Source organism: Ixodes scapularis, unplaced genomic scaffold (assembly GCF_016920785.2).
Source record: "Ixodes scapularis isolate PalLabHiFi unplaced genomic scaffold, ASM1692078v2 PGA_scaffold4__175_contigs__length_147842914, whole genome shotgun sequence".
NCBI classification, from domain to species: domain Eukaryota; kingdom Metazoa; phylum Arthropoda; class Arachnida; order Ixodida; family Ixodidae; genus Ixodes; species Ixodes scapularis.
In genome coordinates this window covers 73,704,378-73,775,778 of record NW_024609879.1, presented here as the reverse complement: position 1 = coordinate 73,775,778, position 71,401 = coordinate 73,704,378, and the positions used below count along the sequence as shown (strand labels likewise).

Genomic DNA, 71,401 nt, shown 5'->3' with positions numbered 1-71,401 from the left:
CGCGCGTTCCAGTTTGTCCTAAGGGTTCCAACAGCACTTTTAGGGTGTTACAATAACATTCTTAGTCAATTTTCACACTCATAAATAGATGAAGGATTATAACGGATGCGTTTGGCGAAATAGTGGAGGGCGTGAGGTGCCGCCGGACATACCTTTCCCAGGGTCGTTGAGCAATTCCCGAGCGATGATTAGATACGTAAAAAGCGCGGCACACTTAGCTCGAGAAAGTTACCTTTGGTTTCTTTCACGACCTACTTTTCTAGAAACCACCAATTAATGGTGTACATATACGGTGCCACTTTGGGCTGAAGGTCCGATGTTAGCGCTAAGTTGCGCGGGTTAATTGCTACTAACACCTTGCCCATGCTAATGGTGTACACCTTATCTGTAGTTTCAGGCTACGAGATCATTTTATGCGCCGCAGATTATTAAAGACATCGTGAAAATGATAAAAAAAAGTTCCAGGTTGCTCGACTTCACAGTATCAAGCTGGTTCACAAGATGGAGGTTTACCATTCATCCGCTGTAGGTGATTCATTCATTTTAAAGCGGTATAGTGCAACGATTTTAACGTCGAAAGGATTTGCAGTTTGTATTTTTTATATTGTTTATTTAGGCACAAGTGAGAAAAAACGCGCCACCTTCATCTGGAAAACTGCTATTCCGCCGCGTAATCACGAGAAAAAAAGGAAACTAATTATTTGCCGATCTGCAGCCGCGTGTGACGGTTACGGGAACTAAAATGACAGCGTCTCTGGGGGATACGCGGAAGTCGACAAAACCTGTCCCCCTCCGCTGGTACACTCGCCGGCAGCCGCGTTCCAAATCGTCATTTCTGTCGATCGTTCTCCGCGACCTTTGAATTTAGTCTCATTTGCATCACGTACCGCTACTATCGTTTAGAAGCTGAGGAACCCTAGTTGAAAACTTCTGACCGGCTAAATAGCCCAAATGTCTCACTGGGTTCGTCGTTCCCGTACATTCGACACTGCTTGTTTTGTTTTTTTCGATCGGGAACGACTGCGGTGCGCACGAGCAGCTCATGATCATATATAGCAACACGCTTTAGGTCATACCTAATTATATTTAACCCTACCTTTGTCACGTCATCGAGTTGATAGCTTTTGCTGGCACAATGTAGTACGTGTGCGTCCGGCTCGTTAGCCGTACTGATTAGCTTCTCGGGGATAGCGCATCTTCGGAGCAGTCACGCACACACTGGCCCAGTTGAACGTGCGAACGTTAAATATGCACACCAACACAGGAACACGAGAACGGCACACGCCAAGAACGACAGGTCCAGATCGCAGAAATGAGCGACTTGCACACTCCGACTGGCCCCGACGTCCAGGTTCTCGAAGGGACGCTCGCGCGATTGGGAAGGCCACCGTCGACCGCTTGCGCCCGTCGACGACGCGAACGCCGACGACCGCTCTGAGCTACGTCGCGTTGCGCGTGACGATGGAGGATAGACTCCGGTTCGGCAGCCAGTGTCGGCCAACGCGATAGGGCGCGTGCGCTCGTCAACGTCAAACGGAGCATAAACAGCCCTTAACCCTTGAAAAGTCGAAAATCGCGGAGGCGGCGGCTAGGTATCGGAAAAGAAAACCCAAAGGGAAGCCAGGCGGTGCCCCAGAGACGTCACTCGAAAGACGGCGTGAGAGTTGAGGGGCACTTTGACCTTCCATTTGTTTATTTTCTTTCAATAAAAAAATAGCGCGCGTTGCAATACATGGTTTTTTGTTCTTAGTTATATAAAGGAGAGAGATTAATTCCCCGCAGGTAATTAAGTCAGAAAATCGACGCAGCGCCCTTTGAAACGCTCAAGCCATACACACAGGATGAATAAATTACGCAAATGATAATTTCTATTTCTGTCCGGTTTAAAAGCCGAAAATTGCACACCCTGACAGTGTAAGAAATGGCCCGCGACACTCTAGAGTGAACTAACCCAATTGCTACTAGTAAAATACCGTCTAAAATAGAAATTTTGTACTTACTCTCAAAGCGCTTTGTGAGGTCACGAGCTACAACGGCAACCTTGCCCATTTATTGCGATATCTCTCTATCTCTTTCTTTTTACTCCCTCTCTTGTCAGGGACGGAGTGAAGATGTGGGTAAAGCGTCAGGCGTCTCTAGATGTCACGTTTCACGTAAAATTCGTCTCAATGTGTGTGTCGAAACCTAATGCCATCGAAGGGATTGTCAGCACTTAGTGGAAAATTTGGGATCAAATACCAGTTGTCTTTCTTTCAGAATTTCGGGACCTGATTCAAATTAAGTGAACTTTATAACCATAACCCTGTTGAAATCGTGACAAGTATGATTGATGAGAGTGGACATATTGCACACAAAATCATACACTATAGGTGCGAGATGGTGTTTAAGACCCGGAAAGCGACTGGGGTGCAAAGAGGGTAATCACCACGAAACACGGATATTAATTTTGATATGATACGTCATATATTGGAATTCTACGTTGTCCTGGTTTATTATATTGTTGTAGTGTTAAACTACCCTGGCCGGTCATTTTTTGTCCGAATGTTCGGAGTTCACAGCGATGTTTTTGTTTCTCTAATCACTGCTCAAGCATAGAAGAGTTTTTGATAAAAATTATATACTTACGTTTTTCATTTAATACAATCCTATGACCTTGAGCCTGAGTGACAGCACGAAAACAGATCTGCATTACCCTTTATTTTTACAGTTGGGCTCTCGTATTTTTACATAAAAATTGGATATAAATAGGTAAATATTAAACATTTTCCTGTTAATAATACATTTGTCACAAACGTGACCATTGGTTATTTCACTCTCTATTACAAAAGGCAAAGGGATAAGCTCACTAGAACCGATATACAATAGTACTACTTTGCGGTACTGCGACCTAACATCGGGACCAGATATCCGCTCGCAAAACGTCTCCCTGTTCTGTTAACTAAAGCTGATGAATGGTCCCACAATGTCACTTTCTACAGCGTCTGTTTCAACTAAGAAAAAAAAAAAACAAAAAAAAAAAACGAGAAAATTGATTTTTTTTATTGCTCACGTCCGTCTTGTTGGCACCGTGAGACAAAAACACGCAAACTTAGCCTGTAATTTCGTCTGCAGAAGAGTGCAGGCCCGTTTGCCCGCTCGCGCCGTCCCGGTTTGATTCGGTTGCACGGTGCCGACATGGTGCCATTTTGGCAAACATTCAAACGTCGGTACATTTTTTCTTCTTTTATTTATTGTTTTTTTTGTTTGTTGACGTAGTACATTGTACAATGGCGCGAAATATGAGGATAAAACACACAGGGCATGTGGTCCCCATTTTCCGTTCTGTCTCTCATTGTCAGTTAACGTCTCGCTTGAAATACCATGAGCCGATGTTCACATCGTGCCGCTGGGATGAAATTATAAGGAAATAACTAAACGTAAGTCTGGAGGGCAACAATATTAACGTTAGGTTTAGAAGAGCGCCTGCAGGCGAGCCTCCTGCGCGCTTTGTGATAAGAATATTATGGTTAACTCTATGTATTTCTATTGAGGAGCTATCAACTCATGCGTACAAATGGCATCAGCGATTGATGTTATGTTCACTATATTATCAATTTCATTCTTATATTCTAAATGTCTGCACCGTCATGTAGGAAAAATTTCTTTTTAAAATTAGTTTCGCGGCATTAGTTTATCTCTTGATTGTACCGGATAACCATTTAGAGTTCTAGACTAGGGTACCTTATGAGCGTTGACCATGACCGCTACGCTCGACTTCCTGAAATATATAAAATCTGAAACAATATTAAGATTTGAACGTATAACGGCCATCTTTTCTGTCATGGTATGGCCATTGTTACAAACAACAACAGGCAATGCTTGGACCCAGATGACAATATATTACAAATCGACGATACTAAACGAATTCTCTCAAGATTCCTTTAAAAGTGTACCAGCATCTGCTCACTTTGTTTTTGGCTATCCGACACTGTAACTGAGCTTTGTAGAATCATATATCTAAACGACATTTTTCCTATAGCTTCTCCCAAACTATATTCGATCTGTAAATAACGTGATGTATAAGTTACAAAGTTGCGGCGTCAATCCGTGGCTGTTCGGGACTTTTTATCAAAGGTCATCGAACAAAACATACAAAATGCCCCCCTCAAAACAACAACAAACACAAAAAACAGTCTCATGTTTTTGTTTTGTTTTTTTACCGCAAAATTAAACTACCCATCGCCGAACGATAATTCTCTACTTAAGCGTAGCGCTCGAGGTCCGAAGCAGATGCCAAAGTTTCAGCTCTAACCCTTATCTTATGCAAAAGTGATAAATGATTTTCTGAAGATATCAATGGGAAAATGGCGGCCGACGGAGTTCTCGAATACATGGAGAGCTCTGGTGGCGCCAGAAACCTAGAACGGCGAAAATGGGTCCCAGTTATCCATTGAAATTTTCAGAAAATAACCTGTAACTTTTGAATAAGCTATCAGTTCGGGCTGAAACTTTGGCATCTGGTTGTGACCTCTAGTGCTACATTTGGGAGGAAAATGAGCGTTCGGCAAAAGATATTTTATTCTTGCGGTTAAAAAACAAACAAAAAAACACTGAAATATTTTAGGGGACACCCTGTGCTTCATCGAGACTTTCCTACTAACGCTTCTATGCAGTCCGTCCCGTGAGCCACAATCTAAGTAAAGCTTGGGCTAAAGCGCTGAGGGCGTAAGGCAGGCACGAGGGGGAAAAGTGGCGAAGGGGATCCTGTCGAATTGGCCTGTTTGCTTAGTAACTTATATCTGTATTTGTTTGTTCGGTGAAAAAGGGTAGGCCATACTCCGTAGCGGGAGCCTCGTATCGTTGCCTCGTTCTCGCCTTTTTATCTTTACAGCATAACCACGACGGAACTACGTAACAAACCACAAACAAAAAGTTGTCCGACGCACTCACCGATACGGTTCCTGTTACTGCCAACAAAATGATTCCCAAAGGAAGCATTGTGCCCTCGATCGAATCCGCAGTTTCGGACGTTAGAAAGAATAACGCAGGGACCGTGTCGACTCTGGGACTGACTGACGTCTCGGTGCATGCGACTTCGTTAGCCCGTTTTTGCTTGTAAATAGGCCCCTGCCACTCAAAAGGCGTTCAGCAAAATGAGGCAAGTCTTTCTCGTGTAAGCACCGGAATAAGTAAAGAGACAGATAACTAAACCTCTAACGAAGCGAATATGGTAACGAATATCACAACCCGTTTTCCCTTTGCAGGTCGCCGAGTCAGTAATAAGATAGATTTTTCGAAAGAAGCCGTCGGCCTCATGAATTGGACCGCGTACTCAAGAAGATGAGAAACGTAAAGGCTAAAGGTGTAAGAAAAAAAAAGTGAAATAAAAAAAATGAATATCTATTCAGGGGTTGACTCTTTAGAGCTACCCAAGATCTAAACGTCAACTTAAAGCCGCTCATTTTTTTCTTCTAATTTAGTGGTTGTGGCGCCGACTTTAAATGCTTCATTTTTTGTTTGTTTTAGAGACAGACGCACAAGTTACAACTTGAAAGGAGGACATATATACTCCCTGGTTATCTGCTCCAAAGTCAGTTAGATGAAAAGCTTTCCTTCTTATGGAGCGAGAGCCACAGGCAGCTAACTCACTTTCAACAAATATCGGAAATCAGTTTCGCATGTCCTGACTTTGTAGTTCAGCGCGAAGGTGGTGTGGTGTATTTTGTTGTTGCTTATTTATCAAAAAGTAAAATTGCTTCGATGGAAAGTTGCAGCTAAAGCGTAATTTTCCTACGGACTAATATCCAAAGTTTGAACTTGAACTTAAACTTAATTTCAATAAATTTGTGGATACCGTACATAAAGCTTCCAATAGGAAGTTGTTGTCCGGTGTTTTCGGCAGAAGCTACGTCGTTTAGGAAACTAAGTAGTCTCCGTGTTAAGGTGGAAACGAAAAATAGTGAACGTTTGAGACGTCTGAATTACCAAATACAAAAAAAAAAAAAAATTCTGAGCTTGCTGGATCGCACTTTAAAAAAAAGGGTATCACCTTACACCGTTTTGTCCCAAATAATGCACCCAAAAAATTTATCCCGGAGTACAGCGCACTTTATATATATATAGTCGAAAAGACGGCTCAAAATTTAATGAGGGGCTTGATAGCGGTGCTATATAACTTATGAAATAACTAAAGCACGTATCAAAGATTAAAGAAAGAAAACACTGAAGTTTTGCAGAAGGACCAAGAAAACACCGATTTCTTTTTTTTTTTTTTTGTAGTTAGGAACACGTGCAGTAACTATTTAATAAGTTGTACCACATGGCTATCAAGCCTCTCGTGAAAGTTAGTACCGTCAGATCGACATCAGTGCACTGTACGTCGAAGTGAAGTTTTGGGGTGTATTATAGGGGACAAGGGGTGTAAGAATAGAGCCTTTATTAGGGCGTGCATTCCTTGATCTGCCCAATAAAACGCCACACACACACGCACACACAGACAAACACACGCACGCACGCACGCACGCACGCGCACACACACAAACACACACACACACACACACACACGCACGCACGCAAAATACTGTTTAAAATTTTTATAAAAAAAAAATGGACCGGGATCACTGCTGCCGTTATTCGGATCTTCGCAGAAATGCGTTAGCATTTCGCACAGCGGTTATATGCTGTATATAGCAAAGCATGGTGAATGCGGCCTCTCAGCACTTTTCCGCGGGGTGGACATTCCCGAAACCCCTCTGGTCCCTGGTGCAAGCAGATCAGTTCACTTAGCGTGTGCATGAAGGACATGCGCGCGATGTGCGTAAAGCTACAGAACCAATTCGTTGTGCGTATCAATTCTCCGCGAACGTGCGTTTAATCCTGCGGCGGGTAGATAGTGCACATGAGCAGCCTGTACAACGTGCATGAAGTACGCCACATGTGCCGCCGTCTTAATATTAGGCACATGGCGACTTAAGGTAAATTCTATAGCGGTGCCGTTGCGCGACGAGCCTTCGTTAGTGTCATGGCACAGCGTCGGTCCGTACTGAGACCGCATGTGCTCTGGCAGCCACTGGTTAAATCCGCCTCTAACGTTAACGTTCAAGAACCCATCGCCATGAGCGTCATCGCATTGTGTCCTACATCAGTTGGGTTGACACACATGCGTGTCCTACATAAGATGTGCATTCAGGGGCGACGACACCGTGTACGTACGGCCCGGTGACATGGTAAAAGGACTGCACGTCACGAAAGGCGTGGCAGGCGTGGCAGGTCAAAGAGCGGAACCACAAACCAGTGTGCGTCCCCAGGTCTCCAAAGCCGGCGACAGGAGCTCACAAAGGGGTCAAGAGGGCGCACCAACGACCCCGCCCGGGATATTAGCCACTGGACAGAACCGTACAGAAATAATCGCAGACACGGGGCTTAGGAGCCCAGAAAAACGGAGACAAGTGCTGGTTGTGGGCGACTTAAATGTAAACCGGTGTAAACGGAAGTACGTCCGGAGAGCTAGGGTTTAAAGATGAAATGGTGGAACTTATTTTACTCCCGGGGAAAGGCGCAGATGAAGTAAGCGCAGCAGTTGCGGCTGCGAAGCCAGACCACAACACCATGGTAATCATCATGCAGGCCTCAATGACTGCCTAAACTTAAAGCCTCACCAGGAAATAACCAAGACACTTGAAGAAACGGCAGCCGAATTCCCGGACGCAGCACGTCTGCACCCAGCCTGAAACCCCTGCCATGGGAATGGCTGTGCTCGAAAACCTTTCAAGGCTGAACAAACAAACAGACATGCTATATTACAGGCATCAGGAGAAGATGGAGCTGGTGGACCTCCGCTGAACGAAGGGGAGGATTCAGTACCCATTTAACATCTAGCACTAAGCGAAGGCAAATGGAGAGGCAGTGGCTGAACAGCTGGCAAAGCCTACGAGGGCTTTTTTTTAGCCAAAGGGAAGAAAGCTCGACCTACGGGGAGGGGTTGAGGAATACACACAAAAGGAAACAGCAAGGAAAGCCGGAGATTCAACAGAAGGCAAGGAGGTGCCCGAGGACACAACACGAGAGGTCAGGATGGCATTCGCAAGGAATGACCCAGAGACCAAACCCGGCGGCCAAAAGGGACAGATGGGGCAGGCAATGCCCATGCCTCAAAATAGAAGGAAGGCAGCAGGGTCTACACGGAATCCTCCCGTGGGCCCAGTGGAAGAGTCCACAATACACGAGGCCAGCACACGAAAGAGCCAGGCACTGAAGGGAGGCAAACTACAACGCGCAGGGCGAGCAAAAAGAACGACGACAAAGGGTGATAAAAATACTACTGACACTCAACATTGGGGTCCTCAACCTACAAAGGAGCATTCAACTAAAATGAAAAAAAAAAAAAAATTTGGGAACATGAAAAAAAAAAAAAGAAAAAAGAAAAAAGGAAAGCTCGAGATATATGCATTAACTGAAACCCAGCTACGGGAACTAGAGAAGCCCTACCTAAACGACGAATGGAAATGGATAGGCCGCAGCCGGACATTTGGGAGAAAAAAAAGGAGGAGTAGGCTTCATAATTCACAAAGGAGAGATCGAACTCATCGTGGCAAACCAGGAAAAGGAATGCAGAGAAGATGCCTAGATAACTGTAAAAGTAAAGGCAAATCGGAAACGAGACATCGGCACAACATACATGGCGACGACAAACGAAGAACCGACATGGAATATTTCAAAATATATGAGCACTTTCTTTTAAAATTAGCCAATAATGATAGTGGGCGACTTTAACTAACACATATTGGAGCTGAATGTCGAAGAAAAGAAAACAGCAGAGTTAAAAAAAAATTAGTCAAGAAGCACAACCTAACATCAATCAATCTGGAACCACGATGCGACCGAAAAGTCATAAGGAGCCGCAATGATCAACAGAGAGCAATCGACTATGTGTTTATACAGAATGAAACTGGCAAAGAGAACACGAAGAGTGACTCTATGCACATTGACGAGAACAAAACGATCAGCTGTGCAAGCGACGACACCAGAATACTTTTATAACTGAACGTTCGAAACCAGAGGCAGAGAAAGAAAATGAGGATACCCACCCGAGAAAATCACCGCAAACTAGGATAAGATGAAAAAAAAAAATAGAAAAAAAATGCACCAGAGCTTAAGAGACAAATAATAATGTGAAGAACTAGTAATTTTAATCACCCGAACTTCAACTGAACAATTATAAAAAACCAAAAAGGGAGCCATCAAAACCGAAGCCCATGGTTTGACAAGGAGGTAAATGATGCAATCGGAAAGAGACGAGAAATCATCAGGCAGCACAGGTGGGCACAGCGAAGGGGAGACGAGACCCCCAAGCAGTGGCGTCACGAGGGTCAGCGGCACTCGGGCCTGTAACCTTCCGCGACCTCCCCCCCACACACACACACTCGTAGCCCGCCACGACACCCCCTGAGCGCTGCACCCGGGGCGGTCCGCACCCCCTTTACCCCCCCCCCCCCCCCCCCCCCCCCCTTTCCTTGTAACGCCACTGCCCCCAAGCACGCATACACTGCCCGTAGGAAAGCCTCGACGATTAAAAAGCAAGAGGGAAGACACTAATGGCCACAAAAATCGAGCAGTTCTGCAGAAAGACAGAGGACGACATACTAAAGGAGGGGAATATATATTGAGAAATTCGGGAGGCCTCAAAGCACCTCAACGCAGATCCAAACAAACGAAAAACGAGAACATGCAATTCTCTTACAAAAGAATGACTGAGACCTGGACGATAAAAGTGAAATAGGAAAACGGCTGACAGAGTGTTTCTCGCAGCTACAAGAAAACCTGAAATGAACTCCCGGAGAAACATATAGTCAACTGAAAACCACAGATAATGAAAAAATACAAAAACACTTTTAAATAGAGCCCATAACCCAGGGTGTCGATCCGGAACCGAACCGAACCGAAAACCGGAACCGAACCGGTATTTTTTCCGGAACTGAACCCGAACCTGAACCGTTATATTGTTATCGCGATGAACCCGAACCGGAACTGAACCGGAAAAAAAAATAACGGTTACCGGCTCATGTCAAAACGGTTCGGCCACGCGCTGTTGACAATGAATGTGCTATCAATGCCATTTGTTTTTTAAGTGCCGTCAACTGACACACACCTCGCTTACATATTTTTCTTCTCCACTCAGTCTTAGGAATATAAACGCTGCATCCATGAATCTTGACAAACGCTGCATCCATGAATCTTGACATAGGAACCAGTATTGCGCTGGTCGCGGCTTGCACGGAAGAAAGAGAATTAAAAAACTGTAAAAAAAAAAAAAATCGCGTCACGGGATTTCATTTTTCTACAATCTCGTAAATCCTAAATGCTGCTGTGTGCTCATTTCATAACACGTTTCTAGAACGCGCGAGTTCTTGAGGCTTGCTTCCATCGGAATGAGAAAAAAAAAAGGCTGTGGAGTTTGATAATAATGCATCCGGTTTCGTATAGGCACTTAGAAGCTAACATATTTGTGAGACAGCGAACTCTTCTATTTTAATATTTATCCTATTACGTCCTTCTGGCGTTGTGTTCGGTGAAGTGTTTTTCATATTCCGTATCTTGTTTAATGAAAACTTCTTTAAGGGTCTAATTTGAGTTACCGAAGGCTAGTTCAAATAAAGAAAGCTGTATTTTCTCCCCACTGTTCCTTCAATTGCTTACACGCCGAGGTGGCGAGATAGTTAGCGAGTTCTACTTGTAAGTGGTTTTGTAAGGAGGTCGTGGATTTTACAGCTACTGCGTCGGACCCAATTAGATGAAGTCCGAATGCGTAAACGTCTGTGAGGTAACCTTTGAGTGCACATAAAGAAGCCATTCCTGGTAGAAATTCCTGAGCCTTACACCATGATGTATCCCGTTTCGTATGTGCTGATTTCAGATGTTTTATTTGTAATTTATTTTGATGTTGCAATTTGTAATTTATAATTTCCGAACCGGTTCGCGAACCGATTCAGCGCCCCGAACCGGTTCGCGAACCGGTTCGCGGATCGAATTAATCGAACCGGAACTGAACCGGAACAAAATAAATTTACCTGAACCTGAACCGTAACCGAACCCGTATTTTTTTCGGTTCGGCACACTGCCATAACCAGCATGGAACTCAAGAAACAAATTCAACGACTAAACAAACAGAAAGGCGACAGGTGCTGGTGATATACCCAAAGAATTCCTCAAGGCACTTCAAAGAGAGGCAGTAGAAAACCTTGCATTATATTTTAAAACTATTCTCGAAGCAAAAAACATACCAAGGTCCTGAACACAAGCAAAAGTAAGCTACTTTAAAAAGGAAAACAATGATATTAAAAAAAAAACCTTAATGTCTACAGACATATCAATAATCAGCAATCTATGCAAACTGTTCAGAGCATACAATACTTCCGTAAAAAAAACAACAAAAAAAAAAAACCTTTTTACACAGGTTCGAAATGGATTCCGGCATAACAGAAGAACATGCGATAACTTATTTACGTTGACCCAAGCCATAGAAATGGAAGAGTATACAAAGCTCCCAGCTGTTCTTGCCATTTCTAGACCTGAAGAAAGCATATGACGCTGCATCACATCAAATTCTATGGGCAAAAATGAAGAAAAGTGGACTGAAAAACGACCGCATCGAGCTCTTGAGGAGCTTATACAGGGAATGTGAAGCCAGCTATACATGCAATCGCCGGTTTTAACAAGTTTAAAAGCGATCTACCTTTTTCCCGATAGGATTTGCTCAAAACATTAACGACTGCATCGGTGTCGCGATCTTCCGTGACATCTTTCGTCTGCGGCGTCTGTTCTCTTGTAAAGGGAATTAATTCTGGATGTGTGACGTTGTTAATATTCGAACTGTAGGACGTAAACGTTTATGAAGCGCCTGAATGATTTTTTTTCAGTTTGACGTCATCAGCTTCCCCGTCTTCTCTTAAAATATCAGGAATATGCTCTTCTTTGTAAGATACGAGATGATACTCTTTCATTTTTACACTCCGATAGCTTTGGCGCTAGCTCTTCCTCCGAGCGTAGATAATAGCCACAAGAAAGCCGGAAGGATCAAAGGTAAAAAGCCTCCTTGCTCTATCAATAGCCTTTTTATATTCTCGTGACTTTTCTTTCGGTTTCCCAGTGATTTCATGAGGGGTACAAACCTTTACCTTCTGTTTTATACTTGGTGAGAGAGGAACGTTTCCTGTGCAAAGGTTTAAGCGAATTTCGCGAATGATATTTATGTGTCCCTTTTTGACGTCCCGAAGGACTTTTCTTTGTCTAGACGATTTAGCTTTGGACAATAGATGAAAAAACCGTGCATGTCCCTTCAAACGATTCATCAGGATGTGTCGTAGACGACTTCTGGGACAAGTTTGCGACAGGTCGATCAGGATGCAACTGACTGGTGTTTTACATGCGTCCGAATATATACGTGGAAGGACATACCCTCTCTTTCCCCCAAAGAGCTGTCGAGATAGTACTTGGAGTTAATCGACAATCCTCACCGAACGGAATATCATTAGAGCCGTAGAATTTAAGCTGACTGTTCGAAAATATGAATCTTGGTGAAACATATTTTGAGTAATGAAAATGACGGAGGCGTTATAGTGGCGAACAGCGCCTATGAAATACTCGCCTATCTCCTTCAGTTTTGTCCTATTCCAGAGAAAGTTGCCGAAAATAATCAGCGAGTTTGTTTCAGGATCCAAATTTTGTGGAATGTCCTTAGTGAACACAACGTCCGGAAGATCTTTAAAAAACGGTTGTTCGTAAACGTACACGTAGAAAATGACCTACAACTTGTTATCAAACATTTCCTTTCTATATTGCAGCAATTTACGAATATACGTGCTCTTGCCTGATTTCGAAGAAGCAATCATTGTGACAGACGCGAGGGTCTCAAATTGAAATTTATCGAGAACGATCGTCATGACGCTCCCGTTTGCAAATGTGAGAGGCAGTGTATCTACCCGTTTAATATATGCCCGGATAGATTTACTTTTTTCCTTAGAAAAAAAAAAAAAAAAAAAAAAACACGATGAGACGACCCGTTAGCGTGCTCGCACCGGCTTATCATAGCCACAAACTCGGAAGCAGCCGACCCTGGTGTCGAATTCCCGCTTATCGCGCTCAAGCGTTCGTCAGTTCGTAAACAGCGAAAAGCGGAAGCAACAGAAACCTAATACGATGCATGGTGTCAAATTCATCATTGTGGAGGCTGTCACGTCTAGACATGTCTCCCGTGGTCATCGTTTCGTAAAGAAAGGACTTTCAACCCTCCCTGACCCGGGGAAATATCGTCTTCCGGGACAAGGGGGTGTGTTCGGAAAAAAGTGTCATTGCGTCAATGTATTCATATAATTTTGTTGAATTAAAGGTGTATATTCGTGTCTGTGTTTTTATGTAGAGGATTTCTCAATTGGTATGAGTGCATTCAATAAAACTATTCAGGCGTTACTTTTGTGATTGCTTTATTTGACACTATTGACAGATGAAAATAGATTACAAAACACTACAGCAGGATAGCTCCAGCTTGGGAGATGGAAATTGTTTCCGCACAAGTACAAGTATCAAACGATCGTTCCGTCGATGATCGGTTTGCGAGAACGTCTTGGTGCATTCGCGAAACTGTACGCCACAACACAGGAGAGCGCTGACATATATACAGTACAGTCCACACGTCCTTGACCTAGATCTTTGAATTCTCGTTTTGTTGTAGAAGAAGCTGGAAACGCTTCCGATAAAGTCGTAAAATTCTTCGTGTATTGGAATCATATTAAAACTGTCAAAATAATTAATTGAATTGTCCTTTGGAGATAAGGAAAAAAAAACAGTGTTCGCCGGAAGATGATTTCGGTGCCGTGTTAAGCACGTAAAGACCATGACCATGGGCTGGTCTCTCTTGGCCAATCTCGTCGGAAGAAAAGGTACCGCGAAACCAGGGACGTGTGCACTGATTACCTGCAAACATTGAATAAAACTTGTGTTCTTCCATTTCTTCAATTAGCGATCCTGACCCGTCTCTCCTTGTCAATTTCCAAAACGCGTGGTGTTTCTGACATGAACAGGATCGTGACTGCTTAATTTAGGTCTTGTTTCAAAGTCAGGGTGAGTCTCGCATTGGCTGTGAGGATCAGACATAAACTCTGCTCTTCTCAGTCGGGAGTCAAGCTGTAGTAGAGAAGAAAAGAGTCCTTTGAGAAGGCACCTTTTGTTAACTTCTGGTTTTCGTTCAGGTCAGAAGGTAGAAAAAGGGTACTCGCATTGGTAGAAAGAATATAAAAGTAATATTTTAATACTTAAGCGGTTGGGGTAGCCACACAGGCTGTGGTTTCGTTCACGATCGCCACACAGGCATTCCAGTCTCACACGTGCTCGTGCACACACAGTGCTCCGGCTGACGAGGTCTCGTCGCCGTCTTTTTTTTCTTTAAGGGGTCGCTTACTTGTGGGAAGTCTACACTCGGCCGTCCTGGAGCCGTAACGTCCTCGCTCAGTTTGAAGACACACGCAAATATTAAAGTAATAGATGAGCACACACGGAAGGAAAAATTAGTGAACGACTTCACATTAAACAGTCTCGCAGTCTAGCAGGCAGCGTGCGTTTTCTTGAAGGTCTTCTAGCTGCTGGGTAAAGGGTACCTCTCCTTCACTGTCTGGGAGCTCAGTCTCCTGTAGTCGACCACCATCCGCTTTTGTCCATTTTTCTTGTTAACTACTAGCACAGGGCTAGCATAATCGGATGTTGTCTCGGTAGCCACACCGATATCTTTCCACTCCTTAACAGTCTTCCGTATTGTTTCCCGTCCTTCGGCGTTTGTACGATATGGTCGCACAGCAAAAGAGGTGCTACCCAGAGTCTCAATAATGTCCATTTCCACGACTGATGTGCAACCCAATTACTTGACGTCATTGCAAAGCACTTTCTGAATTCGTTCAACAGTTCTACTAGTTCAGGCTGTTGCACCTTGATTACTGCAAGTCCAATTCTGTCCCCTGGATGGGTCGTCGCTCGGTCTCGCTCGCCTTATCTTGCTCGCCACCGGTGTGGACTTCAGGCAAAATTTTAACTTGCTTGGCTCGCCCAAGTGGTTGTCTCTTCCTGATGACGATATCACCATTACTTGCAGGATACATAGGTATCGTCACCTCATCGAGAGTAATGTCAATTAGAACGTCCGTCCCGCAGTGTCTGTAAATGACAGGGCCTGTGACCCTTTCGTCTGCCGTCAAAGTTATCCAGTTGACCGAGTCTTTCTGGAGAATGTCCTCCTCCCTTGCTTTCAGTTGTAGTTCTTGGTGGTGCTCAAGCGGTTCTAAGTGCGCAAACGGGCAGTCGCTTAGGTGCCAGAATCGAAAACTGCCTCCAACTCTTGCATATGTCAAGTAGGGCAGTTCAGTAAACGTTCGTCCAACCAATAGGTCCACCGCCTGGGCTTCATCCGGGACAACAAGAATTGGAAAATCCTTCGCTAGGACACCATCGATCTTTATGTCAGCCTTGCATCCTCCAATGCTCCTAGACACAGGCACGCCGCTGTTTCCAAAACCATACAGGGGTGTTGACTCCTGAACAAGCTCTGTGCCACATCGAGCTGCCGCCGACGCACGAAGTAAACAGCCGGAGCTGCCCGTGTCAATAAGTCCAATGAGGGAGAACTTGTCATTTAGTATGACTTGCTTCAGCAAAACACCAACTCTCACTGTTTCATTCGATGGTTCACTCACTGTGTTTGCCTCGTTACGCTCTGGTTGTGCCACCTCTCTGCAATGACGTTGGGTATGGTCAATTCCGTTGCAGCGCAGGCACTTCAAGGGTCGCTTAGGCTGGGGGCAGTCCCGTGCCAAGTGGCCGTACTGGTTGCAGTCGTAACATTTCCGTTCTCCTTTTTCATTCAAGAGTGGCGGCCGTTTGTTAGTGGTGTTCCTTGCATCGCCAGTTTTTCTTGCGAATTTCGCACCTGGGTCTTGGATACTCGCCGCGTCGGTCATGCTCTTCTTGTCACGGGGACCACCAAAACGTTCTTGCCTTTCGCGTTCGATCCTCTCAAATTCTTGGATATCGTGCAGGAGGTCGTCATCGTCGTCATGGATTTTTCCCAACAGCATCGTACTTAATTGTCTTGAACGCAGGCCCGTGATAACTTGCTCCCGCGTATCGCAAAAGTCAAGTCCCGCCTCCTTGCACAAACGAACCTGAGAGTGTAAGTAGGCCGTTGTACTTTCGCTCCGTTGCTGGACGCGATCCTGCATCCTTCTCCAGCGTTCCGCTGCACGCGTCTGGCTGACAAAGGTTCGGCGAAATTGGTCCTCGAACTCTTCCCACGAGGTGATGTCAGCGCTGCGTGAGCGTAGCCAATCCTTGGCGGCTCCTGTGATGTGGGACTTGGCGCTCTCGAGCAGAAATGATGACGGCCATTTATGGAGCGTCGCTGTTCGTCGCAGGTTCTCCACCCATTCACAAGCTGATGCCGCGCGTCCTCACTGCCGTCAAATTTTGAAATGTTCTTACTCAGGTCGAGCATTACTTGGAATGTCGTCACGCCTTGCGATTCCACCGCCGCTGATGATGTCGTTGCTGTAGTCGAAATCAGGCGTTCCAATAAGTCCTGCAGCAGACGATCTTTTTCCACGATCACGTTAAAAAGTTCACGCACGGAGACTCCTTCGCCTTGATCGGTGGCTTCGGCTGAGCTGGTCGTGTGTGGAAGCTTGTCTTTGTCTATCTTCGATTTAGTCAAGCAGCGTGAAGCTCGTGATACTTCCGGGCAGTCATCGATCCATATCCCACTTCAAAGATGTTAACTTCTGGTCTTCGTTCAGATCAGAAGGTAGAAAAAGGGTACTCGCATTGGTAGAAAGAATAGAAAAGTAACGTTTTAATACTTAAGCGGTTGGGGTAGCCACACAAGCCGTGGTTTCGTTCACGATGGCCACACAGGCATTCCAGTCTCACACGTGCTCATGCACACACAGTGCTCCGGCTCACGAGGTCTCGTCGCCGTCTTTTTTTTTTTTTTCTTTAAGGGGTCGCTTACTTGTGGGAAGTCTACACTTTAGAGAACGGAACGTCTTTTCGATTGAGTCGATACAGGAAGCTCATATAGGCCATCATATAAATATCCTGATTAAAATCGAAATTTTCCGTCTGCTGAATCGCACCGACGTACAGTACGGCCGTTTTCAGATTGAAGTTTTCGAATTTGAAGAGGTCGTGTTCGCGACTTCCCTGAAGCGGTTCACTCTTTACGAACGCGACGACGAGCTTAGAGGGAACCCGATGAGGATAGAGATCGTCGAGAACGATATGTGACACACCGGGAGAAACGGTTCTGGTTTTGATCTTCACTCCACGTAACAGGTATGATGTGGGAGTAGATTGCAGTCGTCTTTCGATTCCGACAAGCACCGTCGGGGCCATTTGGACTCGTCGAATGTACAGAACGATGCGAGGAAGCTGCACAATGTGCTTTTTTTTTTAATTGTCGAAGCCGCCAAGAGTATGAAGTCTTCGGTATTTTGTCGCAGCATGATGCGGATGTCCACGCCATTAAGTAGGAGCTTTTCTTGCTGGCAAATGTCGCTGAATATCGGACAGAACAGATCGCAAAGGGTAGATCCCTCGGTACGCTTGAAGCGAGCGGCAAGTCCCTTGGCATGCGCCGGAATTTCCAACTTTTCCGATGTATTCATTGGGTCTTTTTCGTAGAGCATCGCAGAAAGATAATGATATCTACTTACCTGGGTTGTATTAAGTCGAATATCAAGATATGAACGTTAAGCATAGTTTTCATACTGGCTGACAAGAGTTCAATTCAGATAAACGTGTAGGTATTGAAAAAGGGAGCTTCTAAAGGCCTGAACCAGAATCACATTATCGCTAGTAACCGACCCGTCGGATGCAACAGTGCTCGCAGGATCGCCATTGGCTCGAGCGACTATCCTGGGTTAGGATAGGATTCTATCCTATCCTATCCTATCCTATCCTATCTATCTATTCATAGGATAGGATAGGAGATCCTATCCTATCCTATGCAGTCGTAACATTTCCGTTCTCCTTTTTCATTCAAGAGTGGCGGCCGTTTGTTAGTGGTGTTCCTTGCATCGCCAGTTTTTCTTGCGAATTTCGCAAGAAAAACTGAACGTAACGTAACGTAACGAACGAAGACAGCAGGATAGGATAGGAGATCCTATCCTATCTTAGGATAGAATATCCTGTCCGGATAGAATAGAATAGGCTATCCGGATAGCCTATCCTATCATATCCTATCCGTATATGATAGGATAGGATATCCTGCCCAAATATCCTACCAGATCCGGGTAGGATATCCTATCCTATGATATCCGGATAGGGTACCCGGATCCGGATCCGGATATCCTCGTATCCGGATCCGAGGATATCCTATCCGAGGATATCTGAGGATTTCCGAGGATAGAATATCGGATCCGAGGATTTCCGAGGATATCCGGATAGGATATCCTCGGAAATCCTATCCGGACGCTACAAGCCAAACCCAATCCAGTTGCGCCAACGCTACAAGCCAAAGGACCCAATCCAGTTGCGCCAAAAGCGCAACGTCATAGCGTTCGCGGTCTGTTTGGGCTGAAGACAATCAAAGTCTAAACAAATCGAAAACAGGAAAGATAAAATTCAAAGTAATATTTTGCGTTTTTTTCGTTCAATCCCCGTCTGTTACGCCGCAACGAAGAACTGAGGATTAATTTCTACCACGCGGGGATTTCGCGTGGTGGAATCCCCACCCGCTTTCACCGAGATAGGCCTCCGTAAGAATGACGGCACCTCGGCTGGGATTCGAACCCATCAACTGGGGATTCGTAGGCAGGCTCCAACTGCAAATGTGGCGTTACCTAGCGCTTTTAGTGTGTACTCGTGTGTTTTGTACGTCTTCAGGCTTTGACTGTGCCCTGATTTATGACGAAAAGGAACATAGGGGGAAAGCGAAAAAAAAGAAAATAAAGAAAAGGAAACTTACGGAGTCACCATTTTTGTGGGCCGACATTTTGCGCAGCTGGTAAAATGAAAATAAGCAGAAGAGGCTACAGGAAAGAATTAACAGCCTCTTCAGTTTCTTGATCTACGTCTTTCAATGTCGCTTCTTTTATTAAAGCTAGTTCGCGGATTTGCGCTTGAACGTGAACTAATGCGTTGCAAGGGCCCGTAACCGCTTACGACGAAAAAGTATAGAATTTTTCAAAAAGAGCCCTCCGGCTGCCGCCATTTTGCGAACGATCCCCATCAACCAGAAATTTCTGCCACCCGCCTGAGCTGTGGAAACCCGGTCGGCGGGACTCCCGACATGCATTGTAGTTCGCCGGCCTTTCTTGAAAGTTTTTACTTTAGTTGCCTGTCCAGGATGCTTACACGTTTTGTGTTATCTTCCACTATGAGAACCAGGCAATATCAGGGCTCGTAGCCTTTTCGGTCTTCGTGGGAAACGAACGAAGACAGCCAAAGTAAAGCAGCCCGCGACACCGGCCGTTCGACGTTCTTCGAGGATGATTTTTGGTGAGATCAGGGGTTTCCCAAGGAACTGAAAGTAGGGGAAAGGGGGGGGGGTGTTAGGGGAGGCATTGAGGTTAGAGGCATGGTTGCGAATTAAGGGGGCACCTTCATTTGTTTTGGTGCTGTGCGGAAAATCAGCTCTCTTCAAAACGTGCCCTAAAACAAGTCGGATTCCGTCCGATCGTCGTGAAGTGTATTCGATAATTTAGATCACTCCGGTTTACAAAAGAGATTTATACAACATATTTACAGTCTAGACATATGGAGGGCTCTTGAAGGTTGATGTCGCATCGATCAACGGTTCCAACTAGCTCTGCTCGCGCCGGTAGCCTCTCTTCCTCTTCTTCTTAGCACATGCTCCTTGGTCCTCTTTTCCTGTGAGATGTGTAGTCGGGCGCGTATCCACATTTAGCGAGAAATGTCCTCAATATTTAATATCCTCCCCGCCGAATGAGCATTGCTCATTCGTTATGAGCTTCCAGTTGATGTAACAGTTGAATGGGACGTCTAATCGTTGTTCCTCCTGACAAACGGACCACGCAGGATCGGACGTGGCCGTCTCCTCCCGGGAACACTTGCACGACGCGGCCAATTTTCCAGGTTTGTCGCGGGTGGAAGTCGTCATGCGGTAGCACCAAGTCATTCACCCGTAAATTACTCGAGGCTGCCGATGTGCTGTGATGAAATGACCTTAAAGTACAGAGATATTCCTGGCGCCAGCGCTTCCATAGGGTGGTCGATAGCGTCTCACGGTACTTCCAACGGCGAGTTAGATCGTTGGCTGATGACAACATTGGCTCTCCTCCACGAGTTGGCAAGGAAGTCAGTCGTTTACCGACAAGGAAATGTGCGGGTTTCAATGGTTCTGGTTCGTTCGGGTCAGAGGAGATGGAGGTCAAAGGTCGAGAATTAATCACAGCCTCTATCTCCGTCAATATGGTGCTCGGCTCTTCATAAGTTACGTAACTGCACCCCAGAACCTTTTTCAGAGGGGTCTTAACTGATCGAACCATTCGCTCCCAAAACCGGCCCCACCAAGCCGCTCGTGGAGCGATGAATTTCCAGTTGATGCCTTGACTGGACAGGTAGTTGAGTGACTCCTGTTCTCTCATTGTTTTCCATATCTTTCTGAATTCAGCAGACGCTCGGTGGAAAGTCTGTGCATTATCAGAGTAGATCGTGTGTCATAGTCCGCGACGGGCCACAAAGCGACGAAATGCCAAAAGGAAACTAGCTGTAGACAAGTCGCTCACCACCTCCAGATGTATTGCTCTAGTGGCTGCGCAGGTCAGTAGCAGAATGTATGATTTCTTTATCTTGCCTTCGTCCTTGGTGAGGACAGGTCCGGCGAAGTCGAGTCCCGTGTCTGCAAAAGGGTCCGCCTCCAACACTCGGTCTCGTGGAAGTGGCGCGACTGGTTCAGTCGCACTCTTGCTGCTCATCCTTCTGCAGACAAGACAACGGCTCAAGGCCTTCTTAACTACTTGTCGAGCTCGTATAATCCAGAACGTCTCACACAGCTGAGTTAGAGTGTCCATGCACCCTGAATGTAGCAGCCGTCGATGTGTGCTAAAAATCAGTAGTTCCACAAAGTGGTGCGTCGAAGGCAAAACGACAGGATGTGCCGTCTCATAACCGAGGTCTGAATGTTGTAGGCGTCCTCTCAGTCGTAGCAGCCCTCTGTCATCTATAAATACATTCAAAGCGCGCAGCTCTGACGAGCCACTGCACTGTTCGCCTCGTTATAGTTGGTTTAGTTAATCCTCAAAGGCTTCCCTTTGAACTTGACGGAGCAACCTAAGACGTGCCTCCCTTATCTCTTCAGGTTTGAGTGGACCCTGGAAATTCTCTTTTGTGTGTCTACAATTATTGACAAAACGTAGCACCCAAGCAGTGACCCGTTGTAGGCGATTCAATTCTCCAAACTTTCCGATGTTTACCACAGGCGTACAGGAGCTCGTAGCAGTGTGGCTCACAGTTAGTTCTGAAGTTCTTCTTTCTTCCTTGGCTGCGGTATCTTGGCTACCAATGGGCATAGTAGGCCAACATGTGGGTGACTCTGCCAGCCTCTTTGGTCCTTTCACACCATAGGTCACACTTCTGTAGACAGTCCGGAGGGACGCCCCTGGTTAGTAAATCCGCCGGGTTCTCAGCTCCAGGGCAGTGTCTCCAGTTACTGGGTTCTGTCCTTTGTTGAATCTCCATAACTCGGTTTGCCACGAATGGTTTCCACTGAGTAGCCAGGCCCTTTACCCAGTGTAGAGCAATCATTGAGTCTGTCCACAGCGACACTTCTGAGAGATCCGACTTAAAAACTCCCTTAAAGTAGACACATAGTCGAGCGCCCAGCAACGCTCCCATCAGTTCCAGTCTCGGTAGAGTCAAGGTCTTTACTGGCGCAACGCGCGCCTTGGCCATTACGAGGGTCACTGTCGTCTGGTTATCACAGTCACTACGCAAATACGCGACTGTCCCATAGGCCTGGGGGCTAGCGTCTGTGAAGACATGCAGCTCAGTTCGACCGCCGGATGAAGCATAGCGACGAGGGATCGAAATGTCCTCGAGATGATGCAGAGCTTTTATCCAGTTGCTCCATCTCAGACTTACGCTTGGAGGTAGCGGAGTGTCCCAGTCCAGCCCAAGTGCCCAAAGTTCTTGAAATAAGATCTTGGCTGTTATCGTCACTGGGCTGAGGAGGCCGAAGGGGTCGACAATTCTCGCTGATGCTTGCAGTACAAAGCGTTTTGTGTCACGGTTGATTATCAGAAGCTCCAACGTGCTCTCTAACGAGTATTTAAGCTCGTCCCTCTCTCTATTCCACTCAAGTCCCAAAACACGCGTCACACCTGACCTCGGTGTGGCAGTATCAAAGGAGAGGCTTCCAACCCCATCTTCGTCAAATCGTTGTTGCAATGACTCGCTGTTGGAACTCCACTTCCTGAGCTTCATTCCTGCTGCGCTCAATATTTGCTTGGCTTCCTTGTAGAAGTTTGTTGCTTCTTCAAGCGTTTCAGTGCCAGCAATCAAGTCGTCCACGTAAAGGCACTCGTCCAGTACTTTTGCAGTCTCAGACAAGCCATCTGAGACGTTGGCCAGGTGGTGCTTGATAGTCGCTGGCAGCATGAAAGGGCTGCTCTTTGCACCAAATGGGACGCGCGTCATGCGCATTGCTTCAATCTCCGAACTTTTGAAGTCTTCTGTAGGGGAACGTGCGTACCACGAAAAGCGAAGGGCATCACGATCCTCCTGCTTGATCAGAATCTGTAAGAAGGCCTTCTCAATATCTGCGGTGAAGGCAATCGCTGGACGTCGGAAGTTGATGATCAGCTGTAACATGTCCGGATTGAGGCTTGGGCCCGTAGACAATGCATTGTTGAGGGACAGACAGCCCGGCGCCTTTGCAGACGCATCAAACACGATGCGTATCTTAGTCGTAGAACTGTCAGGTCTAAAAACAGCACGATGAGGCAAGTTGTAAACTCGTTTCCAAGTGGTATCCACCTCGCCTGCTGGCACTTTTTCAGCAAAACCTTCTTTCAGGTAGCTACGGATCGCTGAGTCGTACTGCGTCAGTCTTTCGGTGTTGCCTTTTAAACGCCGAACCAACTTGTCTAGTCGCTGTAGCGCAACGGCTTCGTTGTTCTCTAGGGGTCGATTTAGGGGCTTCCACGGGAGTTTTGCCTCATAACGGCCCATGACCAGAGCTAGGGAGGAAGTGAAATCTTCTCTTACTTGTTCTTCTTTTCCGCGCGGAGAGTCGTTCACGGAGATTCCGAGGCTCTCCAACTCCCAGAAGGCTCGCAGTTCGTTTGAGAGGCTCAAGGTCGGTTTTGCGACGCCGGTGTTCAAGACGGCCACAGTAGTGCAGGACAGCACAGAAGAAACCTGAGGAACTGGGCCCTGCAGTGTCCAGCCAAAGTCCGTCTTCAGCGCGACCAAGGATCCGTGTATCTTGCGGACTTCCCCGCTCACCATATTCCAATAGTGATCTGCCCCCACTAGGATTTCAATGCTCCGCTTGGAATTAAGGAAGGGTGAAAGGGTTACATCGGCTAATTCTAGCTCTCCCACGCCAGCAAGGTCAACCACGTTGTCGGGAAGCACCAACTGGTCAGAACAGATGTTTTCTATTTCAAGGGCTTCCAAGCAGTGTTCTTTGCGGCTGTATTGGCTTCGCAACCAAAGTCGCACTAGCCGACGTTTTCTCGTAGTTCCACCGGCTGTTCTGCCAAACGAATAGATGGTCACCTCCTCCTCGCCGATCACTTCCAACCTCAGCTTTCGTGAGAGCTGCTCGGTGACGAATGAACGTTGGCTGCCTCCGTCAAACAGACAGCGAGCAAGACGCTTCCGGTCACGTCCGTCTACCCATACTTGAGCCGTTTGTAGCATTACGGCGTTCTTGTTGATGGCATTCAAAGACGCCAGGGAGTGGAGCTCGGTAGTGCCGGTCGCTCCTTGATAAGACGGAGGTGACGTACCACAAAGTGGAGTGATATGGCGTCGGCCACATTTGTCGCAGCGAAGGAACCGATTTCGGCATTCTTTTGAGGTGTGTCCTCGCTTCGCGCATCTGTAACACCTCCCTTCGCTCCTTAGCCGTCTCTTCTTTTCTTCGATCGGAATCGCAGAGTTACATTGCGGCGCTTCATGTAATTCGGAGGAACAAAGAGGGCACCCGTCGTTTGAGGGTTTGGCACCAACTGCGAGGGAAGCAGCAGACCCCTTTCCTCGGAGGTTGTCGCTTGATCGATCTCTGTCGCTGTGTATTTTCAGAGGTTGCGGTTGGTCCCGTGTATTGCCGTCGTATACCTTCTCTCTGCTATCCAGCTCTACACGCATCGATCGCAGGACAGCCTCAAGATTCGAGCTTTCCGGTGTTTCATTACTAGTACTCTGACTCTTGTAGAACTCCACGGCCAAGTCAGCGGGCAGGACGCAGAACAACGCAGCACACAGCTTTGCCCCGTAGCTGTCAGAGTCGATGCCCAGAGTCCTCAGCGAAGCGATGTTGCAAGGAACGTGATCGTGTAAACGACGGAGGGCTCCGACGTCACTCAGCGCCTTCACTTTTGGTAGGTTCAGCAGCCGCGTGAGGTGTTCTTGAACAAGGACGTGTTTCTTGCCAAATCTCTCTTTTAGAAGCTCCACGGCATAAGCGTAGTTGCTCTCTGTTGCTTGAATGCCGCTTACCGCCGCCGCCGCCTTGCCCGTCAGCACCGTCCGCAGGTATAGAAACTTCTCCACGCCGGAGAGCTCGATGTTGTAGTGGATCGCCTGTCGGAACTGCTCCCAGAAGGGAAGCTAATTCAACTTCTCTCCATCAAACCGTTGGAGTTCGAGCTTTGGAAGTTTAAGCTGTCCAGCTCGGCTCTGGGTTTGAGTGGTCGATCGTTCTGTGGTCTCGGTGACCCTGCTCTCGATAGCTGACGATGTCCTTGTCTCTAGGCGTCGAGGACGTGTCCGCATTCGGGTGATCACACTTTGTGTCTCCCTGACGGCCCTGTATTCTTCGGCGAGGTGCTCGCTCTTTACGTGGACCACGATGAGCGCATCTTGCTCCTTGAGTTCCCTTGCCAGGACATCCAGCTCGTCCGTTATTTCTGCGAGGCGTTCTTCGTGATGAGGCCTGAAATCCTCAATTGACACCGCCGCTTGGATCTCCTCGCTTAGATGTCCAATTTCGGCTTGCGTCACCAACCTTTTCGTCTGGAGCCGCTCCATGTTCGCTGTTCGCTGATCTCGTATTGGCGCTGGAGTCCCGGGTTTCGGCACCAAAATATTCGATAATTTAGATCACTCCGGTTTACAAAAGAGATTTATACAACATATTTACAGTCTCGACATATGGAGGGCTCTTGAAGGTTGATGTTGCATCGATCAACGGTTCCAACTAGCTCTGCTCGCGCCGGTAGCCTCTCTTCTTCTTCTTCTTAGCACATGCTCCTTGGTCTTCATTTCCTGTGAGATGTGTAGTCGGGCGCGTATCCACATTTAGCGAGAAATGTCCTCAATATTTAAAGGAGCGATGCAACAATTTTTGTACTTTGCGCAAATGCCGCTTAAAACGGATCCCTAACGTTAATGACCTATGAAACACGCGTTCGTTTTTCACCCCACGCAATAGAAGTCCCAGAAAAAAATTTAAGAAAAACCAGCAGCGTTCACCCCCTCAACTCGCAGCCAGAACAAGTGGCCGCGTGATCTGGAGCCGATTATATGCCGCCAGTGTTGATCATAGCCACGCGCTGGGGTTGGCAAAGCGCAGGACACGCGCTGAGTTCCAGACATTGTTATGGCTCGGCTGTTGTCGTCGTTGCAGCAATTGGACACGGGTCACCACCCCAATGCTTCTCGAGCTAGCAATTATCACGAGCCCAAATCGAGTGCCCACGCAATGCTCGGGTCCAATCTATGAACCGCATTCAAATATCGTCACTTGGGTGTACTGCGATCCCCGCGTTACGTCATCAAATTTTGCAAAGGAGAGATTGAATGAAAATGATCGCTTTTGTCTCTGAAATTACACCTCAACAAAGGAGTTTCTCGGCCAGTGGCGTTGCGTGCGAGTATTCTTGAGTCCCAGGTGTGGTTGCAAATTAAGGGGGCGCCTTCATTTCTTTTGGTGATGTGCGAGAAATCAGCTCTCTTCAAAACGTGCCCTAAAACAAGCCGGATTCTGTCCGATTGTCGTGAAGTGACTGTAGTCGACATTGTATATGGGATATGCTGTGTCGCTTCATATTTTTCTCAAATAAATCCCGTTCGGATAACGCGTCCCGTGGGGTACGTACGATATATGTTATTCGATTGATGAGACTCGTTGAATTTCATATTGCGAGCTGTGAATACCCATGTCTTTCGGCCATCTTAACTATGTGGTCAAATATTTTCGACGGTTAATACCTTTGTAGATCGACGCGGCCGAGTCTATGGCGTCGGAAACAATCAGCATAAAATGAAACACACTCCAGTTGCATTTGTTCTGTCGCGCACGGACTCTCCAAAAATAACTTTCATTTGTTTGTTGTCTCCAAAATGGTACAACGCTTTCTTAAAAGTCTAAAAAAATTCTATTTGCCATAAAAAAAAATACAACGCAGCAATTTAGGCACACAGCCCACTGACAAGGAAACCCACGGCCCAGCGCAGTCGGGCAACACTGATGTACACTCTCAAAACCAGGGACTCGCGCTGTAAATCACATCGTTCGAGATTGACGCTGTAAAGGTCTAGACTAGGGAGCTTGCATTACGGGGAGTTTCCCCCCGTTCGATGGGGGTCACGTGGTTTATGGACCGCACTTTGCACTACGAGCTGCGAGGAGAGGACGAAAGCGTTGATCGTCTGCCAACGTCTCCGCTTTTCCTTCTGCTTTCCTCCTCGCCACATGAAAACGCAACGCATGCGTAGTTGCGACCGGTCTCCACAGGTGACACCCACCATTAAGTTTGCAAACACTCCCCAAAATTTGAGATGGACCATCTCTCCAATCTACTCTTCTAAGAGAGTACTAGAAAGCCTAAATGGTAGAGAGGGTCCATCCCGAAGCACAGGAACGTTTGCAATTTAACGGCGGAAAGGCAGGGACGCTCGCAGACGATCACCGCTTTCGGTGCACCTCCTCGCACCTCGTATTGCAAACGCGATCGAGCAATTGAGGGCTCTGTACAGAGGCACACGGACGCCATTTATCAGGTAGCATTGGAAGTGCCCCCAATCCGCTTATCAGTGACTGAAGGCTTTTCAGTATTTGCGAGATCAAACCCGCGCACTATCTACGAAAAATGATTCATTATAACCTCGTAATAATTACTTAAAACCTACGGCGATAAGAAATATGCGTAAAAGGTGAGGAAATGCGGATAGGTCGATTGGGATCCAAGTCTACCAGATAGATGGCACTGGTGTGCCCTCTTGTCGTCAATGGCCTTAATTATTATAACAGACATCATCATCATCGTCGTCACCGTCGTCCTCGTTGTAAGCGTTCATAAGCGGTCACAGTTGAGGCACTCAGTCACACTCAAAAGCAAGCGTGTGAACTAGCCTTTAGAGTGAGATATCGCAATATTAATTCTTTAGGTTCGCGTGGATGGCACGCCATTTAAAACGCGCTAAATGACAGCCCCCACTTCTGCAAGGGGAGACTGGCATAGATTCCCGCGCTGCTGGTTGCCGGAACGCGCCGCTGTAAACCGTTTTCTCGGTATGTGAACTTAGCCCTTTTCTGAAAAGATAAAGAAAATGGACAAATCTTTGATTGAACGTTTTATATAAAAGCGGAACCTGCGTGCAAATATAATGTGCTTTAAAAAAAAGTTAAATTCTTGACACAAGTAGGACAGTCTTGAGCCATAAAAGCACGTCGTCCCGGGACCATACATATACGTTATGCCAGATCACACGACGTCACATGTCACAAGGTGTCAAAATGTGAAGTGATGCCAGTGCCATGTGAGACCACACTGTCACATGACGTCACAGTGTTATCCGAAGTCACGGCGCCACGTGACTTCAGAGTTTAACGCAAAAAAGGATGACCCGAGAGTTTCTTCTAGGAATCGTCACGCTACAAGCACCATGGTCAGATAGCAACTGTTATGAGCATCGTGACGTGAGCAGCGTGATGTCGGCATCTACGCCACATCCAAAGAGTAGACACGAACTACCAAAGGGCTAGCCTTATAAATGCTATGTATTTATAAATTTTTTGGTGCACTTCTAACGCAAAGGAGAGCTACTACCATATCAGGTTCCAGTAAGAAGATGGATAAGTAGGATTCCAACCCACTGCCTATACGATTATTCTGCGTTGTTGCTCGGATGGTGTCAGAACTGATGGCGACTCCAGCAGAGAGGCATTGCTAACGTGGCATACATTATAAAGCATGGAAGTCTAAAAACTTACCTGTAGAGACTTGTGTACGGGCCTGCCTTTGAAACTCTCGTTGTTTTGCGGTTAGTCTTCGACCACCAGATCAAAAGAATTTATGAAAGTAATATTCCGACGATTCTGGAATTCTCTCTGTTAGACATTATCAAGAACGTTTTAGTGGCCCGGGGAAGTTATGTGCAAATTCCTTCCGTCCAGCGAAACAAATCGCCTGGCTCAGTCATTCCATCAGGTTCAATGAAGCTACGATAGCACTTGAGGGGTGGCGGAAAAGGGGGGGGGGGGGGGGGGGGAAAGGTTTAAAATAGCGTTTGTATGCCAGCAGATCGGATTGAAGAAGTATTGCATTGTAGACTGCTCTTTGAAAGGGTGCGAGTCCTGTCGTGAGGGATTTCAGCAAGCAGCACTCGCTATCGGAATAGTATAGAATATGACACGCAGCGAATGAATTGTGAATGTATAAAATACTTATCTTACCTTTCGTCCATGCACCTTTTCCTTGGGGTATTGCATTATTTTCTCTGTAATTCAGACGCGCGTACAACCTGACCGTGATATGCCTCTGCGCTTACTAGAATAGTTCAGTAATCCGCAGTTCTTAGCCTGTTAAGCAGCGCCTGTCCCTATTCAGTGTAGGAGCGTGTGTGTGTGTGTTGGAGAGGGCGAAATATTAAAGAACCGCGTATTTGTAAACGGTAGGCGATACGCGGCATGGCTACGCCGCTCGCGCCGGACTGGCTGCTCCTCGACGAGGACGCTGCGTCGTCACGCAGAGCAACAGGTGGTTGCCGCGCCGGCCGGCAGGCGTTGCGCGTGCGTCACTGGGGCGCGTTTTAACCTCAGGGGCATCCACAACGCCAAGTACGACGGCTATGAGAATTAAGCGCGCCACATCTCCGTCCTCAAGCACGTGATGGCACCATCCCACCCGCATTGCGCGACCATGCTACAGCTATCGCTTTCGTTTCTTCGCCACCCATTGTGGGCGAAAAAAATATCATTTATCGTCGCCCGTGTACAATGCGGCCGGGAACTACGTAACTGGGGACAAGGGTAGACGGACAAAGTCTATAAAGTTATTACTTTAAAATAACTTTTAAGGGTAAAAGCTGCTAAGGAAGTAAGAAAATACAGGTGGTAAAATTGATGACCATTTTGTCCCTCGTGCGATTTTCTCATGGGCATGCCATCGTGAATTTTCCATGAACCGTTCAGTTAAGAGGAATCCTATGTTGCTTCTGTCCTACTGCCGGGTAATTTGACTGGAATGATTCTCTTTTCGTTGGTTTTACTTTAGGCCTTTTCAATCCGCGACAATCTGTTCATGGACTAAATTAATAGTCGAAGAGCAAAGAGTAATGTTTGCGAAATAAATGATTTCTTTCTTGTAAGAGCTGCTATAGTTAACGGACACACTTATGATATTGGATTGCTTTACAAACTTGCAACAGTAATATTACGGACTAGTTACAGCCACAGTAGAAAAACTGTTTTATTGTCGTTTTAAGATCTGGAGGACGTAGTCACTTCCTATTGGCGAGGAGATCAAGCTATAGGGGGCGCTCTGACCCGTTTGTTGTTTTGAGGGACTTAATTTGTTGTCCCCACACCTCGGTGTTTACCCAACACAAGGCCTGTGGACGTGCCCACAGGCATTGTGGGCATGTTCATGTCTTAACGGAAAGATTCTAACAATAAACGAAGTGACGTTTACTGTTAGTGCGGATCTCTCCCGAAAGCAGTCGTCAGGGAATGCGGGCTTGACCCACTTCGGCTTTTGTACTGAGCTGGGGACATGTACCGTGCATGCTACATTGTTCATGCAGGCCGGAGTGGTAACTTAAGAGCCCCTCCTCCCCCTCAGGCGACCGGAGAACACGAACTCCAGCCGAGCGCTGACGCGGCCTTCGGCTAAGTCAGCCGAGCGCTGAGTCATTGTTATTTGTTGTCCCCATCTGTGTAGTTCCAAAGTTAGCCGTTTGGGGCGCCGCGGTCTGGTCTCCTCCCAATAATGATTGGTTTAGATCTCAAAACAACCAGGAAGCCACCTAGGCCAGAATTATGATTCGTAAGACGGTCCACGAAGAACGCTAGCATGTTAAATTCGGATTCCTTAATTTTTGTTATATTTAAGAATATTTGTGTTTCAATTTTTTGGTAATATCTCTACACGAAGACTATACTAAATGAGAAACAGGCACACCGTGTGTGTTATAAATATTTTATTGCTGTTTCAGAATCTGGGATATGGATGTTTAAAAAATATCCTTAACTTTGATCGGAACTGTTAATCTTGTGGCGTCACTGACAGCTGGAGGGACGCAGGGTGTGACTTATTATGTTCACACAAAGAAACCTTTTAGAGCCTCTCTACGTGGGTTGCGGTGATTGCACAGCCATTAATACGAGCGTGCCCAGGAAAAAAAAAGCCGATGGAGATACACCAGAAGTTTAGATTTCGTTTAGGAGTTTAGATTTTGTTTAGGATCTTATCAGTGTTCAAGTGCTAAACAACTGAGACTGTATCGACGACCTTAATCTGGTTAGTGGCGATGATCAGTTAAAATGTTTTAATTGTTTGACTAAGCGCGCCACTGGTTTAGGCTCTAGTGTTGCAGCAGAAATAACTACCTCCAAGATGCGATTGCATAGCTTTGAGGGAGCCGTGGCGAGTAAAATATCGCGAGTAGCTGTGAAGTTTGGTAGGAAATGGCAAGATGGTTTCTAAATTTCCTTTATGAGCGTACTGAAAAATAAATATATATAGGGTGGTACAAGTCACCAGGCCCGGTCTAAAATGGACCGTAAAAATCGACGCCTGCACGTAGCAATCTAAGCTTTTCGTCAAATGTGTATATCACCAGGTCGGTTTTTTTTTCTTTTAAAATTACAAAGCGTAGCTCTCCTTCTGTAAAAAAATAAGGCCAAAAAACTTGCCAGGGTTTACAGCGGGCAGCAACGCAGACGACAGGGGTCCAGTAGCAGGGTGTGTTTGGCGTTCGTATTGATACATGGCGACGAGAGCAGCGTCCGAAGGTGCGGCCGTCCAGCGAAAGAAAGCAGACGACACGCAGACGAAATCCGCTGACAAAAACGCCGTCGTTAAGCAGGCGCGTTTTTTTTACTTTAAGTTTTCCTTTTATTGTCCGCATTTTTTTACCCAAAGGTGCATTTCAAAAAGATTATGTTCATTTTAATAAGCCACGGTGGTCGCGAGCCGTCGCGATAGGGAGGTAGCGCCATCTATCAATACGAACGCCTAACACACCCCGCTACTGGACTTGGTCGTCTGCGTCACCGCCCGCCGTAGACGCTGGCAAGTTTCTTGACATTATTTTTTACAGAAAGGGAGCTACGCTTTCTAATCGTACAAGAAAAAACCGACCTGTGAAATACACTCTTAACGAAAAGTTTTGATTGCTACGTGCAGGGGTCGACTTTTACGGTCCGTTTTAGATCGAGCGTGATGGATTGGGTCACCCTATATACAGGGCGTCACAAAGGAAAATATGCAGGGTTTATTTTCCCTCAAAAATAAACTAGGCATCGCCGAACGCTCATTCTCCGCCCAAAAGGTAACTCGAGAGGTCACAACGAGATGCCAAAGTTTCAGCCCGATCCGATACCTTAATCAAAAGTTATAAGTGATTTTCTGAAAATTTCAATGGGAAAATGGCGGCCGACGGAGTTTTCGAATACATGGGGCTCTATGGGCACCGGAAACCGAAAACGGGCGAAAATGCGCTCCATTTTTCTATTGAAATTTTCAAAAAAACACTTATAACTTTTGAATAAGGTATCGGATCGGGCTGAAATTTTGGCATCTGATTGTGACCTCTAGCGGTATACCTTTGGGCGGAGAATGAGCGTTCGGCGATGCTTAGTTTATTTTTGTGGTGAAAACAACCCTGTAAATTTTCTGTTGTGACACCCTATGTTAAGAACTACGTTAAGAGGCCGTATTTGTTTTTAATAAAGACTTTGATAAAATATAGAAAGAAAAAGAAAAGAAAATATTAGGAGACTCAATGCCTCAGATCTTGCTCAGTGGGCTTTCAATCCCTGGTTTTGTGCACTACTATCACTCTTTTCCACATCTGTAACACCTTTCAATCGGTTACTTTTTGATTTCCTAACACAAAAAGAACGCGTTAATACATATGTGGCGCGATTAAACTATTAAAATTACAATGATTATAAAACAACAACAACATTCATTTGTTCGCAATATTTTGGGATTCCTCAGTCCGTTCAAATTGCCTTTATTCGGGAGTGTCTTGTTGGGGAATCGATGAAACGTGTGAAGTAAGGATTACGAGCGTGCTTTTCTGTACAATACGAGGCAACAAAACACGCCGAAAAGTAGAAGGATCGGAGCGAATGACGTAGCTCAGAATGCAGTTAAGCTCAATCAACGCAATGGGCCCCGGGGTCTCGAGCATGACGTTTCACTCGCGCATTGTTTTTGCGCAAATCGTTTATATTTCTCAAATCTTACCGTATTATGAGCTCCGACGTTCGCTGGGATCCTTCTATTTTGCCCCGTGATAGGTCGTCTCCGTGTTCCACATGAACTACACCCCCCAGACTTTTAACGAAAATAATGTTTTATCTGTCGAATTCTACGAGAAAACCGTCGCGAAGAACCGTCAAGATGACTGCGACATCACGAGACTTCACGGCGCCACGATACACCGTGACATCACGTAACAGCGTGTCGTTACGTGACGCCATGACATCATGTGACCTTATGATGTCATGTGACCTCATGATGTCACGTGGCGTCAGATATTCGGCGCTCCCCGGCTTTGTCAGCATAATCAATTAGGCTAGTGTAGTTTTTTTTGTTTGTTTTGTTTTTAGAGTGTAGGGGGGGCTTAGAAAGTGCGGGGGGAGTCGGATGTCGGCGAGGGTCGAAGGCTTCACTGCAGTGTCTCGTACTCGTCGTAGTTTGCGATGTTCTCGGTGAGCCAGGGAGAGAGGGCGTCCATCCTGGCGTACACCCCCGGCATGTCCTTCTTCGCGCATCCGATGCCGTACGACACGATCCCGGCCTGGAAGAACCTCCCGTCCTCGAAGCGTGACATCAAGGGACCTCCGGAGTCGCCCTGGAGAGCGAGAACACATTTCGATGAGGTTCAAGTAATTGTAATGGTGTTATGTGTATGTTTAGGTGTATGTTTAGGACGCGTGAGGTTAGTCAGCCCCCAACGGGTGTTTCCAGTTAACGCTCTCCATTAGAAGTTTAGCCAATGCAGTACCCACTGCTAGCCTGAGGTCTCTAAAAAGGTTATGTAGGACACGCCCAAAATAAAATATGAGATAGCTGCTAGGACACATTGCATGTTCCTATATTTATGATAAATTTGTTTTGAACATGACGCGATGTTTCGTGAATAAATTGATTTCTACAAGCTTTGCACAAGCGTCAGATTACAGCCTCCATTGCTGACCTTCCTTTGTCTTAAGGAAGTACTGAGCCACTGAAACGGGCCTTGACGAGCCTGCACAAAGGCCAATGCTGAGCAGGACACAATAAAATCTAAAAAGGCAACGACATAGCGTGCTGTGGTAGTCATAAACTGAAGTCATTGGAATAAAAGGAAATAAAAACTGAATGTCGGTTATGGCGGCGCCCATGTACAGCTACAGCAGAGCGTCTATACGCTGGACCGCAGGATCCGCCCCATTCGAAAAGGCCGGCATGGTTGTTGGGTTGGTGACGTCACCAGTGCAACGCGTGGCGCCCTTTGCACGCACTCGCAAACTTGGCTCTCTTGGCGTCTCTAGCTTCAACTCGCTCGTTTGCTTTCGGCGTTTCGAGCATGCGGTTCGTGACGCTTACGTCTACGGCTTATCGCTCGCTTCGTCGAAATCTCCGACACTAATCGCAGCAGTGTTGAGAGTGATTGTTATCAAGATATGTTGGAAGCTGGTCATTTTGACTACGTACCGCTACGCGATCGTCATGAACGAAATCGCCGCGGTCGCCGTCGTCCGTGACAATCTCGCAGGTGCATGCAGGGTGAAAGGTCGAAGGGCCGGGGGCGTGAGCAGGACTAGCGTTAAATTAGCCGAGTTTGCGTGAGAGGTTTTGATCTTACTGCGGCAAGGCGAGCTTTGGCAATCACAGTGCCGCCCAGAGTGAGAGAGCGTTCACGGTCATGCCGTTTCTTGGCACCATGGTGTGCCTAAATTTGGAAGTGTTGGCTGGTCGCCAGATGAAAATCATCAAAATTTGTAAATTGATTGTTGCGATTACTCGAGCTCTAAAATATAGCAAAACTTGGTGTATATTCTAAGTAGCCTATGAATATTCCATTTCAAGAATAATCTACCCGTTTAATTTCCGTGGCCTAACCCCCTTTAACGTGCATCACGCAGTAGTGACAGACGACCGCACGCCGGTACGATGCTCATTCAGATCAAAACGGACAGGGGTGATCCCCATCCCTACCCGTTTTGATCTGCTCCGTTGTGATTGAAGCCAAAATATTCCCGAGTGCTGCAGTGTGAGCTTTCGCTTACTTAGTGTCGACTTAGGTGTGCACCTTATCAATAATGGCATCACAATTCTGGTGTGTGTACATGAGTGAGGCGTTCTTCTCAACCGATAAGAACGCCAAAAGGCAAATCACAATAGACAATTGTGAACGCAATAGGCCTCTTTTCAAAATTCAGTGCCATCTGGTGACTCAAAAACCAGTTTCACTCTCGATAAACTATAATGGCGGCAATGAAAATCTGTCTTATTTGGCACCGTCACCTTCGCACGTAAATGTCGCGAGAATTTGTTCTTCAACCACCTCGTTATTCGTCCTCGATTTGTTTCGATCTCGAAGGTGTGAACTTGAGGAGTGACCGGTACAAAGCAGCGACTCATAAGCCCCTTGATTAAATTGTCGCCATCAAAAGGCATTAAGACAAACATGCGCCAAGAAATGGATTGTACCACACTTCCAAATAAGGAAAGAAACGCTTTCGCCGCCTCTGAGTCTAATCCGTCTGTAGTGTTGTGCTGACGTCTCGAACGGGTACCGGTCTCGTATCACAACATCCTTGGATCACGTCTCAAAACGTTGCCTCAAATTTACTGCGCTTGATCAACTCACACACGTTTACTTTTAAGAGTACTTTGTTTTCGTTTAAAGAATGTTTATCTTTTTACGCGAACCTACTGGCACTAAGGAGACTAAAGTATACTCGCACGCTACACCACTGACCAAGAAGTTTCTTTGTCTGCGCGTAATTTCCGGTGGACTAAAGCTATGGCGGCACCACACATGTGTCGAACGCTTAGTGAGATCGCTGTATCAATCCTCTGTTCACCTAAAAGCAGATGAAGAACCAATCACTAAGGAGATATTAGTGAACGCCGAAGAAGAAAAACCAAATTGGCCCAAACTTGGAATCTGCGTCGTGGCACCCTATGAAATGCCTCTGCAGATTCTGCAGATCATTCGGAGATCCGGTGCACTGCACGATGACATTGAGTATGACGCCACACAGAATGCCCCGTTTAACGTTAGAAGTTTGCAAGATTCCTTTGGGGGCGTAGCGTTTTTTTTTCGCCTTTCGATTTGGCGCATTTTATTCGTACATCAGGTTGGTTGGTTCTCAGCATGATCAGCGGGGAACTACCAATTTTGCTGCTCAACAGAATGCGTAAAAAAAATGGTAAGACTCAAACGCAGTCTGGCTAAAAGGACGCGCGCTTGACCTGCGGTGGGACATTGAGCCTTCAAAACGTCATAGCAAATTGCGTTCCTGGCCAAATCCTAATTTTGAGCTTGTTCATTCGCTGTACGAAGTCCATCAATTGCAGTGACTGGTCCCGCGCATAATCTGGGGGGAGTGCTGCAGGATCCTGGGTTCAATCCCCACCCCTGCCCGTTTCGATCTGGATGAGCATCGTACCGGCGTGCGGTCGTGTATCACTACTGAGTGATGCACGTTAAATACCCCAGGCTAACGGTTGTACTGCACTGGCTAAATTGTTCATCTACAGCTGGGAGACTCGTCGCCTGTTGAGGCAGACCAAGTTCTAGGCTATATAAACAGACAGACAACCCAATGGTTTTCTGCGGTGAAGTAGTCACGCAAAATTTTTTTGCGAAGTTGCAGTTTAGAAGATGCTGAAGACAGTACAGGTGACGAAGCACATATTCTTTTGGAAGGACATGGGTATCCTATTCGCGACTCCAGCGACCTATAGGGTGCGCCACCACCAAACAGACATGGCGGCTGGGAACAGGTCGCGTCGGCTCGGCTGGGCCGCCTGAACGGGTGGCGCATTCAATTTAACAGATTTTCTCTTGTTTAATGCCCTATTTTATAGGTATTTGAACAGTGACGGCTAAGTGTAGCCGGTGCACATAAACTGGCAAAGCATAGTTTTGTTTTCCCGGTGCTTTTTGTTCTTTTTCGTGTCAAACTTTTGTTTCAGAGATTTCGTTCAAAATTGAAACCATGGGCTCCGGAGAGACGGCAATAGACTCTAATCAGTTTTGATCAGCTTAGGAGAGTGGCGATGACTATGTAATTGTTCCACCGAGAGTAAGTTTCAACTAACTCGCATGCCTCGACCATGCGACTTAACTGTCCGCGAAATCGAGCTTTTGTGCGTATCCGCGTTTAAGAAACAACTTCAGTCGTCTCCTCGGTCAACAGCACAGGCTGCAGGAAAGCGCTTTTGTGCCAAGGAGCATGTTAACCCGCTGACGCCCCACTATGCAGCTGATACTCGTATTTTAATTCATGTTTTAGTAGCAATCGAGAAGTCATTTTGACCAATATGCAGGTTTTGTATTATATAACGTACTATGTCCCACTAAAGCGATGCGATAGTAGTATATTGTTCGGGTTAAAATATGACCTTAGTTGACTAGCTATTAGGTGATCTGCTGAATAAAAGCATATTTGACAGACAGAGAGATACTACGGTACTTCAACCCAGCCAAATGGTTCTGGCCGGCAGCACGAAGACGAATGCGAAAAAACTGAAGAGAGGCTTCATCGGAGATTCACGCAGAACCCCTCTGCATTAAACTTGGCTTCGAATCATGAACGGAGAAATTGAGTATTTCTTGTGGCCGGACACCCTGAGCAATGTAGACGTATATTGCTGCTGGTTTCGACGGGGTAGAATATAAATATTGGAGGCGCGATAGATCATAGTGTCGTGACAGCTTCCCACTTTGCGAGACGCGTCCCCCGTCTTTTGAAAGCAGACAGTTTTCCTCATTAATCGTATGCAGCGAGCAGGTTTTCCCGAATCAAGTAATGGCGAAATCAGCCCAACTCCTTCGGTGTGGTCCAGAGGATTTTTCGGCAAAAAGCAGCCAAGATGAATTGTCAACGCACCGACCGGCGTGGGTGGCTCAATCTTGAAGCTAATCGAACAAAACCAAACTCAAGAAAAGCAGCCATCGAACCTTCCCATTCACTTGACTGCAACATTGGTGTTCCCTCCAGTGAAACACGTCGTCTGCTGTCCTCAGCGCACTGTTCTACAATTTTATAAAGAAACAACTTACTAGTTACGAAGTAGTCGTCACTTTGAATGTGATTTGAAACAGACAAGAAATCAAAACGTCTTTCAGTGATTCGTCCCCAGAAATCGAAAGCACGCGATCGTGTGTTATGGAGTAAACGGGCTTTCAAACACGTGGTGGAAGCAAACAATCGACTGAGGCTTCACCCCACTAATGATGCTTCACCACATTTATGAACACTCAGACAAACTTAAGAACTATTCGGACATTCGTCAAATTACATTGTTTGCCACCGCGCCGACAACACGTGTCCGCGAAAGCCGCCAGAGACGCGGAAAGGCGCAAAGCGACCTGTTCCAGCTGGTTCTCGGTTTCCCCGCTTGGTGCCGTCCGCTTTGCTGGAGTCGCGAATAATTGGTTTCAACTGTTTAAAATAGAAGCATCGGCGTGTTGGTAAGGCATGATGAGTAAAACGTAAAGCGTACAAAGATCGCGATAAGTGTGATGGAATCTACTGGTGTGTCATTGGGTATGTGTGTGTGTTTTCTTGGTTGGTCATCGAAAAAGGTTGGCGCCTTGACGAATAAACTTCAGTTGTAAGTTCGACGATTCTGCGTCCTCTTTCTTCTGTGCTGTCTTTGTGTGCTGTACGTTTAAATTATCTTGATTTCAGCGTATACGTTTGAAAACATTACCTATGCCAAGACAGCAGAGAGTTTTAGGAAACCGTTTTTGCACGTCCCATACGGAACGATAGGTCCTCCGGTACGAACTGCGCATGCGCCACAACAGAAGACTCTCATATGCACAGTCCGTACCGGAGGGCCCATGGTACCGCATCAGTTGCGCAAAAACGGTTCCCTAACACACAGATGAGTGGGATGTGTCCCCTGTTCAAGTGACCCGGCACTGGTTGCGTTTTCGAGTCAAATCATTTCTTTTCGAAATTCCGCTCCACCTACTTTATTTTTGTTTATTGATTGGCGCCGCGCGGAATGGAAAGCAGGCACGAGTCAGAATGACTGATAAAAGCCTGTAAGCTCACTTTCCTGTAAAAAGATATGTAGCGAAGCATTGAAAACTATGATATGGCTTCAGCAAATAACCAAACGTAGCTAGGGTTACAATTAGGAATGTGCGAACAGTAATGGCGTTGTAGGAATACCGGTTTGATTTGAATAGAACGGTTTTCATACCTTCCTAGTATACGGAAAAGCCACGACAGCCGGTTTTCTTAACAGGGCTAAAGCTGGAAATGACACAGTGGTATTCGATTTGAACCGGTATTCACACATCTCTAGTGAATGGTAGGGTTCTGGGAATACCGGCTCCAATCGAATAGCACTGCGTTATTTATAACCGTTGCAGTAGAAGGGAAAGCCACGACCATCGGTTTTCTTAACAGTGTTGAAGCCTAAGGATGACACTGTGCAAATCGATTTGGGGATACCGGTTCGAATCGAATAGCATTGCGTCATTCATAACCTTCGCAATAGAAGGGAAAGCCACGACAATCGCTTTCCTTAACAGTGTTAAAGCATAGAAATGACACTGCGCTATTCGATTCGAGCCAGTATTCGCATATCTCTAGCAAATAGTAGGGGTGTGGAAATACAGGTTCTAATGAAACAGCACTGGAACATTCATAACCGTCGCAATAGAAGGGAAAGCCACGACAGCCCTTTTAATTACAGGGACCATGAAATGAGTTTTCAACATATTTCTCCTTAGTTTGCGTCCTCAACTCAGAAAAAAAAAAAAAGAAAAATCACGCGGTCGTGACGTGCTTGGGCACTGGCACGATAACTCCAAGCTTCCACTGTCGTTCTTAAAGGGATATTTCAACGAAATTCAAAATATACCCCTTGTGTTCAGAAATAGGCTCAATATGATTTACAATATCCGCAAATGACAATCGCACGTTTGCATTTGGAGCCTGATGGCTGTATTTGTCGTTATAAACGGCCTACTCTGGCAAGCGCTCGGAGAGCAGCCAGCGGAAAGCTCGTCACATCCGGCGCAGTCGTGACGTAGTCTGTCTCGGGAGGAGCAAAGCTTCGGCGAGGCTGACGTTATCAGGATGCTCTAGCCGTTCCAGCCACCGAAGCGGTCGAAGTACGCCAACGATCGGGCCACCACAACTAACCGCAAAGCTTCGTTTGTGTGAATTTTGAGTGACGGGTTAATCTTGTATAACCTTATATAGCGACGCCTTGGACACACAAAAGAGAGTCCCTTTGGGTGGGGAGCTGTCTCCTTCCCTCTTCTCTTGTGCTGACCGTAGAGCTGTCGGGATGACATCAGGTTCACAGTATGTATAGTTCTATGTGAGACAGTTATCGTCACAATCTGTCAAGGTTCCTAGACGGGCACTACAAACAAAGCTTTAGCGACATCCACCAGGTGCTCGTCGCGAATCGTTTAACTTGTTTTAAAATTATTTTCGCTTCTTTTATAACAAGTTATTGGTGTGTCCGATGCGATACTGCTCTTTTGAACACGTAAAGGGCAAATTATAAGCGCCGACATTTTGTTGTAGTATCCCTTCAAACACACCATCAACTTGCCATTCGCAAGCGATGATAAGTGCCGTCACGGCACTTATTGGCCACGAACGCGTATTCAAATATTCGTCGACGGATTGATTGTTGACGAGAGCATAAAGGCTGAACTCCATGGCACGAATATGCAGCGGAAAATCGACGACTTTTGCCCGGCGGCTTTTGCTCTGCGCGTGGCATCAGCACAGTGGTTGCTACGTCACGCGCAAAGGGACCGTGCCGTCGGGTGGCGTTCGTCAGTTATTCGTCGCACAATTCGCTCCATGGAGTAGTGACGCAGTGCTGGTGTTGAACGCGGCCCCTTCGCTCGGCTGGGAGAACTTCCGTTTCCGGTAGGAAGGGATACTCTACCTCATGGCCACGTGATTTCACATGTTGGTGGCCGAGTACGGTCTAATCAAGGAAAAAAGAAGACATGAGTTTTTTTTTGGCGTTAACTGCAGGCAGTAAAACGAAAATGGATTTTTGCTCCGTGTTGTATGGACATTGAAGATGAATTGAAGTGTTCATTTAAAAAAAGCCTGAAAATCATTTCATGGTTCCTTTAATAGTATTAAGGCTACAAATAAAACCGCTCTATTCGGTTCCAACCGGCATTCGCATATCTCTAGCTAATAGTAGGGGCGTGGGAATACCGGTTCAAATCGAATAACACTGCGTCATTCATAACTTTCGCAGTAGAATGGAAAGCCACGGCAACCGGTCTTCTTAACTGTGTTAAGGCCTGGATGTACTATCGCGGACAATATGAGCTGAAACAGCGCTCCGGCCGGCGCACGGTACTACCTGCGCCGCCTGTCGCCTTGCTCCGCACACACGGCGCACCCTGAGTCCGAGATATTTTCTCACTTGCGCTCGCTGCGCCACTGCGCTCTTCCGGCCGTCTGCAAGCGAGGCGGTGGGTGCGACAGCGGGCATGTATGATAGGGCGGCGGGGGGAACAAAAGATTACACTTGTCGTTCCCCTTTTGGTATTGATTTACTTTACTCTATCGCGTGAAATCCCGTAGAAAAAACGCTGACTGGTGAAGAAAAAAATATATGTGTCTTAAATTTCAACTGCGATTACCGTTTTTGAAAGTCCTATCAAAATACTTTGCTGGTTGTTTTTGTTTGATTATAGGTGCATGCACAAAGTGGGACATCGTGAAATATAGGCCAAAATCTTTATGCCGAATTTAGTCCGGCTCCAATGTATTTATTGTTTTTTTCTGTTTAACTGATCACAGATGTTCCGAAAACGGTAAGCAGACATGTTACTGAGGAGCTTTTTTGTAACCTTCATTAGTATGATAAGGTTCAAAAATATTACTTCTTTATTACTGGGCCCACGTGTTTGTTTCAAGCAAAACAAGTTGCTGACAAGACGCAAATATATGAGACACAGTCATATATTTGTCAAGATAAGAAGATTGAAACTTAATCGAAAAAATATTTGCAGAGGACATTTTCAGACACAAAAGATTAATAGTCGGCGTGGAAGTTCAAGTGCACTATACAAGAAGATCGGGATGAAAGAGGCAAAGCTCAAAAGTATACGTGGTTAACGGCGTCAAACAGTGTGTCGCAACAGTAGCATCAAGCTTTGTTCCAATCGGCACAAGTCCAGTTCAGGGAGTCCTGAGGCGCAGTAAAACTTGCAAAATAATTTAATACCGCGTCATTTTCCCGTGACCCGCGACCACGGCTCTCATCCTGTCTGGTAAGAAATCATAGAGCGAGGCTACGAAGTTTGGCTCAGCCCCGATTCCACTCCCATTCATCTCGCATTGCTTTCCACAATTTGCAGGCAGTGGCGCGGTGGAGGGGACGCCGTGACATAGCTACCTTGATGCGCCTCTAAATGGTTTCGAGGATATTCAGATCGGCTCCTCTTAGGGGCCAAGGCAGCTTCGTCAGGCAGCGCTTCTCGAGGAGATACGAGCGTGACAGCGCATTTTCCACTTCGGCGCTTTCTTGAAATGCACTGATATGCATGTTAGCTGAAAACGTGAACATTTGGCTAGCAGACGGCCGGAAGAGCGCAGTGGCGAAGTGAGCGCAAGTGATAATTTATCTCGACCTCAGGGTGCGCCGTGTTTAAGGAGCGATGCGACAGGCGGCGCAGGTAGTACCGTGCACAGGCCGGAGCGCTGTTTCAGCTCATATTGTCCGCGATAGTACACTGTGCTATTCGATTCAAATCGGTATTCGCACATTTTTAACGAATAGTAAGGGTATGGGAATACCGGTTACAATAGAATAGCACTGAGTTCTTCATAACATTCACAGTGGAAGAGAGAGCCACGACAACCGGATTTCTTAACAATGTTAAAGCTCTTAGAAACGATACTGCGTTATCCGATTCAAACCGATATTCTCTCAACTCTAGTGAATGGTAGGGGTGTGGGAATACCAGTTCGAATGGAATAGCACTGCGCCACTCATAACCTTCATAGTAGAAAGCCTAGAAATGTCACTGCGGAATTCGATTTGAACCGGTAGCGAATAGTAGGTGTGTAGGGATAGCGGTTCGAATCAAATAGCACTGCTTCACTCATTAAATTCGCAGTAGAAGGGAAAGCCACGGCATCCGATTTTCTTTGCAGCGTTGAAGCCTAGGGGTTGCACTGCGCTATTTGATTCAAACCGGTATTGGCACACCTCTAGCGAATAGTGGTTTCGATTGAATAGCGCGGCGTAATTTATATACCGTCACTGTGCTGACTCACGACATGTCGGCTCGTTTTACGGTGCTGGAGATGACGCTGCGCTATTCAATTCGAATCAGTATTCGCCCACCCCTAGTCACAATGCATGACTTGCATTAACGTCACACCACCTGCAATCGTGGTGTCCTTGCTGTTTAACGTGTACCTTCTGCAGCATACGTTTTTAATACGTTAGCATTAGAACGCTCGTTTAAATGATATCCCACCGATGTCAGTCCCTGCGTTCGTTTGTCAGCGCCATGCATGACGTCGCGAGGAGAGTGGGACGTATATCGTATCGGCGGCGGAGAGAGAGGGAGGGGGAGAGGCGTGCTGACGTCAGCGCTTCGGACGAATACGAGCGTCGCATAGCTGGCGCGGAGCCTGGGACAAGCAGGCGCCGCGCCGCTTTGGAATACGGCCCAGCTCAGTTGCCGCTGGGGCGCTGGAAGTGGTTCTTTCCACGAGTTATTTGCCGACCGCATCCAAAAGCGACGACGGAAGGAAGCTGAGGCCCCGCGTTCATCGATTTGAATGGGATGGAAATGTTAACGCATTTCCATCGAATGAATCCCATTGATCGTCGAACCAATTTTTTTATAACTGAATTTGTTTCTTTTAGGTAAGAAAACGTAGGAATGACCACCAGCATGCATGTGCAATAACGTCTCGTGCCAGCCGTGTATTAAACACGAAAAATACAATGCGCGCAGGCGCACGCGAGCGAGTGAAACGTCATGGTCATTCTCCCCACGCTCATCGTAGTTATTTTCGTGTTCTGAGAATCGTTAATCGCCTAAGATCCGTCCGTAGGGCTGCATTTGGTACGTCAACTCCCAGATGCCGGCACCGTTCTTAGTGATTGGACTGGAGCACCGGCCGAACGATGACGTTCTACTCGTGACCAATCAGCGCCCCACGTTAACGTCCGGTAGATGACAGGAAAAAAATCCATGAGTAAGGAGACGAGACGACGAGATTGCATTAGTGCGGATCTTGTATCTTACTCATTAAGAATGATCAACTTGTACTAGTAATCAATTACTCTTTGGAGTAACTTTGTAATTATTTGATTACTCTTTTGAGTAATTTTGTGATGTTTTGATTACCTTTTGGAGTAATTTTGTAATCATTTGATTTCTTTTAGGAGGTAGTAATCACAAGAGTAATCTGATTAATTTTGGAAGTACTAAAATTACTCGTAACCGTGACTATTTTCTCTCCCCCTTTTAATGACGCCATTTGTTTCTACAAGTTTCTTAAGAAGGAATCCTGGAACCAAATCTCAGACAGGAATGAGGTTTGCCAAAATTGGTCGATTGGTAAGATAAGTATAATTTGGTGATCCCAATTTAATAATAGACAATACGAAAGACCCTTTTTCAAACTGACAGAGAAAGCTGTCGCTTAAAAAAATCTGAAGTAGTCGGTAAAGTAACGGATACTTTTTCTATTAACGGTTAAATTACCTCTCTTCTTAATCGTAATCAAGTGAATACTTTAATCGAATATCTGAATACTATTAAAGCAAGAGTAATTCTAATTGTAAACGATTAGCTTTTCCGAGTGACGTGTTCAAGACTGCCTTGGTCCTCATGCTATTTCGGCTCTGTTTTTAGCTATGGGCCAACTGGCCGAAATCTCCACCTTAGTTGATATCCAGGATATGTCGCCGTTGCTCGCAGTAATTAACTGCGTGCGTGGTTTTTGCCGGAGAGTAAATCCACATACTTTCCTTTTAAATGCGGACGTGAATGTATGCTTTAGAGGGGGGACAAGGTAAGCGGAAGATAACGATAGTTTTGGCCATGATGATTCAGCTAATTTTGTTGGGGAATTCGCGTTTAGCCTCCGAGGATTTGGAGATCCAAAATTTTCCCCTCGCTGCAATAAGCGAAAGTTTTTGGATTGACGGAACTCTCGTTCCTGTTTGAATTTGATCATCTTGCAAAACAAACTGTCCACTTTTTTTTTACAGTAAGTTTTGCACTTTTGATAAAAGTTGGTCGTATGGAACTTGAGTACTTCTCACTTGAAAAAACAACAACAACGCCTGTGAGTTTATTTTCCTGTAGAACGCAGATGCGGCCAGTCAAAGCGAACAGTCGAAGAACCCCAGCGAATCACAGAGATCAGAATGTGTCTAGATCTTCAAAATGCAATATAGGCAGGGGCACTGAGCATGACGCTTCACCTGTTAATTTTTTAAAATCTAATAGTATTTTGTGCATCGTCATTCTCTGGGATCCTTTTACTGTTCGCCGTGATTGGTGCACTTTATTTTACAAGAAAGTAAACTCACGAACGTCTTCTTAGGGCTATTGTATGGGCCCGTTAAAATACAGGGTGTTCAGGAGAATTCGTAGGCGCTTTTTTCACCGCAAAAATAAACTACGCATTACCGAACGTTATTCATTCTCCGCGCAATTGTATCGACAACTCGGTCGATACAACTGACACCCCCCCACAATTTTTTTTTATTTTTTACCAGGCGCTTTATTATGGTGTCGGAGGACTATCCAATTAATATTTTGCAACAGAGTAGCGTATTTTTTTAATAAAGCCAAAAGACGCAACTGCTCGAAACCGAAACCGAAACCCGACGGAGGTCGGAGAAGTGGAGAGAAGAGAGTGAGTGGCGGAAGTCACGTGGCTACACCCGACCGTGCGGTTTTTTTTTTTTTTTTTCTCCTTTCCGTAGCAGACGACACGACATGCGGCGTGCGATGCGGCGTGCGGGAACTGCTCGCCGTGCGATTCTTTTGCAGTTATGTTTGTTCCGCTCGTTGTTCTGTACTCCAAGATGAGTTGTTTTGTACATTGAGGAGTTGGAGATGAGTAGTGAGTGCCTCGGCTCCGAAAAGAATACACCCAAGATGTTGCGTGAAGAGCTGGCTCACATGTCCTGCATCCGAAAAAAAGTGGCATTGTGCGACAGAGTTTCCGAAAGATCAACGGTATCGGGACCAATGGCTGGCTGCAATTCCTGTAGACCATTTACGGGCACCTCGGAAAGCGGACGCTACCTGATTTATATGCTCCTTCTTTTTTGCGGAAAGTGATTACATTGAGTTCGCAGGTGTCAAAACGGAAATCCCATACCATTTAATTCAGCGAAGTATCGTCCACAACATTTGTTTGTTATTTTTTTGTTTGTTTTTTCAGTGATGATTGTAAATAAAAAAAAAAATAAAAAGATATGTAAACATCAGAAAATGTTTGAAAAAAAAAAAAAAGTAAGTTTCACGGGAGATTGAACCCGGTCCTACCGCGCGTGATCTGGACGTCTTTCCCACTGAGCTACTGGGGCATCTCTTTTGTGGTGGATCTCTTTCCTTAGTAATAATTCAGCCGGTAAACTGTAAGTTGGAAAGTTTGCTTTCGATTTTTCTCTAGCAAAAGCACTCCCAGGTCGAAGTCGGGAAGCACCACGCTTTGGGGACATTCCCACCTAGTAAAGAAATCGTACGCGCGCATATTCAACTCGAAGTAGACACGTCGTGCTTGACGTTTGCGCGAGCGATGTCTTCAGCCACGAGAAGGGAGCGACGGCTCGGCGACGTCTTCGTGCAAATCGGCTTGGTGGCCGGGCGTGTCGTGCGGGATGAATACCAATTCTTTTTATCAATCCCACATTTCTCTTTTAACGGTAGACAGAATTCGCCGGTACCGCAAACGACAGTTCTGAAATAGAGGTCCCACGCCCGTCGTCCGCTGCCATCGCCGTCCCCGCGAGTCCCTTGATACGCGAAACGACGAACGCACAGAATGCTTCCGGTTGTCTGTGGAACTTTTTTTTTCAATCAACGTATTTACAGCTTTTTAGAAGCCACAAAAAATGGGTTTCATATTTTTTTCTATTTTTAATATTGAGTGTGTGCCTTCAGTGACCCACGACTTTGATTAAATTTGGTGGTCGCATCGATACCTTAGAAAATGGCCCGTGACCGCGAAAAAGAGAGTGAGCGAGACTCGGACCGGTCAGTTTTTGATCGGCGGTTTTCGGGCGGAAAGAAACCGAATTTCGAGCCGCAAATTCTGTTCTGGGTAGTTGAGCTCTCATATGTCACGTACAACTAAAAACCTTGGCGAGCATAAATACCCTGTCAGTGTCCCTTTAACACAATCGCTAAACTTGGCAAAGAAATGCATAGTGTTTCTGAAAAGTAAATTCCGCACCATCAAAATCACCTAACCTTAGCAGACGATAGTTAGGAACTTGATCTGATAATGCGGGGACCTCTGCCAGGCCAGCCATCCCCCTTCCCCTCCCCCTTTCCGGATGCGCTCTGAATAACACGCTCAAAAATGACACCCAGTGAATACCTTATATAGCTTGCAGGTGTCGCTATTGCTGGGTACTGACGGTTATTTCTACTTACTGGTTCATTTTCTAAAGCTCTTACTTCTGCGGTGTGAAACTAACACGGTGAACCGAACGCCTACGGCACTTAAAATGCCGTCATGGCCGCGAATGACGTTACGAGCAAGCTATGTATAGGTAAAATTCACTCTAGTATTGGCGAGGAGATCGAACTATAGGGGCGCGGTTTCATTATCACCATCATCACCACAAGCAATCGCTGAGTGCCTAGCGTATACGCTAGGCACTCGCTTTGCGTATACGCCGCATCGTTTCCACGCTCGCTGCATATTTGTTTGTAGCGATATGGTGCGCACTTGCTGCATACCGCAGTGCTCGAAGCATGCTTTTGAACCGGGTATATGCAGCGCGTAGGACTGCAGGACGTACGCGATGATGCGGATACTGTCCGCCGTCGGCTCTACAGCAACGCTGCACTCGACGACATGATCGCAGTTTAACACGTCCTCTCCTTCAACGAGACACCGCTTGCTTTTACCGTTGTCATCTATGATTGTCGCAAGAGACAGGGTAACTGAAAAGTGAAGTGCGTGTTGTGAGTGATTCAGAGAAAACACGAACGCCCCGCCGTCCACGCATAATCCATCGCGCGCGCGGCCGACACGACGGTGTTGGCCCGGCACGCCCGCGCGGGACCACACATGCGCTTGCTTTGCCTTCCAAGAGGACTTCAATGACATTGGAAGCTAAAGAGGGAAGTGGAGTACTCCTATCTAGATGCGTTTAGGAGAAAATAATAATGTTGCACATCTTTCACGAGCCTTGCGTCGTGCTCTTCTGTGCCAGCGAATGCACTAATGACTGCGGTCGAAGGGCTTGTTTGCAACACAGCGTTAGCTCCCGAGGTGGCCGCTATGAAGCGCCACTCCTCGATCTCCTTCCCATAAGGCCATATAGGGCATAAAGTCCTTGGATATTTCTACTAGGCGAGATTGGCACGCGTTGACGCCACCAAGCTGCAATGCTCTCAAATAAAGTACCCTTGGCCGTGCAGAGGCCCTTGACGTCACGAACGCGACACGCATTGCGCTTCTCGCTGGTCGATTTAGAAGCGAGATGTGGAGAGCTCGCGGCCACGTCATTTTGTTTCCGTATCCATTGAACGTGCCCATAAAACGGAAGTAGAACTCAACAAGCTCAAATGAAAATATATCTACCTGACAGGCATCAGTGTCTTTCCGGTAGGCGCAGTACATTATTCTCCTGGAATAACCGATGGTACGAAATTTTTGCTTGCATCTTGAATTTGGAAGAACGTTGACGCTCGTGAAACGTAGGTCATCCTTCGCTTTACCATCTGGAAAAGAACAAAAGGAAGGTTTCAGACACAATTTTAAACTCGTCTATCGTGCGCCATCCTGAATTAAACGTAACTCACACGCACTGTAACGGCGGTCACCATAATCTTGAAGGTCATGGTCACCATTAGAATGAGAACGGCACCGCGTCCAGGGCGAGATTCGTACATTCCATGACGCTTCAGCGTCTCGTCCAAAGCACGGCGGCAAATCAAGGTGGCTTGAAACTTCTTGAGTCAGATAAAACTGGCGTTTTTGTTGTCTTGGAAGAGGGCTCCTTTGCAGAGAACGTTGCTAAGGCCTTAGAGAAGAATTTTGAGTCACTCAAGGTTAGGCCTTCAGGTTCCCTCCGTTCACAAGTGAAAAACCTGTGCCAGTCCCTGAATCTTCTCGCCCTTAAGATGGCGATTGGGGTTCCAGCCAAGCTGCACCGCAAGGCATTTTTTACGGCGAAAACGCACAAAGAGGGTGTCCCTCTAAAACGCATTATCTCCGAGAGGGTTGCCGGCAGAAACCCCTGGCTAGCTACCTGCAAAAGCATCTTTTGTCGCTTAGCCTTTCCCAAGCCTTTCGGGTTGCCAATTTTTTAGATTTAATTTCTGGTCTCCGCATCCTCCATTCGACTACTGCTTCGTACTCAACGGTTTCGCTAGACATTCAGGAGCTTTATTATCGTTGGGATCCTTCTTTCCTCATGGAATCAGTCTCGAATGCCATCCATGAGCATGACACCTGCGATTTTCCCAACTCCTCGGGCATCTCTGATAAGGTTTTTGGGATCTTTTCATCCTTTACCTCAAATCAACGATTGTTGAGCACGAGGGGAGAGTTTTCAGGCAAAAGAAAGGCGTTTGAATTGGGTCCTGTCTCGCATTAATCTTCAGCGAAATTTTTCTCTTGTGCGTTGATCGTGAGATCGAAACACGCCTTGAGGATTTCACCATGGATTGCCATGTTTTTTGGTAAGTGGATGATTACCTAATTATTCACCCAAATTCGGTTTATTCTAGTTGTATTGTGGACGCGTTTATTTCCTCTTTGTCAGGTCTCAAATGTACAAGGGAAGATCCCACGCACGAAGCACTGCAGTACCTAGAGTGCCTTCATACACACGCGCGCTTTTGCTTGAGTGATGACATCTCAGCCATTTTTCCGCCCAATCGTTATTTTAAGCATTTTGAAGTGTGCGCCATCCGGTGTCACTCAGCTCGAACGCGTAGCTTTTGCTAATGCAGAGACGCCATTTTACCGCCCAAGTCACGCACCGAGCGCGCCAGAGCGTCACACGCTGGCACATTCAGTGCAACAATAGATGTCTTCACCCTGAGACAGACAGACATGTAGGCACCCTAGCAGTACCTAGATCTTCGTCTACATCTTCTACCTTCTGGTTCATGTTGGGCTTTCCAACAACATTCTAAAAAACCAGTACTTCCTTTCTGTAGTTCGCACTCTAAAATGGTTAAGCATGGTATTGTCCGGTCCCTCTTTCTGTCCTCCCGTGCTGAGACATGTGTCCACCTTCTAGAGTTCAGCTTCTCAACACAGCAAGAACGCCTCCTCAAGGGTGGATACCCTAAATATCTTCTTTCGACCACTCTCATTTGGCTAAATTTAGGTTCCGCGAGCTCTCGGTTTCTTCAGAAGAAGGACTTCTCAGGTAGTTACTATACCCTATGTCCATAACACCTCTCACCACTTGAAGACCATCGCAGCGCGGTATGATACTTCCGTTGTGTTCTCGTGCAAGACACGCTTAAAACAACTTTGCCAAAAGGTAAATGACAACAGTGTCCCTAAAGTCTGCTCCATCCAGCGTGCCAACCCATTTGTCCCGTGCGACGAAAAGTGGTTGGTGTACCGTATTCCTTCTACCTGCGGGGATAGGTACGTCGGACATAACGGTAGGTGCGTCAACACTCGCCTCCATAAGCACTTCCTCGAGGTGACACGTGCAGTGACTCTCTTCATCTCATTATGGAGCACAACCGCATTCGTTCGAATTATAAGCCGGACTCCCATGCTACGCGAGTCATCGGGAGACACAAGGACAGACTAGTACGATAAATTATTGAGTCATTTAGAATTGCCTGGGATGATTTGAACTATGTCTCACGGACTCTCACCCACCCTTAGGTTAACCAAGGCAGAGGCTAGTTTCTGAGAGAGGAGTTGGAGCGGTGAGCACAAGCTGGTTCAGTGCTCTTCTTTGCTTTTCCGGCGGTGTTTTATTCTTCTCTTTCTAGGAGAAATAAAAATCCCCTTTTTCTATTTTAAATTTAATTTGAGTATCTTGGTGTTTTTCTTTTTCCTTTTTTCAACGGGTTTATTTTCTCTGTTTTTTGCGGATTTCTTCCTCTTTTATCGGAGGGTTGGGTTAGAGGAGCGCTGACCCATTGAGGAGGCATCATAAATGTCGGTTGCTAATTGAAAGAACTGTCCGGTCTGTGTGTGTTCATCCCTATGTGTTTTATTCTTTCGCAACGAGCTTTTGCAGTAGGTCGGCCATTCGAAGGAGACGCCTTACCCTTCTCATCGTGTCGGTGGCTGTACAGACAGTTCGATTCTAATTCATATAGGTATATTTCTCGTAAGAAAGGCCCGCGGTGCTGCTCTAAGCGCGGCACTTCTCAAAACCCCAATGAAGTTACTTGTCTGTCTGTCTTGTAAGAAATCTGGGAAAGGTACCCGATGCGCTTTGGGCAGGTGAAATATACGGCCAGGAAGACTTAATATAGGCCTTTCCCCTCCCTAATCTTCCGTCGGGTAATCAACTAAAATTCGTTAATTAATTTTTATTAGTGGAAATAAACGTATGGTTATTATTAGAAACCTGCTGATTGTCAGAAAAAAACAAAAATAATACATCAGTCAATTTGAGATGTACTTGAAGCACGTGGAAAGGTCTGGAGTGCTCTTAAGTTAATTACCACTCGTAGATGCAACAAGTAGGAGGCTAGCGGAAAACGTGAATTAGGTTATCAACTTATCATGCACTTTTTCCCACCACTAGCCTGTTGCACGAGTGGTAGCTTTAGCGCACCCCGAAGCTTCCCACGTGCCTTAAGTCCAACATTGACTAATTCGGTGTTTTTTTTATGACAACGAGCATTTTCATGATTTTAACCATGTTTTTATTTCCACAAACTAAACATTAATTAACAAATTTTAGTTCAATTTTCCGACGTAAGGTGAGGAAGAACCTCCTATATTACGTTCCCTCGGCCGTATAACTGATCTTCACCAACCGCATAAACGCACCTTTGACAGATACATTAAGAAAAAAAAAAATCTCTTGGAGTTAAAAATTGAACACCCGGGTCCGCAGTCTCGGTGGCGAAAATGCTGCTGTCCCTTTTATTAGCGAGATTTCGTGCTCGGTGAGGCGGGATAAAAGGACAAGCGCATTGCGAGACTGTGGATTCGTGTTGTGAGGCGCTCCCAAAGAGGTTTCTGTCCTTGTCTTTATTATATGCAGCCCCTGACAGGATGTGGGCGGTAGGGTGTCTCTTTCGGATGTCCGGTGTCCAGCAGGCGCTTGTTGCCTTCCGTCGTGCTTTGGATGACCGTGCATTCTCGAAGGTGCACGAGACGCCGAAGGGTCATCAAGGGTAGGAAACCTTCCGGCTCCCTATTGGAGGCGAGATGTTTTGATGGCGCCCTCGTATCGTTCCGTCTCGTAACGTCATTACCTTGCAAACATAAAGTTAGAAATCATTGCGCTCTGAAACCCCCCCCTGCCAACACCGCCAAGAGTGAAGTTCTTACATTACTCTTATTTCTATCCATGAGAAATCCATTCATCTGAGGCCATAGTAAGCATTCAGTCAATCGTTAAACAGCGACACTTTCGATCGCTCACATCGCCAATAGACCTATTGCTAAATTATCCAAACATCAAGGAGAATGCAGGGATTGGTGTTCCACGCGCCGCACGTGCTGGCCTCACATTAGTAACCTTTCTAAATCAAATATCTAGAACAAATGGCATCTTGCACGCACGTTTGTCAACGCTTTATTTTGGTCTTTTGGTTATTTACTTTGAATCTTTTATAAGGGCAAGGCGTGTGCGTTTGGCGCGTGGAACACAATTCCTTGCATTCTTTTTGATGCTTGAGTAATTTAGGAATAGGTCTATATACCTATTGCTATATTACCCAGGCATCAAGGAGAATGCAGGGATCGGTGTTCCACGCGCCGCACGTGCTGGCCTCAGCAGTAGTAACCTAAAACAAATGGCATCTTGCGCGCACGGTCGTCAACGCTTTATTTTGGTTTTTTGGTTATTTACTTTGAATCTATACGGACAAGGCGGGTGCGTTTCGCGCGTGGAACACAATTCCTTGCATTCTCCTTGATGCTTGAGTAATTTAGCAATAGGTCTATAGACCCATTGCTATATTACCGAAGCATCAAGGAGAATGGAGGGAATGACGTTCCATGCGTCGCAGGTGCTGGCGTCTGCACAGCAGTACCTCTTCTAAAGCAACAGCCTAAAACAAATGTCATCCTGCACGCGCGTTCGTCAACGCTTCATTTTGGTTATTTACTTCGAATCTTTTGTATGGTGAAGGCGTGCACGTGCAGCGCGTGGAACATCATTCCCTACATTCTCCTTGATGCTTGGGTAATTCGGAAAATTCGGCGACATGAAGTGTACGAGTTCAGACGTATACGAGTTATTTCAGTGGTGGAATGTCTACTGTTCTTTTGAGTCCCACCAATGATTGCACCATCTTAGCGCTATGTTACGGATCACTTATAGCATGGTGCCTGGAACGTGTCTTTGACTGGTGAGTTTAGCGTTCTATGCCACTCAAACGTAGAAAGCGGTCCCAAAGTGGCGACAAATGATTTCACGGCAGCCGGCCTGTCGGGCTGTCGGATGTCGCGATCCTAAAAAAGGAATTCTGGTAAAAAAAAATTCAAACAACCATACAAAGTGAGTTTCGATGGATGCCATTGACGGTGGGGTAGTTGATGAGTTGTTAAACGACGTGCTTGAAGAGATTTGTTCTACAATATTTGCAGAAACACACAACGGGTCGCACACGTCGCACGAGCACCCAAGGGGCTGTTCAGTAGATCAACGCCTTTTGAAATTCTCCGGCCGCTCCAGCGATGAGACCCACGTCGTGCAGGTCCCTCCGTCTCCGCCGCTTCGGGTCCGCCTCGTGTTCCCGCAGGTCGTCATCTTCGACCCGCCGTTGACGCTTTCATTATGCCTCTTCATCGCGACATGGGGGTCTTGTCGCTGGTGCTTACGCACTGCCCCTTCTGCGTTTTAGTCGGGATCATACCCACTGTGCCGTTCTCGAGCCGTTGCGACCGCTTTCAATTGCCGCTCCTAGGACGGAGATCGAATCTTTCGTGGCAGGACATGTCTGGAAGGCAGAAGAACTAAGCGAAAGTAACCCGGGCCGCGCCTATTTTCAAAACCCATGGAGAACCCTTCGTTACAGAACTTCGCAGCGGCGCGGCAGGATGTGTGCGTGCGTGTTTGGAAGTTTGGGGGTTTGGGAGAGGGGGGGGGGGGCGGGTGTGTCTTGCCATAGATGGCATAGTGGTGTGAGGGGCGACGAAGATGGGGGAAGAGTAATAGCGCGACGTAGCTACCGCTTTCTCCGCGAGATCACGTGGGTTTTTGCCAGACTTGTACGTAGTTCAACTACTCGTCTCAAGTTACTGTAGTTTAAATATTTTTCTCAGTAGTTTAGTAGCTTCCAATTACATTTTTATTTCGGTAATTAGTAGTTTACTTTAATCACTTCTCCGAGTAACTTCTACTCAAATTACAAATTACTTTCGAATTTCAGTGGTAGGCTTACTTATCAACAAACATTTCTGCACAAGAAAAAATTTGCAAAGTAAACCAAAGTGTCAGGAAACCGCGGACGACGCGGCAACTCCGAGAACACGGGGAGAAAAAGTAAAAGCCGGCGCCTGCGGCCTGCGTATACTATCATGGAGATCTCTCTTCCCCTGTGTAGGGATGGCGCGAAAGATCCCCTTTGAGAGGTAATAGCTTTTTGACCCCGCCAGCCTTGGTGCTTTTCAATTAGGGGCTCCCCGATGTCTCATCCAGCTTCGACGACTTTTCGGAAGGCGGAATCGGTCGTTGTGCTTTGTGTCGCGAGCCCCGCTAACCGCAGAGCACGGTGTACCACAGAGCAGGTCGCCGTCCCCCGAGTGGGGGTGAGAAGAGCCCTTGCCAACAAGGTCACTGGGTCGGGAGATTGGGGAATGCCCTCGGGGCATTGTTTACATCCGGCGGAAAGGAAAAAGATGAGCCTCCACGGCCTCTTTGAGATTGGTGGGGGGAGGGGAGAAGTTCAACTTTATTTATTTATTATTCTTTCTTTTAGCTGTCCGCGTTGGGGGGGGGGGGGGGGGGTGCAGGGGGGCTGGGGGCCGCACGATACTGCCTCGCGGGCCGGGTCCGGCCCGCGGGCCGCTGGTTGCCGACCACTGCTCTAGAACACTGTACCAGGTTCCTGGGTTCTGCAGCGCGAGCTTTTGATCCACGTGCTCCGAGCTGGTGCGCGCTAGCCCGCTCGGCCACCGATCCCCCTAGAGCCCCCCATATCGTGTTGGATTCGACCAATATAGAGGTCTTGACTAGCTTTAAGACACTTGTGTTTTATTTATGAAACGAATGACTTGGAATGACCATGTACCCCATATTGTGGTAAACATTTCACGGGTTGTTGGTATTATACCGCCATCGCTCTTTTCTACTGGCAGGTGTTAAAATAATTATCTATTAGTCATTACTTCTTTCTCATGTGCTCTATTGTCATCTTTTCTGGGGAAATAGTACTAATGCAAATCTAAATAAGATACTTGTGCTTCAAAAATATATTATGTATTATAAGAAATGTTCCGTATAATTACTTCAGCAGATCTCATTTTGAAAGTTTAAATATATTGCGCGTGTGTAACCTATATAAAAACCGTTTATGCCTAAGTTACAAGTCAAATGCGAGTGGCCTAGCGCACACCAGCTCGGAGCACGTGGAGCGAATGCTCGCGCTGCAGAACCGAGGATCTTGGGTTCAATGCCTATCCCTGCCCGTTTCGATCTGGATAGGCATCGTACCGACGTGCGGTCGTGTATCACTACTACCTGATGCACGTTAAAGACCCCAGGCTAGAAGTTGTACTTCACTGGCTAAATTGTTCATCTACAGCTGGGAGACTCTTCGCTCTTTGAGGCAGACGAAGTTTAGGCTGTATAAACACGCAAACAAACCCAATTTGTTTTTTGTGTTTTTTCAAATCAGGTGTCGTAAGTAACGTATGTCATATTTAGGGTTCGGAGTTTTCGGTTTAAACCGATAAAAACCGATAAAAGTACGCCGAATCCATTTTCAGAAATTCGGTTTTAACCGAAACAGGTCAGTTTGTAGGTTCGCCATTTTCGACTTAAACCAATAAAAGTACGTCGAATTCATTTTCTAAAATTCCGTTTTAATCGGAAAAGGTCACTTTGACCTTTCAGTCGTACCGCAGAGCCGTGGCGAAAAAGTGGAACGACAGTGCCGACCGAAACGTGTCCAAATGGATAAGATACACGGATGCCATCACGACGCTTTGGTTTACTGTGCGCCTCATCAATCGGAACTTGAAGTCCGAAATGCCCCATGACTTCGCCATGTACGAGCCTGTTTTCAAACTCGTTGTAAGGAAGACTGGATGCAAGCTCTGCATGTTGTGCTGTGCTTCAAAACGTCGCACCGTGTCTCTTTTGGCGGTCACAACGGGTTGATTGGCCGATTTTCGCTCAGGCAACGCTTCATCTCCTCAGCCCCCCAGTGTCCAGTGTTAGCGTTAAGAGGGCATTCTCGAAGCTCACGGCCATATTAACAAAAAAGGAAAAGTGCGGATCAACGAAGAAAACCTGGGAAAGTACATGTGTGTGTACTATAATAAGATCACGTAATCCCGATGTACAGAAAGTAAAGTTCCGTGTGTTTTGGGCATAGGGTTCATATCTGACTTGTTTGTACTTCCGTGTTTTTTTTGTTGTTTCTTTTACAGTTGCACACATTTGCCAAATAAAGTATCGATTTCCTTTTCAAGTTATTTGTGCAGTTATTCTTTGAGTGATCACAAATATCAGAGCTACAAGGATCGTCTGATCCGGTGTCCGTTAGTGTTTATTTTAATTCACCGAAAGAAGCCAATAAACTGTTTTGGGCATAAATATACACCGAAAAAAACCGAAAATTGAATTTTAAAATAAACACCGAAAAAAGTACGCCGAATTTTGCAATAATGGAAACCGAAAACGCGGAACCCTAGTCTTATTGTCAAACCAGCACCTCTGACAATGGGATTTCCTACATCTCCCACTCGCAACTTAGAAAGCTAGAAAGTGCCTAAATGCAGAAGAACTTACGGTGAGCAGATGTTATAGAACGTACTTCCCAACCTACTTAGTTAACCGAATGCTAAAAATATGCTTTTTTTAACATCCACGCCGCAAGAAATTCTATCCTTTTTACAAGAATGGAATGTCATGACTATGACCAATCAAAGTTTTACTTAATGGCCTGGTGTGTGTTTAGCTATTCTGTTTCTTCGAAATAAGCTTAGTAACAATTTATTATCAGTGCTGAATCATGTTCTCGATGTCAACGAACAAGTGGTTTTTTGTTGCTATAATTATTCTTTTTTTTTTATGATCGAATTGTTAGAGTTTAATTTGCGCCGTAGCTACTATGTCATATTTTAAATTGTTGACCTGATTCAGTCCATTCTTTATGTCTTGACCTATATGCTTTCTGTTTATTTTGTGGTCTTTGCTGCCCCTGTTGCTGATTGTAGGAGGGGGCCGAGAACTCGTCAAGCTGCATTTATGTTGCTTTTCTTTCTCGGTCTCCTTTCATCACTAATATAATGTGATGGAAATAACATTTATCTATTAATATTTTTATTGTCCAACAGTATAAAAGACCTATTAGCTGAGGCAATGTATGCGGAAGTTCTAAGCACACGTTGTCCCTTGGCACTTAATTTTGAGGGCGAGAATAGAACGAGGGTTTATTTATTTCTTCACACCAAGCAACGTGCGCCTGTCCAAAGCGAACTCAGCACAGCTGCTTGAAGCTGCAGCGTCGAATGGGTCGTTCATATGGGTGGTATTCACTGGCGGCCATAGTTGAGCCCGCTGTCGCAGGGCGGGAGCCCACGATCAGCTTCCATAACGCTTCCGCTTGTAAGTCCCCCTAGAAGAAAAGTGGGGTATCTTCCTGACTCAAGTATAGCGCCCAGTGAATACCACCTATTGCTGAAGACTGTACTTTTATGAGTCACCCCAACTAACCACTCTTCAGGAATACTCGGAATCGACTATTTCCGGTGTGCTGTTCATTAACTCAAAATTCACAAGTTCTTGATAAAACGGCAGTTTAAGGAGATGCCAAAATAAACGTTAAAAATTTTCCCGCGCCCTTCAGTGGAGTGACGCCACATGTTATAGAATTTGCAGGTCGAGCCGGCAGTCATAGAAAAGCAGTGCGTCGCGCCTCATTGTTCTGCTTAAGGTGAACTTCACCCGTATTCATTTCAAAAAATCAAACTGCTTGCAAATTTTCTGGAACAGGTTGCACTGCCGAAATTGCAACTGTTGTCACACTTTCAGTGTTTCCAGTAGAGCGTTTTAGTTAAAAAAAGACCGGTAAAAGTCTGATTCTGAAAAAAATATATATATAAAAAAAAACAGTTTGGTTTAGAGAGAAATGTATTAGATGTATATCTTGGAAGTAATGTTCTTTTGACGCATAATTTGGGTTATTACTGTCGAGACCGGTTTTAACAAAGTCAACGGGAAAGGGAAACCACTTCGCTATACCCGCCATTTCGTTATAACCGACTTCGGTTATAACGAAGTGCAAAAGGGAATGGGATCGCTTCGTGGTAGCCGCTCTTTCGTTATAACCGACTTCGTTATAACCGGTCTTGACAGTATACTCCATTGGAGGTTACGAAAAGCAGGACAAGCCCCTTACACAGAGCGCTCCACTCTTTCCACTGTAGCAGAGTGAATGCTGAAGAGGAGGCGAGTCTACTTTCCTCCTCTCCAGCGTTCGTTCTGTTAAAGAGGAAAGAATAAAGAGCTTTAAGGGAGAAGCTTATCCTGCTTTTATTTACCCTCAACAGAGTATCGTTGAGCCGCGTTTATTGATGTGTTGGACAAATCTTAAAGAAAATCAGTGACCATGAAAAAAAATCGCTTTTAAAGGGCCACTGAAGTTGATTTTAAGATCGTGCTTTTGTGGTGACCACTCAATCTAGGCACTAAGCATCCCAACAAACCTGAATTCACAATCGTGCGTAGCTTACTTTCTCATTAAAAGCGTGTTCAAAGATCGGGACGCCCTCTTTTTGGTAAGAAATTTGTTCAGAATGAAGTGGTCGACGAAGAGCGCTTGTCGGCGAGTCGCAAGCGATGGCTTCGCCCGCGGAGAAAAAGAGGAGTCTTATTCGAATACGTACGTACCAAACTCACTTTGAAACTAGTTATAATTAAATCATTCGAAATCTGCGCGTATTGTAGGGTTTTCATTGGTCCACATAGTGTAGTCCGCGAGAAAAAAGAGTCCACATAATTTTCTTTTGCCCTGAAATGAATAGGCGGTTCTGTAATATAGAACTTGGTATTTGCGGGAACTAACACCTTTTAAACAATATGAGATCAAAAATGACCTTTTTTTAGATATGACTTCAGTGCCCCTTTAAGAAAATGGCAAACAAAAGATTGAGGGAGAAAAGAAAACAACACGAATGTATAGTCGCGGGAGTGAGCAAAAGAGTGACATCATGCGTACTCGGGGCTTGGATAACGCGCAACGGAGGCCAAGGAGCCGCGGTTGAGGTACGTACGTTGCCTAAGGTATCCCCAGCCTGCAACGGTAACCTCCTTGTTGAAGATGTCCACCGGACTCGTCGGGATGCAGATTGGTCGCACCTTCTCGCTGTACTCAATCGGCTTTTCAAGCTGCAAAAAGACGTTTATGCGCGCTTTCACGTTTAATTGACCTTTCTCAAGAAATAGATAAAGCAACACTGGCGGTCGCCATTTTTCGGGCACGGTCAGAGTACGTGCCTAAACAATGGCGGACCCGAATAAGGGGTGCAGTAGCCGCTAGAGTGCGCGCATTCTTGAAAAGGGTATTTCGGGTCTGATAGAACTCGAAACTTTCAGCAATGGTAGTTCCGTGGTGTTATAATCACTCAGTCTTGTTCCTGGATGATAGCGTTTACAACAAGGATGCTTGATTAAACCGTTCCAGCATAGCGAACTAATAAGACTCTAGAATATGTTTCTTATTTAACAAAGTCGGAATTATTTACGCGCTACAGATCTAACACTCCACTACCGTTCAACGTCGATCATCAAGACGACAGCCACTTGGATAGGCTCTAGCGCGCAACCCAAGCAGCACGGATTTTGGCCAAGCAATGGCCAATGGCTGGGTATGGTCTTGTGGCCAGTGGCCAAAGAGTAGCCATTCATTGGCCAATGCTTGGCCGATGGCTGATGGCCAGTGACCATTGGCCAATGGCCAGAAAAAGGCCAGTCATCGGCCAATGGCTGGCCACAGTATGGCCGCTGGCCAAAGGACCATTGCCAGCCATTGGCCAATGCTTGGCCAACTCTGTGCACCTCTAGGTAGTGAAAGGTGATATGCGGCGGCACTCTAGTCATTGAGAGCCTAAAAAAACGCAAGGAGTGGCGAGTCCGCAGCCAATGAGATCGATGCATTAGCCGATAAGAACTCACAACAACCAACTTACAAAAACTAAAGGGAGTTTTTTTAAGTTATCAACGTCAGGGATCAGCTCTTAAGGGTATTTACTGAAAGTTAAAATACAAAGAACAAAGAGCGGGTTGGTGAAAGTCCAAGAGTCCAAGAAAGAATAAAAACACTTAGGGGCAAGGACAGACATGGACAATTGAAAGAGGTCTATGTCCGCGCGCTTCCAGACATAGACCTGACATAGCGCAAACTGAACTCGCATAAATCAGAGAAGGGAGAAATATAAATGCGGAAGGGCTCGAGCACAGGCCCAAGTGGAACGCGCTGATTTACCTTTTAACAAGAAGCAACCAAAAAAAAAAAAAAACACGTCATTTTTTATGTTAGTGAAGGTAACAGATACATGGCTAGTACATAAAGAGAGCTCAATCTCTCTCTCAAATCTACGATTGATTGTCACATACCTATGCACTGTTTACACTACTCGTGTATGTCATCCTTAGGAAAAACGTCAATAATTAGCAGATACTATAAAAACATAGAAGATAATTATTTTAGGCCTTTCTTATTCGTAGTATGGGGCAACCAATGGTGTCCGCACATACGTCGGTTACCTGAGCTGCCGAGGAAATTGTTTTTACAGTATTATGCATATGGGTGAATTAGCACGGCCCATTTGGACCTGTTCGAACTTTTGTTAAAGCTCCTAACGCATTCTTTTTTTTTATTTTCTAATGTATGTGTGTTGGGAGTCCGCACTCGTATGTAGTGTATGTATTCCTAGCCTTTATTCCTTGTATTTTGGGTACTATTTTTCAACATGTTCAATCAGAATGAACTCACCACTTTACTACATGGAAAGGCTGTTGCTAGTTCTAGAGTGTCTGTAAAACAATCTACCTGACATCTTTGCCTCACATCCCGGTTCCTGAAGCTCACATTCTCCGAGTAAAGCCTTTCTGATTTCTCTCATCCTCTTATTTTCTTTTGTGTAATATCAATCGAGTTGCGAATGTACACCAGTCTGCGTCCTACGTGTTTCTGTATTTTTGTCCTTGTCTTTTTGTGCACTTTTTCAACTTGGTCCATGATATTTTTTATCATATATTCTAATCTGTGTTTCATCTTTGTACTTACTGCAGCCTTTCCTAATTAGATGTTGGCATTCACTTTCGCCATCCTGATGTGAGTGACCTGAGACGACACAAAATGACAGTCTCCCCTGCTGAAGTCCTGGCTTCATGAAAGACTGCCAAGGCTGTTCATGGTAAGGTTAGCAATATAACAGCAACTTATTGCTGCTAGGATTGTTTTTGACACAGACTGCATTTATGGGCTGGCCTTTGGCAATTCTGTTGCCACTCACGTGGAATGAAAGCCTTTAGGGAAACTGCGCATTTCATTCGTAAGCGGAAGGCTGAGTTTACAACAGAAGTGCATTGCGTTGCCTTGCGTTGGGGGTCGGTGCCCGACTGGGCAAGCGCACACCATTTGGAGCACGTGGAACGAAAGCTTGCGCTGCAGAATCCTGGGTTCAGTCCGAACCCCTGCCCATTTTGATCTAGAAAGCATCGTACTGGCATGCGTATCACTACTGCGTGGTGCAGGTTGTAGATTCCAGGCTAGCAGTCATACTGCACTGGCTAAATTGCTCAACTCATCGCAACTTTGAAATGGCTCACCAACTACACGCTGTAAAAATATCCACAGAACCCCAACAGAAGTGCGTCACTAATTGCATCCAGTATTGCTCTGTTGTATCTGTATTTTGTATTTGTTTATTTAGTGTTCCCAATAATGGCTGAAGCCTTCCCATTGGTGCGCTTGTTAGTAGCAACACACAAACACAAACAAACGGCGAGAGTGGTGAACACCACCACTTTTACCGCTCGCCGCCGCGCCCATTGGTTTTCGGGGAAGTTTGCAGTGTTAGTGCTTGTGGTATTTGGTCATATATCGCACATGGACAGAACCAGGGCACTGTACCTACAACTCAACACTTGCAAGACTTGCGTGAATACACCCTGTAGGTGCTCGCACTTTCAGAGTCATTTTAATGCTGCAGATATGATAGAATGGATGCTTGGGCGAGTTGATGAACCATATTCTATGGTGACAGCGCAGAAAAACATTCGCACACCACATGCTCAGGAAGACAAGCACACGCGCTGAACTTACAACTCTCGTGTATTCAACTGCTTCGTTCTTCTCTTCAACGTCTAGATTGACTTTTCAGAGTGTGATAAGGAGAATAGCACAAAGTACAAGGAAAGAAGCAAAGAACAGAGGAAAAACAAAAATAGGAAGCTCTTACAAGTCATCCCTCTCCCTCACTACTATCCTTAAGATAGAAATTGGAGCTTTTTGGTCGACAACACAATAGAAGGACTACTTACACACTTGTTCTTCAGATGCTGTATTCTTTGCGCTTCCATTATTTCTCTTGGCAATGGGTCTCGACTATTAACTATTACGGAACAATTTTCAAAATGTGCTACACAACCACACTCCGGACAGTGGGCTCCCAAATGTCCAACGGCGACTCGGTGGGTGTTATAAAAATGCTCCTTTAAACGATCATTTAAACACCTGCCAGTCTGGTCTACATAAGTAGTGTGGTAAGACGTATGTAGGCCAGACTGGCAGGTGTTTGAATGATTCTTTAAGGGAACATTTTTATAATAACCACCGAGTCATCGCTGAGTATTTGGGAGTCTGCTGTCAAGATTGTGGTTGCATAGCACATTTTGAAAATTGTTCCATAATAGATATGATTTCAGACCAATTGACAAGAGAAATAATGAAAGCGCAAAGAATAGAGCATCTGAAGGACAAGTGTGTAAGTAGTCCTTCTATAGCGTTGTCGACCAAAGAGCTTCAATTTCTATCTAAACAATAGCGGTAGAGAGAATGATGATGTGTAAGGGTTTTCTTTCTTCTTTTGTCTTGTCTTTCGCTTTTTCTCTTGTATTTTGTGCTATTTCTTCTGCTTATCACGTTCTGGAAAGTCTATCCAGACGTTGAAGAGAAGAATGAAGTAGTCGAATACACAAGAGCTATAAGTTTAGCGCGTGTGCTTGTCTTTCTGAGTATCTGTTGTGTGATTGTTTCCCTGCACTGTCACCGTAGAATATACAAAAATGAATAATGCCATTGGCATATTTGTCACGCCAAAGCCTGTCACACTTGTTCCGAACTTTTATCTCCACGAGATCACAATACCATCGTTTCTGTTGTAGTGACACTGCATACTTTATACTTGTTTTGCTTCAGTCTTTGTAAGGGGGACGCTGTAGTCCGATTCTACACATCTATGGTGTACTTGACAGCACCATATTTGAAGAGCTAGTCTTCGGTTTTTGTAGTTCCATCGAAATATATTTCAGCTTTTAAGTTATTTGTTATTTGGCATGCACATTTACAAGCTTATCTAGATTGAAGGCAGCAAATATTTTGCTAGCAGTCATGGTACGCGTTTGAAGTATATTGCGTTAACATAATTGACCCAACCTCTGATTTTTATTTGTCAGTGCCTCTAGCGAATTGTGCATGCTAGGATTGCTTTTGTTTGTTTGTTTCACATAATCTACGGCACATTTTTCACCTTTCTACTCAGTGCAGCCCTCGCCGAACAGAAGCTAGCATCGACCAAGCCGAGGTTCAGTCTATGGCAGTGTGCAAAAGTTGTTGATGGGTAAGCTGCCTTATATATACAGCTGTGTAAGAGCAGCTTGTCTTGGGTGACAATTTGAAATGCATTTTTATGTTCTAGAAAGTGAAATTTGCATGGGCATACTTGCAATGTGAAACCTTACCAAGCCTGTTCTGAACTTTCATCCTCTTGAGATTTCAATACACCCGTTTGTGCTGCACACACACTGGCTACTTCGGCCAGACAGAGACTTGATCCATATGAAGGTAAACAGGCAAGTATCAACGGCTCAGTTCCGTGTGTGGTGACGTTCTCTCCTTATCAGACGACTTACCACACTTGGTTCGCAAGGCATTTGAAAAGGAGAGCAAGTCAGCTGCTGGATGATGCTCCCAGTACTGAGCAGTCGACGATTGCTTGTTCACCTTTGTATAGATCACGACTGTGCTTCAAGCTCGGCAAGTGTGACACTTATCTGATTCAGCCTAGCAGTGGTGTGCTGAGCGGTATGTTTAGAGCTAGTTGATTTGTCTATAGACTGTGGCTGTGCGGTATAAAACAGACCCAATTGGGAACTTTAATGCAATCTTTTGTACTCCCATTGATGTTATGATTATGATTACACAACGTTTTATGGTGCAAAAAAAAATGGGATGAAATCGTTTTTTGAGACTGCGTGTGCGATCTCCAAGCTTGTGTTTGTACGTTCTGTGCGGTGAAATGCCCTGTATAAGCAAAATTAGAGAATCCTTGAGCTATATGCTGCAAGGAGTGAAAACAGCAGTCCGCCCGCATTCTCGAACTTCTGTATACTGTGCAAATGCGGACGGACGCGCACTTTGGATGCTTTGCACTTAAAGGCCCCACATAAAGCACACTGCTTAATACGCATCAATTATTGTGAAGTGTTTGCGGATTTGGCTTTTAAATGTCATGCACATAGGAAGCACAATGGTGCTGTAAAGTATGCCGAAATCGTAATGGTGCACTTTAAGGTTTTACAGGGTATGTTCTGCAAAATGCGGAACAAATTGTTTGTGTCAAAACTTTACATCGCCCAAAAAAAGGTATTGTGTTGTCCTAGGCCAGGGGCCTATTTAGAAAAATTATTACAAAACAATGTAGCTAATAATGTGTATATCTGCAGATTATTGTTTTTTTTTCTTCCAATTATAGCATACACGGAGGGTATCTCCAAGGAGAAGGGGTGGGATTATGTAGAGAAGCTAGTGCTTTTCTCTATGGGTACAAAGCTGTCCGAAATAAAGTCGGAATGGAAAAAGCACCACCAAGTTCCGCCTGGTCCTGAGCAGCCACAATAATGAACACAGAATTCAGAAAAATAGTAATATGAATGACCTAGGAAGGCAGCCACACGTTTTGAGTTCGCAATGACATTTGATTATGATCACAAATATTCCTGCACTGCTCAAAGTCGCATAGTTTACACACCATATTGGTTATGGTTAGCGCAGCAGGAATATTTTTTTATCAGGCTTAAACGTCATTTTTAATTGAACAAATGTGGCTTTCTGTGTAAGTCCTTTGTGTTTTTACTCTTTTTTATTTGTGTGTTCGTTATTTCCTTTTTTTCTTATGATTTAGTCCGGGTTTCTGTTACTGATGTGTGCATTATTTATTCATTTTTTTTTATTAAGTTTTAGTTAAAAATATGATGCCCTCGTCATTTTCCAGTCCGGGAAACGGTGGTGACCTCGTCGTGTGCAAGGAGCAGTAATGAACTTTTCATCTTGTATTGCTCCCGGCGAACAATGGTGTCTGTGCGCGTGTGTGTGTGTGACGTGTTGGTCACAAGGGGTGATTTCGGGACTGAACGGAAAAACAAGGCCAGCGAGGAGCGACTGGGGGACTTTAACATCGCACGGTGCAAGGAAGGACTTCAACGACGAGGCTAGCAAGCAAGCCCATGTCAAAACTGCTGTGCTCGACCGGAGAGTTGAATCCGAACTTTACCCTGTGAGTAAGGATCAACGACTTTGGAACTTTCGTATAGTTTACAGCTTAATTGTCGCCTTCCTTTTGTTTTATTTTAATAGGAGTCTGTGTGCTATTACATTTTTAGTTTATTTTAATGGTTGTTCGTGTGATATTACTATTATTTTTTCTTGAACGGCGGAAGTGCTTGTTTGGAATTTTGGCGCTTCAATGTATAAAACTTTTTTTGCAAACCATATCTGTCTGCTCCCTCGACAACCAATCCCGCCAAAGGGCTGTGACTTTCAGACGTCGAATGATATGTTACAATGTTTGCTAACTAGCGATCGCCTGCATTTGATTTTTGTAGCATACATATTTGTCGGAATTACAAATTTCGAACCAGGCCACTAAAGATTGGTCAGTGGCCTATTCTGCCGATGTATCTACGTAAACCCACGTTTGGCTGTGTGGGATAGCAGTAAAATGTATATTTTGTGGATATTCATAGAAATGCATTATATGATCCCATGTCTGGACCTGGAAGTGTGGTACCTGCCCCATGGCAATAATTTTAATGTGATGCTAGAAGGAGCATCACATGAAAATTGCTATATATGGGGTGGATACCCTATTTACCAGGCCCAAACACGGGATCATATAAAGCAGTCTATATATGGTATATAAGGAATTGGGCAGATATGGCTATATCTATCCATATACGGCCTGATTATGCATATGTGGTCATATCTGCCCAATTCCTTGTATATCAATATCTGTATTTTCATTATAAGTCTAGATATGACATTTTTGTAAGGGATGGCTTGTAGCATCAGCTGCAGTACATCGGAAGGTGAAATAGTAGGTGTGTCACTCTATTAAACTACTTCTATTATATTCAGGTGTTGCCTGATACGGTTTAATATACGGTTAGACCCACTCCGGTGAAGCTCCACGGATTGGCCAGATACGGTTCAGCTTCCGCTTCGACCAATTACGGTTGGGTTTCCGGACTGGGTATTTCCGGTTCATTTACGGTTTCTAGAAATCCGGTTTGCTTAGGGGCCCATATGACGGATTAAAATTCCGGATTCATTCCGGTTTATTTTGAAACCGTTTTTTTGGTAGGGCATCTTTGATAGCCACGTCTATAATTGATTTGGGAGAGCCTTGAACAAAATGCCGATTTTTTTATGTGACATTCTTTTATGTGATGAACAACAAATTGATATGTCTTTGGGCTAGACAAAAACAAAATACACACCCTCAAAAATTCTCGAGTAGGGCATGAGATACTACTTTGTTTTATTTAACAAGAATCACAAATTAGGAAGGGTGATGCTTATTTGCAAATTGAATTGTCCAACATCTTGACAAACCTTCACCTCCAAGCTATGCCGAAAATATTCATTTGGGCACGCGCTATAATAGGCAAGATTCGATCTGAGTAAGAAAGGTGCGTACACATTAGAGAGAAAAAATTTGAGTCACTCTTTTCTGCATGATTTTTGGCCTGCATCACGGTACTGAGTGTAAACAATGTTGATCAGGAAAACAAGCGTTGTGATTGCCGCTCAGTGTTTCTATAAAAAGAAGATGAAAGGGCTGGTCCTAAAACTTTTGACTTTTTGAAATTGAAAATATTACTGCTTTTGGCTTAGTTGCGTCGTCATCATATATATTGTGAAACGTATTTGGCGAACTAGATTGCACGACATATATGGCGAGGAAGTGCCCATTCCAGGATTTCATGCCACTGTAATTAATTCCTAACTTCAAGAGCACAACTAGGATTCAACTTTTAATACTGCGACGTAAAGTTGTACCAACCATGAATAGTTTAGGCGACCTACCTGACTTCGGGATAACTTTTCGATTCAGGTTAAATATGTGCGACTTAGGTAAACAAATAGATGTTGAGTCGCATACACACGACATTTTGTATGTTAATCTAGCATTTCTTTTACTGCTTCGTCGAAGTTAAATAGTGAAATTTTTTACTTTTGGCACCTGATAACAAAAGTTGATTGTGCGAATGATAAAAAGCCATATAGATACTCGTTTTACAGTGGAAATATTGGCTATGGCCAAAACAACCCGGCAAATACATTCTCAATTTAGTTGTTCAAACCGGTTCGAACCGTTATTTTTGCTCCCCAGAAATGAATCGGAACAGAACCGAAAGCCATAAATTCGAGTCTAAACCGAACCGAAAAAAATTTCGGTTTGACACTCTGCCAAGAGGCATAACAAAATGAATGAGTTATTGAATAATTCCCGAAAGTTCGTTTGAAATGAGCGCTCAGTTTTTGTAAGCTCAATCTAAATTCTTATCTTGCGCGTAACTGCACTAGAACACCAATATTATTTATTACTTGCGTGTTATTCACCAAAATCCACAATTGTCTAAGAAGGCTGCAAAATAAACGTAAAAAAAAGAGAAAACACTTAGACACTGATCCCCTTGACGAAATATCATTCATTTTTGAGAGTGCGAGATTTCACGTGATTAGGACACGTTACGACGCGTTAAGGCTGTAATGAGCACGTAGACGTTTTTTTTAGAATGTATAGCCACCGAAAAGTAAAAAAAACGCAGTGACTTATTACGTCCATCTTCTTGCTTCGCGATTCATTCGTCGCAGTATGAATGGACGCGAAGCGACAATGGAAATGCTTGGGATTCGCCACATCCGTTGTTTGTTAAGTTGCCGGAGAATGTACGGCGAGCGAGTGTCTTAAAATTCGTCTCTGGCGCATCGAAACGCAAAGGGAGGCATGAGTTTCCCACGCGGTGCGCAAGTTGGTCTGCTTCTTATGAAGGGGTTGTGGTGACGTGAAAACGCCGAGCTCTGATTGGCTCTCACTGAAATATAGTGGGTAGACCTCAAAGCCAGCTGCCTTCAGGTCTACCCACTATATTCAAGTGAGAGCCAATCAGAGCTCGGCGTTTTCACGTCACCACAACCACTGCAAAAGGAGCAGACCAACTTGCGCCCCGCAAAGGGGACGCGTTCCCTATATAGGGAATGCGTAGAGAACGTGTTCTTTATATGGCTCGCCCCGTCATTGGTTGAGGTCGAGGAGAAAGAAGCGTACGTGGGCGCATTTGAGGGTTAAACAAGCGGACGAGGTGCGCGAGAAGCGGACGAACTTGCAGGCCGTACAGTTCGTCGACGGGTTTACCCACCAGCAGTATGCAGATGTCGTTCTTGAAAGTTTTCCTCTCGAAGTCCGGATGCCTCAGGAACATTGCGACACGTCTCTTGGTGCCCCTCTTAAAGTTGGCGCTGCCGTAGAAGACGGTCATCTTGTCGACTTCTTTGCCCTCCCTGCGTAGAGGCAGACACTGGGCGTGTTCAGTAGCGGCCAGCAATCTTTCAACTAAACGGCAAAAAAAAAAAAAAAAAAAAAGCTTTTGGTGCACGTATACTTAAGTTTTTGGAGTGAAGTTCCCGTGCACCGAGTTGGAAATGCGTCCTATCTTGCTCTTTTGACTCCTCATGCACCACGAGGAGTCAAAAGAGCAAGATAGGATGCATTTCCGGATTGCGGACTAAGTTCCGGTGCGGAAAGAGAGAGAAAAATAAAAATGGCTGCTTCGGCTGCAGCGTGGGTCTCCGGTTTCTCACTTTTGGTAATGAAAGGTGCTCAAGGTAAGACGAACAACGCGTTTGACTTTCGTTTTAAGCTCGGGCTCTTTTAGGCAAATGCCTTGGAGCGTATTTGGTTTGTTTCGGACATGCTAATAAAACACCCGAGCGTTCACTTGTCGCCGTGTTTTGATCGCCGTTGCACGGAAAGTCATTGATTATCGAGGATAGTCTCGTCTGTGATGGACACAGCAAGGCAGGGTATGAACGTGACTTTGGCACGCGAATGGACAATCACGCAGGACACGACCCCGATTAATGTTTTGTTTGCGCAGCTAAATGAGGGTGCATGCGAGCATGAGAGGTCGGCTGATGCTAAACTCGGCCGACAGAGCCTTGATCGTAAACCGTGGCTGACTTCCCTCGTGTACACGAATACAATTTATAGGGAGTTCGTAAAGTGCAGAGCAAGCGTACGACCGTAGTAAAGTATCGTAACCGGCGGCGTAGGTACTCCGAGCTCTACGTTTTGCGTGTGTTGAATTTTTTGTCGGTTTTTATAACGGTGTAGCAGCCCTTGCACCGCCCTTCGAAGAGCTCGATCGCTTTGGATGGTTGTGAACAGCAGCGCTGACGCCACCAGTCACTCGCTTTTTCTTTTTTTTTTGTCGACTTTGTGGATACTTTTTTAATACCGGCGTCAAATAAAAGCGATCGTGCTCGGCGTCGTCTGCTCGCATTTTATTCCGAGACCGTCTGCAAAGGCGAGAAAGCGGAAGAGTAGCGCTTTTTTGCCGTTGAGTAGACGCTCCGAAACACTCACTTGAGTCACTCCGTTCGAAGCTAAAGAAGTCGCTACTGAAGGTGCCCATTATAAAACACCGTACACCATAAAAAATATCAAAACAATAGCAGCGACTCGTGTTTTCCGCGGAGCAGGCGGAGCACCAATCACTGTGACGTAATAAAGAGAAATTGAGGCGGCTCTGTATTTGAGGAGAAACTCTTAAATCGTCCTCATTTCACCTCCAGGATCACCAATATGCAGATTATTATATATATATATTTTTAGTTTGACGCGCGGAGGCTGCAGAAAGTCATTTCCAAAGTATCGCTTAAGCCCCTCCTTCCCGGAACGTGACGACATATCAGGAGTTTTCGGTATCTCCGCTTTCAGGCATCTTCAGCGCCCATCAAAGCTATGCACGTGCACCCTTAATGAAAAAAAAAAAAAAAAAAAAAACATCCGAAAAGGACGTCACGAGTGGTGTCAGTGCGAGAGAATATTCGCGACTCTAGCGTCTTTTCCGATAACAGTTCGCACAGTGATATGTGCCAGCTCAACGCACAGCGCTCGGGCATCAGCAGGCAAGCGTTGGACTCAAAAAGGTTTGCCTCGATTTCTATCCTACACGTTTTAAACTTGCGGTGGTGTGTTAGCCTAAGCGAGTTTCTAGAAGCTTGACTTTGGAATTAAAAACAGCGCGGGAAGACGAGGACCAGACAAAGAAGTGACACGGACGTAGCGCTGACCAGCGCTACGTCCGTGTCATTTCTTTGTCTGGTCCTCATCTTTCCGCGCTGTTTTTAATTCCGAAGTATGTACCAACTCGCCCAAGCGTCA

At 45.6% G+C, this 71,401-nt stretch overlaps 4 protein-coding genes across 4 annotated transcripts in view; all 4 read right to left on the bottom strand.

Moving 5' to 3' along the window:
* The window catches only part of LOC120839897 (vitamin K-dependent protein C-like), an 11,833-nt gene extending 11,468 nt beyond the window's left edge, over positions 1-365 (bottom strand). The window contains exon 1 of the mRNA XM_040210293.1: positions 256-365. Within this exon, the coding sequence (XP_040066227.1) occupies positions 256-365 (110 nt within the window). The remainder of the gene's footprint in view (positions 1-255) is intronic.
* A 14,592-nt stretch (positions 366-14,957) lies between these two features.
* Positions 14,958-16,094, bottom strand: LOC120839891. The gene has a single exon (XM_040210291.1). It carries the CDS (start codon positions 16,092-16,094, stop codon positions 14,958-14,960), a length of 1,137 nt encoding a protein of 378 aa, XP_040066225.1.
* Positions 16,095-21,531: 5,437 nt separating this feature from the next.
* On the bottom strand, positions 21,532-25,233 carry LOC120839888. Its single transcript, XM_040210287.1, has 3 exons — positions 25,045-25,233; positions 23,016-24,795; positions 21,532-22,355 (listed from the first exon to the last, which is right to left on the bottom strand). The coding sequence occupies exons 1-3, from the start codon at positions 25,231-25,233 to the stop codon at positions 21,532-21,534; spliced, it is 2,793 nt and encodes a 930-aa protein (XP_040066221.1).
* A 7,451-nt stretch (positions 25,234-32,684) lies between these two features.
* On the bottom strand, positions 32,685-69,510 carry LOC8041033 (serine proteinase stubble-like). Its single transcript, XM_029975808.4, has 4 exons — positions 69,375-69,510; positions 59,720-59,834; positions 48,692-48,831; positions 32,685-33,513 (listed from the first exon to the last, which is right to left on the bottom strand). The coding sequence occupies exons 1-4, from the start codon at positions 69,492-69,494 to the stop codon at positions 33,328-33,330; spliced, it is 561 nt and encodes a 186-aa protein (XP_029831668.4). The 5' UTR covers positions 69,495-69,510; the 3' UTR covers positions 32,685-33,327.
* Positions 69,511-71,401: the final 1,891 nt, after the last annotated feature.

What these genes read in the sequence shown, in the direction of transcription:
- LOC120839888 (XM_040210287.1), bottom strand. Translation starts at nt 25,233, where the DNA reads ATGGAGCGGCTCCAGACGAAAAGGTTGGTGACGCAAGCCGAAATTGGA. An exon ending in ATGCGCTCATCGTGGTCCAC is followed by an intron (nt 24,796 to 25,044) that starts GTAAAGAGCGAG and finishes TTCTGGGAGCAG; the next exon opens with TTCCGACAGGCGATCCACTA. An exon ending in TGCTGAAAAAGTGCCAGCAG is followed by an intron (nt 22,356 to 23,015) that starts GCGAGGTGGATA and finishes CACCGAGGTCAG; the next exon opens with GTGTGACGCGTGTTTTGGGA.
- LOC120839891 (XM_040210291.1), bottom strand. Translation starts at nt 16,094, where the DNA reads ATGCTGTTGGGAAAAATCCATGACGACGATGACGACCTCCTGCACGAT.
- LOC8041033 (XM_029975808.4), bottom strand. Translation starts at nt 69,494, where the DNA reads ATGACCGTCTTCTACGGCAGCGCCAACTTTAAGAGGGGCACCAAGAGA. An exon ending in CTGGGGATACCTTAGGCAAC is followed by an intron (nt 48,832 to 59,719) that starts GTACGTACCTCA and finishes GTTCTTTTCCAG; the next exon opens with ATGGTAAAGCGAAGGATGAC. An exon ending in AAGACACTGATGCCTGTCAG is followed by an intron (nt 33,514 to 48,691) that starts GTAGATATATTT and finishes CTCGCTCTCCAG; the next exon opens with GGCGACTCCGGAGGTCCCTT.